This window comes from Petaurus breviceps, unplaced genomic scaffold, assembly GCF_028583685.1.
Source record: "Petaurus breviceps papuanus isolate PSGF00001 unplaced genomic scaffold, PetGlider_PUasm1.0 164, whole genome shotgun sequence".
NCBI classification, from domain to species: domain Eukaryota; kingdom Metazoa; phylum Chordata; class Mammalia; order Diprotodontia; family Petauridae; genus Petaurus; species Petaurus breviceps.
In genome coordinates this window covers 7,480,873-7,552,961 of record NW_027185735.1, presented here as the reverse complement: position 1 = coordinate 7,552,961, position 72,089 = coordinate 7,480,873, and the positions used below count along the sequence as shown (strand labels likewise).

General features: G+C 35.1%; 1 protein-coding gene across 3 annotated transcripts; it reads left to right on the top strand.

Moving 5' to 3' along the window:
* Nucleotides 1–34,695: 34,695 nt before the first annotated feature.
* On the top strand, nt 34,696–70,884 carry MBIP (MAP3K12 binding inhibitory protein 1). 3 transcript variants are annotated; one of them, XM_069082267.1, is made up of 9 exons: nt 34,697–34,893; nt 38,592–38,711; nt 40,268–40,489; nt 40,591–40,687; nt 44,314–44,379; nt 44,794–44,946; nt 46,181–46,278; nt 68,429–68,467; nt 70,305–70,884. In XM_069082267.1, exons 1-9 carry the CDS (start codon nt 34,768–34,770, stop codon nt 70,407–70,409), a joined length of 1,026 nt encoding a protein of 341 aa, XP_068938368.1. In that variant the 5' UTR covers nt 34,697–34,767; the 3' UTR covers nt 70,410–70,884. The 3 variants fall into 3 exon arrangements, with proteins under 3 accessions (XP_068938369.1, XP_068938368.1, XP_068938367.1); XM_069082266.1 differs by having other exon boundaries at nt 34,698–34,893; nt 70,302–70,884; XM_069082268.1 differs by lacking the exons at nt 68,429–68,467; nt 70,305–70,884 and adding an exon at nt 47,371–47,522 and having other exon boundaries at nt 34,696–34,893.
* Nucleotides 70,885–72,089: the final 1,205 nt, after the last annotated feature.

The following is a 72,089-nucleotide window of genomic DNA, read 5'->3' as shown; positions in this document are numbered from 1 at the left end:
GTAGGCTAGGTACTTTGTGCTCTGTGATTTGTTTCTATACCCTAGGATCTCCATCACTGAAATGGTAGGCAAGAAAAAAGTTGTCTCTGGGTTTAGAAACGTGATCTAGGTTTCCCTTGTAATTGAGGCAAGGTTGTTAGGTAATAAAACACAATAGTTTTTTTTTTCCTTTTAATGGAAGACTCATTTTTAGAGGCTATTTCTGGTTCAGGAAGTCTTTATATAAATAGTGGGCAACCTCTTTTTTTTCAGTCTGCTAATGTGTTCAATACTTCTTCCTACCTAGTCATCAGAAAGTCCAACTGAGTCTCTCATGGACAATAAGTGGTTGTAGTGTATTGTATCAATAGGTCCCCCTCAACATTCTCGACCTATTCTGCAGAGAAGAAACTTGCCCAACTTCTCAACAACTCTGTATAGTCTACCTTTCCTAGTTGATCCACCAGCTCCAGACTTCCTTGAGTTTTAAGGCTTCTTGACAAAACTCTTTCTCCTTATTGAAAGTGTTGGAAATAAATTCTGACATTGTATCATCATTTGTTTCTGTTGCAGCTTGACTGAACTACAGCTGCAACTAATGGACAGACTTCTTTTAGTTTTTCTCTCAATTAAGGGACATACAGTTTAAAGGTATTTGCATCATCTCCTTCATCTGAAACTCCACAACAAAAGAGTCAGTAGTCAGGTATGGCTCTCCTGCAGAATCTGCAGCATCATTCCTGGTCAAATTAAGCTGTACTGTAAAGACCATAGTTAGATTTTCCTGAGTTTTTTATTCTGGGTTCAGAGTTCTTAACATGTTCAACAACGTGCAGTTAAAATGATGAGGATGTGGACTAGCTTTTGAATTGGCAAAGTGTAGTGCTTTTTGGTGCCTTCCAAAGACAACATTTCCTTGAATAATTTGTTTTCAAAGTCTCTGCCTTGGTCAGAGTAGACAACAAATACATACATTGAAAAATACTTTTCCCATCACGTTTTAGGATATGCTTATGGTTACCTGGCAAAATGATTAGGCACCACGAAGATGTCATCTTTTTACTATCTCCATCCAGAGATAAAAAGTGAATTCTAACAAATTCCAAAGGTTTCCAATACTTATATTCTCTAAAGATACAGCATGAGTTGGCAATGCTTTTCTCTGCACACATTATGGATAGTTTTCAAACTTCCTGGAGATGTCTGGTGCTATCTTTTACCAGTGAAATCTATCTTTTACAAGCTTCAGAGTTTTTTCTTGATCCATATGTACAAAGTTATCATGAAAACCTTTACCAAACATAAAGTAATATGCTCTAGTAAGATGCAAATGCTTTTTGGTCCAATGTCCACTACACAGCTGCAGCCTATTCCATTCTCTGATCAGCAAGGGACCGTCTAGTGACTGGAACATGAACTTTTTAGCATCAGTTAATTGCTTTTGGCTCATAGCATAACAAATTTAAGCCAATGTTCTCTATCTTCTACCAGACATCTGGAATCAACCTTACCTACGTAAGTAAGGAAAAGGTGTAGGTAAGTTTGAAAAGTAACTTTTTCAGATTTAAAAATGACTGTCAGATTTTCTGTGCCTTTCTACTGTTATTATCAGCCTTCCATAGATAGTTGAGGCAATGAAGGTTAGTTCAGTCAAACAAAAAAGGTTCACATATCAAGCTGTTATGTTGTCAGGTAGAAGTCCCAAGTTCTCAAGTATACTGCTATTGAATTGTAATTCAATTCCTTGAGTATCTTTCTTTTTTATGTTTTTTACTTTATAAAATGCTTTATTAACTTCTAGTTTACATCATTTATTTCCACAAGATTTTGACTTACAAATTTTCTCCCTCTTTTTCCTCTACCCACCACCCCAAAATAGTAATCCCACTGGATATCCCCTCCTCTAATCTGGCCTCTCCCATATGTTCCCCAATTCCCCTCCTGATTTTTAAGTAGGGCAGGGTGGATTTCTATGCCCCAGTCCCTGTATATCTTATTTCCCAGTTACATGTAAAATAATATTAATAATGGAATATATATATATATATATATATATATATATATTTAAACATTTGATTTAAAAACTTTGAATTTCAGAATCATTCCCTTCGTCCCTTGTCACCCACACTTACTGGGAAGATAAGCAATTAAAAATAGGTTGTATCTGTGTAGGTATACAAAATATTTACATAGTAGATATATTATAAAGACCAACTATATTTCCTCCCATCCTATCCGACCTCCCACTTGATCTATTCTCTACTTTGATTCTATCCCTTTTTAAAAGTGGGTGCTTCCAACTTCCCTCCCCCCACCAGCATGCCCTACCTTCCATCATCCCCTCTCTCATCCCCTTCCCCCCTACTCTCCTATAAGGTGAGATATCCTATTTAGTGTGTATGTCATTCCCCCCTAAGCCAAATTCAATGAGAATAAGGTTGACTCATTCCCTTTTGTCTTCCTGTTCTTTCCCTCCATTGTAACCATTTTCCCTTGACTCTTCTATATGAGAGTTTACCCCATTCTGTCTCTCCCCATTACCTCTCATTATATTCCTCTCTCACCTCGTAATTTAAACTTTTAAGTATCACCCCTTCCAATTAAATTGGTCCTGTGCCCTCTATCTATGTATACCTGTATATATAAATACACACACTCACATATGTATTCATATACCCTCCTATCTAGACATATATATTTATGGATATATAAACATTATATATATATATATATATATATATATATATATATATATATATATACACACACATTTCTATTTCCCTCAACTATTTTCATACTGAGAAAAGTTTCATAAGTTACAAAGATCATTTTTCCATGTAGGAATATAAATAGTTCAACTTTGATAAGTTCCTTATGAGTTCTTTTCCCTGTTTACCTCCTCATGCTTCTCTTGCTTCTTGTATCTGAATGCCAAATTTTCTATTCAACTCTGGTTTTTCCATCAAGAATGCTTGAAAGTCATCTATTCCATTGAATTACCATATTTTCCCCTGAAACATGATACTCAGTTTTGCTGGGTAGGTGATTCTTGGTTTTAACCCCAGCTCTTTTGACCTCTGGAATATCATATTCCAAGCCCGTCGATCCTTCAGTGTAGAAGCTGCCAGATCCTGTGTTATCCTCATTTTTGTTTCTACAATATTCATATTGTTTCTGCCTGGCTGCTTGTAATATGTTCTCCTTGATCTGGGAATTCTGGAACCTGGCTAGAATATTCCTAGGGGTTTTCTTTTTGGGATCTTTTTCAGGAGGTGATCGGTGGATTCTTTCAACCTCTATTTTACCCTCTGGTTCTAAAACATCAGGGCAGTTTTCCTGGAGAATTTTTTAAAGGATGAGTTCTAGGTTCTTTTTTTTTTTTGATCGTGGCTTCAGGTACTATAATAATTTTTTAATTATCTCTCCAGGATCTATTTTCCAGGTCAGTCATTTTTCAATGAGATATTTCACATTATCTTATATTTTTTCATTTGTTTGAATGTGTTTAATAGTATCTTGATTTCTCTAAAGTCACTAGCTTCCATTTCCTCCAATTTAATTCTGAAGGAATGATTCTCTTCAGTGAGCTTTTGAGATTCTTTTTTCCATCTGGCAAATTCTGCCTTTTAAGGCATTCTTCTCCTCATTGACTTTTTGAGCCTCTTTTGCCATTTGAATTAGTCTATTTTTCAAGCTCTTATTTTATTCAGTCAGGTTGTTGACTCTCATTTCATAATGTTTTTTTGCATTGTTCTCATATCTTTTCCCAATTTTTCCTCCACTTTTCTTATTTGGTTTTCAACATCCTTCTTAAGGTCCTCTATGACCGGAAACCAGCTAGTATTTTTCTTGAAAACTTTAGGTGCAGGAGTTCTGACTTTGTTGTCTTCCCCCTGTTCCATGCTTTAATCCTTTTTGTCCCCAAAAATAGGAGTGTAAAGTTGTATTGCTCTGCTTGCTTTGCTTGCTCATGTTTCCACTCAATTACTCGACTTTTAAATTTTTTGCCTCAGTAGGACTCTGCTACCAGAGAGGGGAGCTTTGTCGCAATTGCTGGGGTTTTTGCAGATGCTGGAGCTGTTAGTTGGGTGTCCTCTCTGAGCCTCCACATGCTCTGGCAAACTGGTCACACACCCAAGACCTCCACCCTAGACCACAATCCAGATCCAAGCAGTTTAAAACAGGAGTGATTACCCCTTCAGACTGGTTGCTTGGTCCCCCTACAATCTGCAAGCCAGGAACTGAAGTTGCCACATGGCAGTGGCTGCACGGCCACAGCACCTCAGTGGCTTCTCCCTCCAGAGTGTAAAGGCCAGACCACCCTCCTGAACTACCAGATCCCAAAGTCCACACTGCACTGACCTCTCACTTTGTCCTTAGCATCTATGTGTTTATAATTCTGGAAACCATCACAGTTGCTGGTGATCTGAGGTCCCTCCAGTCAGTGGCTGGTTGTGGCCTCCCTGAGGCATAACCTCGAGAACTTGTGGGGATGGACTCAACTCACAGAGTGCTGTGCTGGCCCCTTCCTGCCTACCTGCTAGACTGTCTTCAGTAGGAGGTTAGTTTCTCTCTTTCATTTTGTGGGTTCTGTAGCTTCAAAGTTAGTCTACAGTAATTTTTTACATGAATTGGAGGTGGAGGAAGCCACAGCAGCACGGAAGTCCTGTTTCTACTCTGCCATCTTGACTCTGCCCCCATCCAAATTGTCTTTCAATATTACTATAGTTGATTTGTTTCATTGTCTTTAGGACAAGGTGTTGTATACTTGGCCTGTAGTGTTTACTGAAGTCATAGTTGCCTAATGTTGCTACCCATTTCTGGCATACAACATCCAAACTGGCAAAAGTCAAACTATTGTCAAGTGTTGCTGGAACACACTTGGAATTTTATTCCATACATTTAATCTTTTAACTTTTCAGTCACAGTTCACTTCAAGGTCAAGAATTCAGGAATGTATGGAGGGCAGAGTCAATATGGGGGAGTAGAAATAGGATTTCTGCAGGGCACCAGCTTCCACCTTCTTCAATTCACACTTTGGAGCAACAGAACCCATAAAATGACACAGAGAAGCTAACCAACCACTGAGAACAGCCCGACAAGCCAACAGGAAGGGGCCAGTGGAGCACTCTGGGAGCTGAAGCTAGCCCACTGTGAGTGAGAGGTCTTAGCCCCAGAGCGGCCTGACCAGCCACCAGCTGGAGGTATTTCAGATCACCAGCAGCTGTGTAAGTTTCCAGAATAATCAACCCAAAGATACCAAGGACAAAGTGAGAGGTCAGTGTAGTGTGGACTTTGGGATCCAACAGCTGGAAGTGCAGTTGGCTTTTGCCCCCGGGGCAAGAAGCAGCTGAGACTCTGCGGCCATGCAGCCACAGCCACGTGGCTGTTTCAGCTCCTGCCCTGCAGATTGTAGGGGGACCAAGCGACCAGTCTGAGGGGTAATCACTCTTGCTATAACCTATTTAGATCTGAATTGCAGTATAAGGTGGAGGTCCTGGGGAGTGCAACCAGCTTGCCACAGCATGTGGAGGCTTCAGACAGGGCACTCAACTAATACCTTCGGCATCTGAGAAACCCCCAGCATTTGGGACAAAGCTCCCCTGTCTGCTGGCAGAGTCCTACTGTGGCAAAAAGCCCAAAAGTCAAGTAATTGAATGGCAACATTACCAGGCAAAGGAAGCAAAACAAACAGAGCAACACAACTTTACACTCCAATTTTGAGGACAAAAAGGATCAAAGCATGTAACAAGAAGAAGACAGTGAAGTCAGAACTCTGGCACCAAAAGCTTCAAAGAAAAATACAAGCTGTTCACAGGCAATAGAGGACCTTAAGAAATATTTTGAAAAGCAAATAAGAGAAATGGAAGAAAAAATGGGAAGAGAAATGAGAACAAGGCAAAAAAATTATGAAAGGAGAGTCAAAAACCTGACTGAAGAAAATAACAGTTTAAAAAAAAAGACTAACTCAAATGATAAAAAAGGCACAAAAAGCAAATGAGGAGAGGAAAGCCTTAAAAAGCCAAATTTGCCAGATGGAAAAAGAATCTCAAAAGCTCACTGAAGAGAATCATTCCTTCAGAATTAGATTGGAGCAAATGGAAGCTGATGACTTTACAAGAAATCAAGATACTAATAAACAGATCCAAACAAATGAAAAAATTGAAGGCAAAGTGAAATATCTCACTGGGAAAACCACTGACCTGGAAAACAGGTCCAGGAGAGAGAATTTAAAAATTGTTGGAATGGAAAGCCATGATCAAAAAAAGAACCTAGAAATCATCCTTCAAGAAATTCTCTAGGAAAAATGCCCTGATGTTTTAGAACCAGCGGGCAAAATAGAGGTTGAAAGAATGCACTGATCACCTCCTGGAAAAGATCCCAAAAAGAAACTCCTAGGAATATTGTAGCCAGGTTCCAGAATTCCTAGATCAAGAAGAAAATATTACAATAAGGCAGAAAGAAACAATTTGAATATTGTGGAAACACAATCAGGATAACCCAGGATCTGGCAGCTTCTACACTGAGGGATCGAAGGGCTTGGAATATGATATTCTGGAGGTCAAAGGAGCTGGGATTAAAACCAAGAATCACCTACCCAGCAACCTGAGTATCATGTTTCAAGGGAATATATGGTCATTCAATGGAATAGAGGACATCCAAACATTCTTGATGGAAAAACCAGAGTTGAATAGAAAATTTGGCATTGAGATACAAGAAGCAAGAGAAGCATGAGAAGGTAAACAGGGAAAAGAAATCATAAGGAACTTATCAAAGTTGAACTATTTATAATCCTACATGGTAAACTGATCATTGTACCTGATGAAACTTTTCTCAGTATGAGAATAATTTTAGGGAATAGAAATATACATATATATATATACATATACATATACACATACACATACATATATATAGAAGGGTATAGGGGTATGTGAATACATATGTGAATGTGTGTATATATGTTTACAAGTATACATAGATACAGGGCACAGGACCAATTTAATAGGAAGGGAAGATACTTAAAAGTTGAAATTAAGAGGTGAGAGAGGAATACAATGAGAAGAGATGGGGAGAGGCAGAATGGGGTAAACTATCTCATATAGAAGAGAAAAGGGGAAATGATTACAATGAAGGGGAAGAAAAGGAAGGCAAAAGGGAATGGGTCAACCTTATTCTCACTGAATGTGGCTTAGGGAGGGAATGACATACACACTAAAAGGGTATCTCACCCTACAGGAGAGTAGTGGGGAAGGGCATGAGAGGGGGGATGATGGAAGGGAGGGCAGGCTGGGGGGGGGAGGGAAGTTGGAAGCACCCACTTTTGAAAAGGAACAGGATCAAAGTAGAGTATAGAACAAGGGGAGGTGGTATAGGAGGGAGGGAATTATAGTCAGTCTTTTACAATATATCCACTATGGAAATGTTTTGCATGTACAACCTACACTGAATTGCTTGTCTTTCCAGTAAGTGTGGTTAACAAGGGAGGAAAGGAATGAATCTGGAATTCAAAATTTTAAAATCAATTGTTTAAATATATATATATATATATGTTTATATATATGTTTACATATATATATATAATTAATATTATTTTACATGTAACTGGGAAATAAGACATACAGGCATTGGGGCAGAGAGATCCACCATGCCCTACTGGAAAGTCGAAGGGGGTATTGGAGAAGATATGGGAGAGAGCAGACTGGAGGAGGGGATATCTAGTGGGATCACTATTTTGGGGTGGTGGGTAGGGGAAAAACGGGGAGAAAATTTGTAACTCAAAATCTTGCAGAAATGAGTGATTTAAACCATAAGTTAATAAAGCATTTGATATGAAAAAGAAATTATAAAAAATTAATTAAGGCATGTGGATATGGTAACAAGATTCATTTTTAATCAAACCATTCCTAGTGAATATTATTAAGCTTCTTGTAACCATCGTTTTCTTGGTGCAGAATAGATCCCAATACTTCCAGACTGGCATTTGTGGAAGACAAAGAGTTCACATGGATTTGCGTAAGTCAACACTACTGAAAGGCAGGTGATGAAGCTTTTGAAGATTTTTTCCACATTTGTCTGTCCATTGGTCTTCAAAGGGCTTTGTGGTATTACTTTTGAAGTTAATCAATCACATATATGAGTGAAGTAATTCAATATTTTAGCAATAGCAGGATATTTTGGGGGGAATTGTATAATAATCACCAAATCCTTGAAAAGTTCTTAAGTTTTGAAAATTCTGTGTCTGTGACTGATTCAAAAATACTTTTACTTTCCCTAAGTTATTGCTCACACCATGTAGGGATATTATGTGACCCATATACTCAACTTCTATTTTTTTGCTATGGTCTACTGAATTCTCTTTCAGATTCTACTCTCTCCCTATGTTTCTCAGAAATCACACATAATCCACCTATGTATCCACTCTCACTACTCAAGTCAACAAGTGTTTATTAAGCACCAGAATCAGAGAAAATCTGGAAGAGTCAGCAGCACAGCTGGAGAGAAGTTCCTCCTTTATACTAACTGGAAGAATTAATAAATAGGGTTTCTGTGGAGTTTCGCCACCACTAAATTGGATCTCTAAATTTTGTATATGGGCCAGACAAGTGATTCTGGCCATTTAGCCTAAAGGCTTATGCAAACCCAATAGCCATATCTCTGAAACTCATTTTTCTATTTATAATGCTTTCCACAAATAGAGCAAACGATATCTGTCATTCTAAGCCTCCCATTACTATTCATGGCTCCTAATTTTTTAAGTGCCAAATTTAGGCCTATTTGTATCTGTCTGCCTTAAGAGGTCCAGCCTCAGCCTTACCTAGAGATGAAATATAATTTTCTGACTCAGTTATAACTTTCAGTTTTTCTGTGGGAAAGCCATTCTTGCTCAGTAGGGTTCCCAATTTTCTAAGCATCCATTTTCAGAGCATGAATTGCTAATAAGTTCCAGGTACTGCCATCTCCTAAGGATATCTGAATGATCCAAAAATTCAGGTAACACATAAAAATTCCTGAGTTATCTTATTGCTTTTGTCTTAGCATACTGAACTCTTAATATTCCTAACCTTTAAGATTCCTTTGAAATATTTTTTCTAATGTTAGTCTTATAATCTGGATGTATTCATAATAGTAGGAGGCCTCAATAATTTCCAACCCTATATTACAACATGACAATTAAATTATTCAATTATGTTAGCACCTATATTTTATGAAATTGGTCCATGTTTAACAATTTCAATAAGATTAGTAGTAGTAACTTAAGTAAAATAAGTAAACTAGTATATAAGTAAACTAATATAAGGCACACAAACTGTCAAAGCCACAGAAAAACTCAAAATCATGAAAAAAGTATTAATAAATGTTTTCATATACTAACATTGGGCAAGCAGTTATGCAGACAATATGTAATCAAAACTTGCTCTTAATCACATGGCATATCAATGATATAAATAAAATTAAAAAGCAAATTATTTGCATAAAATATCTTCATGTTGACAGAAGACAGATTATAAGAGAAAAAGGGTTTTTGGTAATGGCTTATCAACAGACTCCAGTAAAAATAAATAAATAATTAAACAAATAAGCAAACAAATAAATAAATGAATAAAAGAACAAACTTGAGAACAAGCAGGATATTCCTGGGATAATCACAGTGAAAATAATTCTTACATATAACTGTCACGTTTTTTCTCTGAATTATTAATGTTTTAATAAGAAAAATTGAAAAAATATATCTAATAGGCACTGGAGAGCACAGTAAAAAAAACTCCTTTTGATGCAAAATCACAAAAATAAAAAATACTAAATTTATGAAATAAATAACCTAATCAGGATTTACAAAAATGTTCCACTTTAAACAAAATTAAACAACTAAAGTTAAACACTACCTCCAGATATCAGCAATGGAAATCTGCTTCAGAGAACAGCTACAAAACAAAAATAACACAAATCCCAGATGATATAAGGAAGGCTTAAAATAACTTTCAAAAAAAATAACGTTTTATTTAATATCGCAGTAGAAAATAACCAAAAAAAAAAAAAAAAAGACATCCAAAAAGAAATTCTCAAGGCTGAGTCCCAACATGACATATGATTATGGGTTGGGAGAAGGGCACTTATTTGCTACTTGGTCTAGGAAAATTTTGATTCACTTTGGCATATAAATCTTTTTTTGTTTATATGCAGAAGTCACTTTTGACCTGGCTAGCGAAAATGATCACAAGAGTCTAATAAAGTCTGGGATGTCCTGGAGGTGAAATCATTATTTTCCATGCTTCTTTCCTGAAACTAGATATGTTTCCCACCTTTCCCAAAATGGACAGTTTCTACAATGCCAGTATTAATTATATTTTTAAAGGGTTAGTGGCCATTATTGTTTTTTAATAATGATGGAAAATTCGTAGCAAAATAAAGAGAACAAAGAAACAGAGAAATAACCTGTATATACATAAACTCAAGTCAGAGTAGATTGCTGCCAACCACAGCAGAGTTTAGTTTGCTCTAAATTCTTCTCTTTCATGGAAAGGGATAAGGGAAATTACTTCCTTTTCAGACTTGTAGTTACAGTAGAAAGACATTGCCTCTAAGAAACAATAAGGGTCCTGTCTCCCAAATATGGTCCAATAAATATCCACTGGTCACAGTCTTACTTGGCCTGGTATCAACTGAATCATTAGCCCTGGTGGTAGCCCCAGCAGCAGTGGTAACAACACCTTTTAGAATCTTTGTAGGAAGAAACAGAGTAGTCTGAAACCAGAACCCCAGTCCTAATTCTGGGAAATGATAAAGGAAGTCATATGACATGTAAACATGCTTCCTCAATATCCTTTGTCTCGTGTCTTTCTCTGAAACTTTTTCCAGCAGTTCCAGTTTCAACACATCACTGATTGCTCTCTGGCAATACCAAGCTATTAATATATGATAATTAATTATTATCATGGCTTGAAACATTAAATAGTAATTATTATTAGTTTCATTGGGCAAGTAGTAGTGCAGTGGATAGAATGCCAGGCCTAGAACCAAGAGGACTTATCTTTTGCAAATCTGGCCTCAGCTGAGTGACCCTGGACAAGTCACTTAAGCCTGTTTGCCTCAGTTTCCTAATTTTTAAAATGAGCTAGATAAGGAAATGACAAGCCACTTTTCCAAGAAAACCCAAAATTGTGTCATGAAGAGTTGGACATGATTGAAAACAGAAAAACAATTTGTTTCATAACCATTAAAAAACAAAAATATTTATAAATTAAATGACCTAGACAAATCTAATAGAAATCAAAAAGAACTCCTAATCATTTAGTAATCTGTGTTTATAGCCTACATCACTACTAATTTAAATAGTTGTTCTATTAGCAGCATTCTTGCAATTTGTCTTTTACAATTTGCTTTCTATCACAGTTCTCCAGAAGTTGCTCTTAAAGGATTTGGAGCATTTTTCATGTGGTTGTGAATATTTTGCATATCTTCTTTTGAGAAGTATTTTCTTTGACCATTTTCTATTGGGAGATGTTTATTAATCTTACATATATTTATTAATTGTTTATATATCTTCAATAATAAACCTTTATTGCAGAGAAATTTGATGCAAACATTTTTTTTCTATTTGACCACTTCCTTCTTATCCTAGATGTTTAAATGTCATCTGTGCAAAACTTTTTTCCATTTCAAGTAAGTAATCTATTTTATTTTCTGTAATTGCGTCTCTCCCTTCTTTGATTAAGAATATTTCTCATACCCATAGTTGTGAGAGGTAAAGGATCTCTTTCTCTTCTAATTCTTTTTTAGTATGAGCTTTAAAATGGAGTGTAAATATCCATTTAATATGTATTATGGAGTGCGGTATGTGGTGTTTTCTAAGCTTAATTTCTGCCAGACCTGATTTCCAATTTTCTCAGTTTTTATTAAATCTGGAGTTTTACTCTAGATAACATGTTTTCTTCTTCATCAAACACTATGTTATTGAATGTTATTGTTTATAAATCTCCCTTGTCTAGTCTATACTACTAATCAATCTCGCTATTCTTTAACCAATATTAAATACTCTTGACGACTTCAGTTTTACAATATTTTTGAAGTCTGGAAGTATTATTTATCCATTTATCATTGCTTCTTTTCATGATTTATCTTATATTCCAGATCTTTTATTTTTCCAAATCAATTTGTTATTATTTTGTCAAAATCCTTGATAATTTGATTAGCACCATTAAGAGTATAAATTAATATAGGTAATATTGACTTTTCTATTAGTTTGGCATGGCATGGCCATAATCACGGAATATTCTTCTACCTATTTAGGTTGTTCTTTATTTCTTTAAGAAGTGTTTTGTAAAAATGCATACTAGGCTTTTATGAGCTTTGGAGATGTTGATTCCCAGATATTTTAAGCATCCCGTTGTTACTTGGAACGGGATTTCTCTTTACATTATTGCTTCTTGTGTTGTTGTTATTATTACATAGAAATATTACTGATTTTTGAGAATTTATTTTGTAGACAGGAAATGCTGAAGCTATTAATTTTCTTGATTAATATCTTTACTTATTTCCTGGTGTTTTCCCAGTAAAGTATTGTATCATCAGCAAACAGGGATAGTTTAATCTCTTCATTATCTATCTTTATTCTTTTAGTTCCTTTATTTTGTTTTTCTCCTGTTAGCATTTTCAGAAGTATGTAAAATAATAATGGAAAAAGTAAGCATTCTTGCTTCACTCCCACATTTATTGTAAAAAAAAATAAAGGTTCGAAGCTATCACCATTTAATATGATGCTTGCTTTTGGTTTTAGATAGATGTTTTACAATGTTAAAAAAGGTTCCTGTATGGCTATGCTTTATAGGGTTATTTTTTAAAAACATAAAAGAATATCATACATTATCAAAGACTTTCTGCATCTATTGAGATGATCACATGGTTTTGGTTTTTTTTAATGTGCTGTTCATTGTTTGACTAATTTTGAACCATCCTTGCACTCTTGATATAAATCTCACCTGATCATAATAAATCATTTCTTGGATAAATCACTGCAGTCTGATAAGATTTTGTTTAATTTTTCTGATTGAATATGCATTAATGTTATTGGCCTATAGTTCTCTTTCTCTTATCTTTCCCTGGTTTGGGTTTTAGGACTATATTTGTCTCATAAAAGGATTCTATTTGGGTTCTTAATTTCTCAGTTTTTGAGACTAATTTGTGAATTATGAATTAATAATTTGTGAACTTTTATTCAAGGTTTGATAGAATTCTGTGAATCCATCAAGACCAGAAATCCCTCCTACTCACCTTTGGTAGTTCCTTGATAGGCAAATCAATTTCCTTCTCTGAGATGGGTTATTAAAGATGCCTATCTGGTCTTCTGATAGCTTAAATATTTTATATCTCTGAAGGTACTCCTTTACTTCTTTTGTTTTCTCAGTTTTGTTAGCATACAACCATGCATAACATATTTTGATTATTCTTTCTACTTCTAGTTTTGCTGTGATTTCACCTGGCTCATTCTAATATTTACACACACACACACACACACACACACACACACATTCTTTTTTTTTCAAATTTGGAGTTCCAAATTGTCTTTTCTCCTCCCCCTCCTCGTATAGCCATTGAGAAATCAAGAGACACAACATTAATTATACATGTGAAGTCATACAAAAGATATTTTTATAATAGCCATGTTGCAAAAAAAATTAAGAAAGTACAAAATATATGCTTCAATCTCCACTTACAGTTCATCAGTTCTCTCTCTGGAGGTAGATAGCATTTTTTCATCTAGAGTCTTTTGGAATAGTCTAGGATCATTGTATTGATTAGAGTGGTTACATTTTTTATAGTTGATCATAGTCACAATATTGTTGTTACTGTGCACAAACTTCTCATGATTCTACTAATTTCACTTTACATCAGCTGATATATCTTCCCAGGTTTTCTGAAAGCATTCTGCTTGTCATTTCCTATAGCATGATAAAACTATCATGCTATAATCCATATACCACAATTTGCCCAGTCTTTCCCCAACTGGTGGGTATACCCTCAATTTCTAATTCTTTGCTACCATAAAAAGAACTAATTCAAGTATTTTTGTACACATATATAAAACATATGTGTGTAGATATACATCTTTTTCATTTTTCTTTGACCAAATAGTGATATTGCTGAGTGAAATGGTATGCACAATTTTTTTAGCCCCTTAAGTTTAGTTCCAAATTGTTTTACAGACTGGCTGGACTGGTGCACAACTCCATCGAAAGTGCATTTGAGTCCCTGTTTTTCGATATTCCTGCCAGCATTTGACATTATCCTTTTCTGTCATTTTAGCCAATCTGATAGGTGTAAGGTAATACCTCAAAGATGTTTCAATTTGTATTTCTTTAATCAATAGTGATTTAGAGCATTTTTATGTGACTATTGATAGCTTTGATTTCTTCTTTTAAAAAACTGCCTGTTCAAATCCTTTAAACATATATAAATTCATAAAATGGCTCAGTTTTTTTTAAATAAATTTGGCTCAGTTTTCTATATATTTGAAAAATGAGACCTTTACCAGTGAAACTAGCTATAAAAGTGTCCTTCAACATTTGACGTTATATTGATTTTATTTGATGTTTTCTTTTTAATATGACTATTATGTCACACACACTTTATAATATGACTATTATGAGTTAAGGGTTTTTTTTTTAATTTTATTAGTCTTTTCAAAGAACTGGCTCTTACTATTATTAATCATTTTAATTTTTGCTGCCAATTTATCTATATCCCCTTTGATTTTTAATATTTCGTCTTTTATTCTTATTTTAGATTTAATTTCTAATTTTAAATGCACATTCAATTTATTAATCCTTTCTTTTTCATTTGGTTAACGTAAGGTTGCAAAAATATGATTTTTCTCCCTGAGCACTACTTAAGCTGCATATTCAAAATTTTGGTATGTTGTTTCATAATTATTATGTTCTTTTTTAAATTAAATTTTATGTTTATTTCTAGTTTGCATCATTCTTTTGCATTAGGTTTTGAGTTACACATTTTCTCCCCATCTTTCCCCAACCCACCACCCCAAAACAATGATCTCACTGAATACTCCATCCCCCAATTTGCTCTCTCCTATATCCTCTCCCATCCCCCATTCGAATTTCCATTAAGGCAAGATGGATCTCTATGCTCCAGTGCCTGTATATCTTATTTCCCAGTTGCAGGTAAAATAATGAAAATAATAATAATAACTATTATTATTAATATAATATTAAACATTTGATTTTAAAACTTTTGAGTTCCAGAATCTTTACCTTCCTCCATCATCATCCAACCATACTGGGAAGATAAGCAATTGAATATAGGTTGTACAAGTGAAGCTATGCAAAACATTTCCATAGTGGACATATTGTGAAAGACTGACTATATTTCCCTCCATCCTATCCTTCCCCTGACTTGCTCTATTCTCTACTGTGACCCTGTCCCTTTTCAAAAGTGTGTGCTACCAACTTCCCTCCACTCCAACCTGCCCTCCCCTCCATCATTCCCCCCTCTCATCCCCTTTCCCCTTAGTCTCCTGTAGGGTGAGATACCCAATTTAGTGTGTATGTCATTCCCTCCCTAAGCCAAATTCAATGAGAGTAAGGTTGAACCATTCTCTTTTGCCTTCCTTTTCTTCCCCTCCATTGCAACAGTTTTCCTTTGCCTCTTCTATATGAGATAATTTACCCCATTCTGTCTCTTCCCATCTGCTCTCATTATATTCCTCTCTTACCTCTCAATTTCACCTTTTAAGTATTATCCTTTCCTATTCAATTAGTCCTGTGTCCCCTGTCTATGTATACCTGTACACAAAACACACTCACATATGTATTCATATGCCCATATACCCTCCTATATAGACATACACACACACACAGACATACATTTGTATTCCCTTCAACTATTCTCATACTAAGAAAAGTTTCATAACTTACAATTATTGTTTTTCCATGTAGGAATGTCAATGGTTCAACATTGCTAAGTTCCTTAAGATTTCTTTTTCCTGTTTATCTTCTCATACTTCTCTTGCTTCTTGTATCTGAATGCCAAATTTTCTATTCAACTCTGGTTTTTTTCAGCAAGAATGCTTGGAAATCCTCTATCCCATTGAACGACGATATTTTCCCCTGAAACATGATACTCAGTTTTGCTGGGTAGGTGATTCTTGGTTTTAATCCCAGCTCCTTTGACTGCTGGAATATCATATTCCAAGCCCATAGATCTCTCAGTGTAGAAGCTGCCAGATCCTGTGTTGTCCTGATTTTGTTTCCATGATATTCAAATTGTTTCTTTTTGGCTGCTTGTAATATTTTCTCCTTGATCTCCAAACTCTGGAACATGGTGATAATGTTCCTAGGAGTTTCCTTTTTGTGATCTTTTTCAAGAGGTGATCAGTGGAGTCTTTCAAACTCTTTTTTGCCCTCCAGTTCTAAAATATCAGGGCATTTTTCCTTGAGAATTTCTTGAAGGATGATTTCTAGGTTCTTTTTTTGATCATGGCTTTCAGGCAGTCCAATAATTTTTAAATTATCTCTCCTGGATCAATTTTCTACGTCAGTGGTTTTTCCAATGAGATATTTCACATTGCCTTCTATTTTTTCATTTGTTTGGATCCATTTAATAGTATCTTGATTTCTCATAAAGTCACTAGCTTCTATTTGCTCCAATCTAATTCTGATGGAATGATTCTCTTCAGTGAGCTTTTGAGATTCTTTTTCCATCTGGTAGATTTGGCTTTTTAAGGCATTCTTCTCCTCATTGCCTTTTTGAGCCTATTTTGCCATTTGAGTTGGTCTATTTTTAGGTGTTATTTTCTTCAGTTAGGTTGTTGAATATCATTTCATAATTTTCTTGCATCATTCTCATTTCTCTTTGCAATTTTTCCTCCACTTGTTAAATTTGGTTTTCAAAATTCTTCTTAAGCCCCTCTATGGCCTGTAACCAGTTCATATTTTTCTTGGGAGCTTTTGGTACAGGATTTCTGACTTCTCTGTCTTCCTCCTGTTCCATGGTTTGATCCTTTTTATCCCCAAAATGGGAGTCTAAAGTGGGATTTCCATACTTGCTTTGCTTCCTTTGCTTGCTCATGTTGCCACTAAATTATTTGACTTTTGTACTTTGTGCTACAGTAGAACTCTACTTTCAGAGAGGAGAGCTTTCTCCCAAATTGCTGGGATTTTCTCAGCTGCTGGAGCTCTTAGTTGGCTGCCCTCTCTGAAGCCTCCACATGCTCTGGCTCACTGGTCACACACCCCAGGACCTCCACTCTAGACAGCAATCCAGATCTAAGCAGGTTAAAGCAAGAGCAATTACGCCTCAGACTGGTTGGTTCGTCCCCCTACAATCTGCAGGCCAGGAGCTCTTAAGCAACCATGTGGCGGCAGCTGCACGGCTACAGGCCTCAACTCCTTCTCCCTTCGGGGGGCAGAGGCCAGACCGTACTCCCAGACATGCAAAGTTCACACTGACCTTTCACTTTATCCTTAGAATCTATAGGTTGATAATTCAGGAAACCATTACAGCTGCTGGTGATCCACTCTCCCAAAATCCCTCCTGCCAGTGGCTGGTCGTGGCCTCCCTGAGGCTAAAACCACAGGCTCACGAGGGGTTGGACTATGCTCCTAAAGAGCTGTGCTGGCCCCTTCCTGCCACTCTGCCAGGCTTTCTTCAGTGGGAGATTAATTTCCCTCCGTCATTTTGTGGGTTCTATAGCTCTAAAGTTTGTTTAGAGTTATTTTTTACATGTATTTTAAGAGGTGGAAGTGGGAGTCACACAGAAGTCCTGTTGCTACTCTACCATCTTGGCTCCACCCCCTAAGTTATTTTTTATAGTTATTATTTCTATGACCTGTTCTTTGATGAAATCATTTTTTCTTAAGATTTCATTATTAAATGTCCATTTTGGTCTACGTTTTTTGTTTGTTGTCCATAAATTAACTTCATTTTTTTTTAACAGTATAGTTGATAAAAGAAATATTAGCCCTTTCTGACTTTTTATATTTGTTTGGTATATTTGTGTGACCTAGTACATTGATCAATTTTTGTAAAAGTTCTATGTAGTACAGAGAAACATGCATGTTCTTTTGCTTTCCCAGTTAGAAGATGCCACAAGTCTTTTAACTCTAGTTATTCCAGAAATGTGTTTAGTTCCACATTTTCCTTTTGTGTTTATCTTTCCATTTTACTATCCAAAACTGAGAGAGGGATATAGAAGTTTCCTGTCATTATTACGTTACTATGTCTTCTTTGAAAGTCAAATAGTGTTTCATTCATTAATTTGGAGTATATACATTTGGAGTGAATACATTTATTACTGATCTTGGTTTATTGCCTGTGGTTCTTTTCAGCATAATACATAGATTTGTTTGTTCCTTTTCGTTTATGATGATGGCAACTCCTGTTTTTTTGGATTTATTTAATGTATAGTAATTTTTATCCCTTCAATTTTATTTTGTCTTAGTTTTAAAAATTTTTTGTAAGAAACTGATTATAGTTTTTTTTGTATTATACACTATGCCACTTTTTAATTTTATTGTAGTCTTTAATCCATTCATATTTAAAATTATAAGAGGTTGACATTTTCCTCCATCTTTAAAATATCTAAAAATATATTAATTTTCAAGTTATGATTTTCCTCTCTTCTTCTGCACACATAGTATTATGCTCCTTGCTGCAAACATAGTATTATGCTCCTTCAACCACTTCAATTTTTTTAAGGTGACTCTTTTACCTCTGGTTCTCTTCCCTTTATCCTGATGCCCTCTTCTCATGTGTTATCTCTTTCACTTTAGGGTTTTGTTCATTTTTTCTTCTTTCCTACTTTTATCTGGTTATATATTTCTTTCCATCTCTTCTTTATCTTAATAAATCAAATCAATTTCTACTTTTTCTCCTCCCCTTCAAGTATTTCTGTTAATTAGGTTTTATTTTTGTTCCCCCTTCCAAAAAGGATTTCTCTCATTCTCTTTTTTTCTGTCTATTCTAAACCCTTATTCACTGATTCATGTCCCCTACAATTATCTAGTCTCTCTTTCTCTGTATTCTTCAAACAAAGTTTCCAAGGAATTCCTACCTTCTGCCACTGTACTTTCTGCACTGCCTTGTAGGTCTTACCTCATAGATTCCCTTTTCCCATTGTGCTTCACTTTCAAAACAATGCCAAACATTACAGGTTTCAGAAAGGACATGGTAGTATTACACATACACACACACACTTATCTATACCCTCTCTCTTGTTGACCTTTTTTTTCTACATTTTCCTAAAAATAGGTGTCCCCAGATTCTTTTCATAATGGCCCCTGTCTACCTCATCACTGTTACCTCCACCAGATTTCCACCTTCACCTCTCCCTTCTTGTATACATTTATTTTATTTTTTTTAAAGCAATCGGGGTTAAGTAACTTGCTCAAGGTTACATGGCCAGGTATTTCTGGGTGTGGTGCTGAGTATCTGAGCCCGGATTTGATCCAGGTCATTCCGACACTGGAGCCAGTGCTCTTATTCGCTGAGCCACCTGGCCGCCCCTATTCTTGTATACATTTAGAAAGAAATTTCTTACTAGTCTTTCTGTTGTCATACTGTTTCCATTGCTGTCCTTGCCTGATGCATTTATTCATTCCTCCTGCATTTCTGTTGTTTGGGGCATTTAAGGAACAAATTATTTCTTCAGTCCTTTTTTTTTTTCTAAAAATATTTCAAACTCTTCTTTATCATTAAATATCCATATTTTATCTTGTATGGTTATGCTCAGGTTTGCAAGATCCTAAGTAAATTCTCAGGATTTGCTGCATCCTACACCCCATTCTTCAGAACCATTCCTTCATTCTTTTTCTAGAAGGTGCAGAATAGTTCTGAGCTATTCAAATATCCGTTCCTTTATATTTGAAGGTGTTTTTCCTGATGGCAAGCAGAACTTATTTCTGAATTGAAAAGTTAAATTTAACCACTATATGTCTTGGAGTTTGCAGTCTTGGTTTTGTTTTACTTTTTTTTTTTTCCTAGAGGCAACCTGTGACTTTTTTCAATTGTAATTTCATTTTCCACATTGAGAAGTTCTAGACAATTTTCTATTCTAATTTCCTTCATTATGGTGTTAAGGGATTCTGTTTTATGATGTTCTTCTGAGACACCTATGATCTTTGGCTCTATGCATCCTGTCTTTGTTTTCAGAATGTTTTCCTTGCATAGAAAGCATACTTTCCTTTAATCTTATTGACTTTTGCTTCTCTTTTTCTAGGTTGTTCTTGGCTTCCCTATACTTGCATTCCTAATTTAGCGTTCTCTCTTTTTTTTTCTTTTTATGATTTGCCATTGAACATTAAAATTCTTCTATTCCACTTATTTTTATTGTACAGGATATACACCATGTTCTCATAATTCTCATTTTCTTTTAAACCTCTCAGGAGTAGCATTTTATGCTTCCATGTCCTCCTCAAACTCCACAGAGTCCCCTGACTCATCAAATGTTGGATCATTTTCTTTTATTTTGCATAGATGTCCAAACTCATTTAATAGATCTGCAGGCTATATTTCCTTCTATTGTTACTTTTTTTCTTATTGAATTATCTGTTATATTCAAGGTCTTTAAATTTTTTTCCAGAAAATTTTTGTTGTCAGCTTTTTTTCTCCCTTATTTTCCTTATCACTCACTTACTGACTCCCTCCACTCTGATTATGGTTTCTTTGGGGACTGAATCCAAAAGCATCTCAGTCTACTCCCACTCTGGGGAATTCATTGTTCACCAGCCTAATTCTCTGCTCTGATTGATATTTGTGTGGCTAGAATTGTCCCCCATATGGGTGCTGTGCCCCTTCACTCAAACTTGGTGGAGTACTTCATATATTCCTCACATCCATGATGTCTTCTTCTGATGGCCTGTTCCATTCCTTCTGTTCCTCAGTTCTCTGACTTGGCACAATATATTAGCTCAGTCAGTTTCCCCTAATAGCATCAGTTTAGCACTACAAATCCTTCTGGGTTACAGCCCCAGACAGGCCTTTCCTCCTTAAGGGTCATGGTCAAACTGACCATAAAGTGCTGATCAAACTTTGGCAGCCTGTAACCAGGGTCTCCATGGCACTGGAAAGAGGAAGGGTAAAACTGGGGGATAGGAGTAGGTACTGAGTCTGTGCCATGTCCTTGGTTCTGCTAGTGAAGCCTTGCTGACAGTAGAATGTGGGGTAGGGAAGAGATGCTGAGTGCAAGTGTCAGTTCTTGGGCTGGGGGGAAGGGGTTACCTTCTTTTGGATTCTATGTGTCCTAGACCATGTAAATAGTTGAAGCTATCTTATTTTTGGTGCCATAATTTCTCTATCAGAGAGGTTTGAGAGGTTGTGGGAATTGGAGAAAAAGTATAGTACACCATCTTCTTGCTCATGTGACCCAGAAATACCCTTGCTCTATGTACTTCTATAAATAGTAGGCAAGCTGTATTTTCTTTTATCAAACCTCTAATATGTGAGGGTGAGGTGCCATGTGATATATTTCCATCAAAGCTAGGAAGAGAAAGAAAATAAGGATTCTAGAATTTCAATTCAATAAACATCTGTTAAGAGTTTATTATGTGTCACAAACTCTGCTAGGCTTCAGGCACATAAAGACAAAAATGAAGTAGTCTGTGCCATCAAGGAGCTTACAATTTACTGTGAAGATGCATCATTTATACAATCAATAATCCTAAGGACAAAACAATGCAAAACTTTCAAGGGAAAGAAAGTTCTGAAACTTATGGGATTAAGAAAGGCCTTATATAGCATGTATATATGTGTTTTGAAGTATATATGTACATATGTGTGTGTATCTGTGCTTTGAAGCTGGAGAACCTGTGAGCCAGAGATAAGGAGGGAATGCATTCCAGATTTAGAAGAATACTTGTACAAAGGAAAAAAGGTAGGATGTGAAATATATGTATACAGAATAGCTACCAGTCCAGTTTGACAAGTTCAGAATGTGTTAGAAGAATAACATCTAGTCCACACAGGTTAGACTAATTTATTTTCTTAAAAGGTAATGAAAATATTCTTGAGACTTAACTGGTAAAAGGAACTAAAGTCTCAATGTTGACATAGATTTCTAGTCACCTAAGTAAAAAGGTACAGGGTAAGAGGATTTAGCTTGCCCTTAAGGCTTAACACTTCCTTTTTACTGGCTTGCCACCATAGCAAAAGCAAAAGTGGGAGATGTATGCCCAATAGAGTCAATAATATATATCTCATGAATATCTTTCCCATGCTATGTTGAATGTTTGGTGATCTATGAGTGTCTCATTTCATTCCAAACCAAAATATAAACTACCTGAGGTAGACCCAACCCAGAACACAAAGGGTGCGGAGGGGAATAATGTGAAATAAGACTAGAAAGGAAGGTGAGAGCCTGATTGTGGAACTCCTTAAGTACCAGGTTGAAGACTTTATATGTTATCCTAGAGGAACAGGGTGCCAATGAAGATATTTGAGTAGGAAGTACACATGGTAAGATCTGTGTTTTAGGAATAGTTGTGCTACATAACATTAGGAGATGATGGCAAGGGGCGGGGGGAAGGAAGCATTTTGTAAACTACAATGCACTATACAATATAAACAACTATTTTGAGTTTGACCTATCATAAATATGTAAAAATTTTGAATCTACTTCATGTCACTTCAGTGATAACAATAGTTCACATTTATATAACACTTAAAGGTTCATCAAGGGTTTCACATAGATTATATAATTTGGCTCTTAAACTTGTAAGGTAGGTGTTATAACTATCCCTGTTTTAAAGATGTATATGTGTCATCTGTGCCTGTGCCCAGGATTACACAGTTAGTATGTGTCTGAGAGGATTACACAGTTAGTATGTGTCGGAGAGGAGATGTGAACCCAAATCTTCCTGCCTCTAAGTCCAGCAGCACTCTATCCACTATATTCAATCAATAGTGTCCTTTATTGACATGCATAATAACACATGATATCATATTTAAACAAAGAACTATTATCTTTTGTAGGTTTCATAATTGTTCTCTACTGGAGCTAATGCCTGTCACTTAATGAAGTTCACCTAACTAGGGCCAGTAAGAATGCATTTGCCTGGAGTCTTACATATCTAATAAAAAGACTTAAGAGTGAAAAGGGAGGGAGAAGAAAATTATGTACATTAACCAAGCTCAATTCCCTAGTGAGTAGCCATAATATAAAAATAATAACTGTTGAAACATATAGAAGTAGAAGACATCATGAATCTATCAAACAAATTCAAAAGAATGAAAAAATGGAAGAAAATATAAAATACCTCATGGGAAAAACAACCGACCTGGAAAATAGGTCCAGAAGACACAGAATAACTGGACTCTCTGAAAGCCATAATAAAAAGGAGGACCTGGACAGCATCTTTCAAGAAATTATCAAGGAAAACTTCCCTGATGTCCTGGAACCAGAAGGCATGGAAAGAATCCACCAATCATATCAGGAAAGAAATACCAAAATAAAAATTCCAAGGAACATTACAGTCAAATTTCAGAACCATCAGGCTAAGGGAAAAAAATAGTACAAGTGGTCAGAAAGAAACAATTCAAACACCAGGGAGTCATAATCAGAATCATACAGGATCTGACAGCTTCAACATTAAAGGATCGGAGGTCATTAAACATGATATTCCTAAGGGCAATGGAGATTGAACTACAAGCAAGAATAACTTAACTGGCAAAATTAAGCATAATATTGTGTGAGTGTGTGTGTGTGGGGGGGGGAGGTCATTCAACAAAATAGGAGAATTTTGGGATGAGGATGGAGCACAGATGTGAATGGAGTGCAGAAGCTGCACCAGCATGGAGCCAGAGTGAGCCCAGGCAAACTGATTCACCCATTACAGGGGTGATTCCCAGACCTCTCACCATTGGATGGGGGATTTGTCAGAGCTGGGTAACAGAAAAATGTGGAGCCCATGGCAGCAACAGCAGCTACACCAGGGGCTATCAACCCACAGTCTGGATGTTTAAAAATCACCTACCTAACTTCCTGGAGCCAAGATAGTGGAGTAAACTGTAGATGCCCTAATCCCCCTCTCTGACCCTGATAACCCAGAGAATATAGATGCAGGGTAAAATCCTGAAATAGTGGAACCAGCAGCTGGCTTGGGAGTCCAAGAGGAAGGGCAGGGCTGTGGCTGTGCACAGGCTAAAGTGAAGGGCAGGAGGTGTCTCAACAAGCTCTATCTCAGCTGACTAGCGGTGAGGGGGGGCTAGGGGAGAGAGCCAGCAAGTGCTAACATCAGAAGCCCAGGTGTACTTTCCCACAATCAGGGGAATCTGCAGACTCCAGTGTGGCCCCACCACACTGAGCCTGGCTGAGCTCTAAACCAGGGGCATGGAAGCAGAATCCTGAAGTGACTAGGCCATCCCTCCCCTACACCTTACACTTTGAACTTCATTGTAACCCTGGGACAACAATGGAAGTCCTGTCCTTGGCCTCAGTCTAGACACCCAAAGGCTACAACACACAAAGTGAATAACCAGGTCTGTAGCTCCCAGCATAAGAAGTGCAGATCAGAGCCCTCTGTACCCCAGAAGCAGAAATCCACTTTAAATTCCAGGAAATAGGCAATTACAATGGAAAAAAAAACAAATTGGAAAAACAAAAATGACTGAATTCTTTTATAACAAGCAAGTAGAACTAAATACAAAATGGGACAGCATTGACTCTGTACTCACATCTGAACCCTCAAAAGGTAATATGAACTGGTCTCAAGCCCAAAAACATTCTTGAAAGAGCTCAAGAATTTTAAAAGCCAAATTAGAGAGGTAGAAGATAAATTGACTAATTGCTTTAAAATTACAATTTCCAAAATAGAAAAAACTTTCACTGAAAAAAACAGCTCCTTCAAAACTAAAATTTGTGAAATAGGAAAAGAGGTTCAAAATCAAACTGAAGAAAATAACTCCCTAAAAATAAAATATGAACATGTAGAAAAACAACTTCAAAAAATAATCGAGGAAATTAATTTGCTAAAAATTAGATGTAGCTAATGACTCTATGAGGCATCAAGAATCTGTCACACAAAACCTAAAGAATGAAAAATTAGAAGAAAATGTAAAATGTCTCATTGGAAAAACAACTGACTTGGAGTACAGATCCAGGAGAGATAATCTAAGATTATCTCCAATTATTGGTTTACCAGAAAGTCGTGTTAAAAAAAAAAAAAAACATGGACAAGATCTTCCAAGAAATAATCAAGGAAAGCTGGCCCGAGGTCCTAGAACCAGAGGGTAAAATAGTTATCAAAAGAACCCACAAGACACCTCCTGAAAGACATCCCAAATTGAAAACTCCAAGAAATATGGTAGCCAGATTCCAGAATGATCAGGGCAAGGAGAATATACTAAAAGCTTCCAGAAAGAAACAATTCAAATATTGCAGAACTACACTCAGGATCACACAAGACCTAGCAGTTTCTACACTGAAAGATTGGAGGGATTGGAATATGATATTTCATAAGGCAAAAGAACTTGGAATACACTGAATGATCAACTATCCAGCAAAATTGAGCATAATCTTTCAGGCAAGGAGATGGTCATTCAATGAAATAAGGGACTTCCAGACATTCCTGATGAAAAAGTCAGAGCTCAATGGAAAATTTGATCTCCAGTACAAGACTGAAGAGAGACAAAAATTTAAACAGGGAAAATGCACACACACACACACACACACACACACACACACACCTTATTATTTAATAAGAGTAAACTGTTTAAATCCCTATATGGGAAGCTGATACCTGTCAATATTGAGAACTGTATAATTATTGCCACATTTAGAAGGGTTAGATAGATAGATAGATAGATAGATAGATAGATAGATAGATAGATAGAGGGAGTGGGTATAAATTAACTAAAGGGATAAGAAAAAAATTTATTAAGGGGTGCAAAGGGGCTGTAATGGGAGAAGAAGAAAGGAGGAAGCAGAAAAGGTATATTATGCTGCACAAAAAGGCATAAAAACATATTATAGTAGAGGGAAAGAAGGAGGGGAGATGAACATTATATGAGCTTTATTCTCGTTGGTTTTGGTTCAAGGAGGGAATAACATAATCAGTAAAGTATAGGATTCTATCATGAACAGAAATAAAACTTATTATAATACAGGGAAAGAAGGGTGAGAGGGAAACATTGCATGAGATTTATTCTCATCAGTTTTGGTTCAAGGAGGAAATAACATATTTCATTAAGTATAAAAATCTATCATGCCCTACAGGTACTAGGAAGGGAAAGGGGCAAGAAAAGGAGGGGGTGGTTAGAAGGGATAGAAGAAGTAGTAAGAGTGGAGAGTAGGAAAAAAGGAGTGAGGCTGATAGGAAAGGAATACTGAGGGAGGCAGTGGTCGAAAGGAAATCTCTTAAGGAAGGGAAGAAAGAAGGGAGAAATAAAAGTATAAAGAGGAGAGGGAATAGGATGGAGGGAAAGACACAGATAGTAATCATAACTGTGAATGTGAATGGGATGTATTCTCCCATAAAACAGAGGTGTATAGCAGAATGGATTAAAAACCATAATCCTACAATATGCTGTCTACAAGAAACACATTTGAAACAGGGGGATACACACAAAGTTAAGGTAAAAGGCTGGAGTACAACATATTATGCTTCAGGTAAAGTAAAAAAAAAGCAGGAGTGGCAATCCTTATCTTAGATAAAGCAAAAGTAAAAATGATCTGATTGAAAAAGATAAGGAAGGAAACTATGTATTGCTAAAAGACACCATTGACATTGAAGCAATATCATTTCTAAACATATATGCACCAAATGGTATAGCATTCAAATTCCTAGAGGAGAAGTTAATAGAGTTAGAAGAAGAGATAGAGAGCAAAACTGTAACAGCGGGGGATCTCAATCTCCCCCTTATTAGATAAATCTAACCTAAAAATAAACAAGAAAGAAGTTAAGGAGATGAACAGAATTTTAGAGAAGGTAGATATATGATAGACCTCTGGAGAAAATTAATGGGGTTAAAAAAAAGAATATACCTTCTCCTCAGCAGTACATAACATATACACAAAACTTGACCATGTACTAGGGCATAAAAACCTCACAATCCAGTGCATAAATGCAGAAATATTAATTGTATCATTTTCAGACCATGATGCAATTAAAATTATATGTAATTAAGGGCTGTAAGGGTTATGGGATTTAAAGATCTTCCATGCCCCATTGGACTTGCTGACATAGCAGGAAGGGGCGGAGCAAGAGGAAGCAGAAGCCAAGCTAGAGTTCCTGCGGTTAGCAGTGGCGCCGACGGCGGCAGCAGCAGCAGAGGCAGCGGTATTTTTAATTTGTTCTTTTTTAAATGTTTTTAGTTGTATGCCCAATTGAACTGCTTCTTCTTTTATTAATGTAAGCATTTTAAGCATATAAAATTTCCCTGAAGTATTTTTGCTTTTCTGCATTTGTTTGTGAAGCTATTATTCCCTAATACATGGTTAATTTTTGTGAAGATGCCATGAACAGCTAAAAATATGGCATGCTCCTTTCTATTTCCATTAAATTTTACATTTTCTCCAGAGACCTATAATATCTAAACTTTTCCACAATTCTATTCATTTATTTAATTTAGTTTATGATTATATTTATCTAGTTTTTGGAAGGGCAAACTGAAGTTCCCACCAGTACAATTTTATTGTCAATTTCCTCCTGTAACTCGTTTAACTTTTCCTTTAAGAATTTGGATCCTATGCCATTTGATGCATATATATTTAGCTATGGTAACTTTTAGTGAAATGCAGTTTCCTTTATTATCTATTTTAATTAAGTCTATTTTTGCTTTTGCTTTGTCTGAGTTCATTATTGGTACCTCTGCCTTTTTCACTTATGCTGAAGCATAATAGATTTTCCTCCAGCCCTTATATTTTAACTCTATATGTTATTTCTTTAACAAACATGTCTCTTGTAAACAATATATTTTTGGATTCTGGTTTCTAATACATTCTGTTATCCACTTCCATTTTATGGGTGGGTTGATCCCATTTACATTCACAGTTATGATTGCTAACTTTATATTTTGCTCCCTTTTTATCCCCTTTCTTCAACCCTAGCCTCCTCAAAAGTTATTTTTTGTTTCTGACTGCTGCTTCCCTTAATTTTCCCTGCTTCTCTTCACCTTCCCTCCTGATGGTATGATGGATGATGGATGAGGAAAAAAGGTTATCCCCTTCCTTCCTACTTCCTTTTTGGGTAATATGGATTTCTATGTCCAACTGATTGTGTATATATATAAATTCTTTCCTCATTAAAACAGTTCAAATGAGAGTGAGGTTTAAACCATACCCCACTCCATTTTCCCTTCTATTGTAAAAGAATTCTTCCTTGGGCACTGCTTTCCTGTGAGATAATTTTTCACATTTTTCCTCTGCCTTCTCCTATTTCTTGTTTCTTTTAGACAATTCCAGCATAATTGACTCACACACATATTCAACATAATTGCCCTCAATCTAAATAAACTTCTTATAACTACCTTAATGATGATAAAGTTCTTAGGGGTTACACGTATCATCTTCCCATTTAGGAATGTAAACAGTTTAACCTTATTAAGTTCTTCATGATTTCTCACTTGTGTTTATCTTTTTATGCCTCTCTTGAGCCTTGTGTCTGAATGTCAAATGGTGTTTTCATCAGGAATACCTAAAAGTATTCTACTAAATGTCTATTTTTTCCCATTAAGAATATACTTAGTTTGTTGGATAGGCTATTTTTGGTTGTAATCCTAGCTTCTTTGCCTTCTACAATATCATATTTTAAGCCTTCTACTCCTTTATAGTGGTAGTCTAATTGTGGCTCCATGGCATTTGAATTTTTCTTTCTGGTTGCTTTCAGTATTTTTCTCCTTCATTTGGGAGCTTTCAAACTTGGTTATAATCATTCTGAGATTTTTTTTTTTATTTGGAGATCTCTTTGAGGAAGTGAATTAGTGAATTCAAGCTAGTTTGTCCTCTGGTTGCAAGATATCTGGGCAGTTCTCTTTTATAATTTCTTGAAATATGATGTCTTGGTTCTTTAATTTTTTTATCATGGTTATTCAATGGCTATTCATGGTTAGTCCAATAATTCTTAAATTATCTCACCTCGATCTATTTTTTACAAGTCAGGTTTTTTTTTCTATGAGATATTTCATATTTTCTTTTATTTTTTTCATTCTTTTGACTTTGTTTTACTGTTTCTTAATGTCTTATGGGGTCATTAGCTTCCACTTGCCCAATTTTAATTTTTAAGGAATTATCTTCTTCAGTGAGGCTTTGCACCTCTTTCTCTATTTAGTCAATTTTGTTTTTCTAAGGAATTAGGATGTTGTCTACCCCAAGCCTGTGAAGACTTCCTCCAGCAGAATGGGCAGATGAGAATAATTTGTTCCAATGACCATGAAGGCAGCTGAAATAGGCTCTGAGGGGCACTTAAAAGTTAACCAGACAGTGAAGACACCAAAGTCCCACTATGTCCTGGACCATCATCAATAGTCCTGACTTTTGTTACACCAATAGGCTTCAATGACTCTGGAAAAGAGAGTAAGGAAGGACAACTTTGCCTCACTTAAATCCAAGTAATGCATAAGTCAAGACATCACCCTGTGATGTCACTGTTCCTCTTTGAAAATGAAGGTACAACAACAAAAATAGTGGGTTATTTTCTTTTAAAGAGCTTTTACATTTTTTTTAAACCATTTGGCCAATTCTGATTTTTTAAGGAGTTTTTTTTCATCAGCATTATTTTTTTTTACCAAGTTGCTAATTTCCTTTTTCATAATTGTCTTGCATTGTTCCCATGTCTTTTCCCAATTTTTCCTGTATCAGTATTATTTGATTTTTAAAGTATTTTTTGCTTGTGTTTAAGTTCTTCTGGGGAGTCTTGTTCAGCTTATGTCAAATATACACTTTTCTTTGAGGCTTTGCTTGAAAAGGTCTTCTTTGAGTCTTGAGCTTCTGAGTCATCATTGGTGGCTTTTTATGGTCAGGTTTTTTTTTTCATTTACTCATTTTTACAGCTATTTCTTGACTTTAGATATCATGTTAGAGTAATCAAAAGTACCTATTGAATTTTACTTTGTTTTGTAATTGTCTGTCTCCCTTGTTTGGTTAGGATAAAGTCCCTATTGCTCAGCTTGCTGACTAGGCAGCATGACTAAGTGGTTTGAGCCTTGTACTTGTAGTCAGGAAGAAATGGGTTCCAATCCCACCTCAGTGATCCTGGGAAAATAATTTAATATCTCTGATCCACAGTTCCCTCATTTGTAAAATGAATGAGAAAAATATTACCCATATAACAGGGTGATTATGAGGATGGAATGAAATAATATCTTTTTAAAATGTTGGCAAAGCTCAAAGGAACTTGTGAGTGTCAATTTTTACTACCCACCTTACCCTTGAACCTTCTACTCCACACTGTCTGGTACCACCCTATCTCAAAGTGCTATATAAATGCAAGTTATTATTTTTACAATAATTACTTTTTAAAACTTATTGCACAATTAAAAATTAGTTGAAATAATTAGCAAAGTTCAGCAAGGTCTCAGGATATAAAAAAAACTCACTTAATTCATCATCATTTCTATATATTACCAACAAAATCCAACAGCCAAAGAGAAATTCTAGCTAAAAATAACTGTAGACAATAAAAAATACTTGGGAATCTACTTGCTAAGACACACTCAAGAAATGTTTGAACACAATTACATAACGCTTTTCACACAAATAATGTCAGATCTGAACAACTGGAAAAAATATGAAAAGGTCATGGGTAGATGTAAGGGTTATGGGATTTAAAGATCTCCCATGCCCCATGGACGTGCTGACATAGCAGAGCAAGAGAAAGCGGTCCTGCGGTTTTCTGAGCCGAGCTAGCGGTCCTGCGGTTTGCTGACATAGCAGGAAGGGGCGGAGCAAGAGAAAGCGGAAAGTGAGAGAAAAAAAAAAAGCCGAGCTAATGGTCCTGTGGTTGGCGGTTGGCGGCGGTTGCGGTTGCGGTTGCGGCAGCAGCAGAGGCAGCGGCAAGGCGAAGCCCTTTTTTTGAGCAGGACTTTTCTGCTAAGGACCCCTGCTGAGCACTGCCAGGGGCCGGAGCTGCTGGGAGCGCGCTGGGTGGTTGCTGTGAGTGGGGAGAGGAGGACCTTTGCCTGAGGTAGCCTGTTCTGTTTTAAAGGCTTGAGAATGTGGGTGCTTTCTACTTTATCTACCTGTGCCAATGTCATAACTACTCTGATGGCTTTCACTTTCTGGTTTTGGGACTCAGTCTTTTGGTATCTTAATAAATTTTCTAGTTTATTTCCTCAAATGGCAAACCATGACGTATTTTGTGATGGATAACTATATCAGCATATTTGTAATCTCTATAGGCATTGTGAATATGGCATTGCTGATACAGTAGACCAAGCCAATATAATAAAAAATGACAATTCTACCTAAAAGAATTTATTTATTCAGTGCCATACCACTCAAACTGCCAAAAATTATTTTATGGAGTTAAAAAAAAATAAAATTCATCTGGAAAGAACAAAAGGTCAAGAATATCAAAGGAAACATGAAAAAAATGTAAATGAAGTAGTCTAGCAGTACCAGATCTCAAACTTTGTTACAAAGTGGTATTCAGCAAAACAATCTGTTACTAGCTATGAAAAAGAGGTAGATAGGGGAATAGATTAAGTACACAAATGTGTACTTAATAAACCTAAAGATAAACCCAAAGATCTAAGTTTTAGGGACAAAAACACACTATGTGGGGGTGGCTAGGTGGCGCAGTGAGTAAAGCGCTGGCCCCAGAGTCAGGAGGACCCAAGTTCGGTTCCTGCCTTAGACACTTAACACCCACATCCACACACACACACACACACACACACACACACACAAACTAGCCGTGTAACCTTGGGCAAGTTACTTAACCCCAATTGCCCTCCAAAAGGCAAAAAACAAAAAACTCACTTATGTGACAAAAACTGCCTGGAAGACAGGAAAACATTTTGGCAGAAACTAGGTGTAGATCAACATCTTACATCACATACCAAGATAAGGTCTAATGGGTACGTGATTTAGACATGAAGTGTAATACCATACACAAATTAGCAGAGCAAAGAATAGTCTGCCTGTCAGATCTATGGAGAAGGGAAGGGAAGAATTTATGATCAAACAAGATATAGAGAGCATAATGAAATGTAAAATTTTATTATATTAAAATGAAAGGTTTTGCACAAGCAAAACAAATGCAGCCAAGATTACAGAGAAAGCAGAAAGCTGGGAAACAATTTTTAAAGCATCTCTGATAAAGGCTTCATTTCCCAAATATATTGAGAACTGAGTCAAATTGATAAGAATACAAGTTACTTCTCAATTTCTAAATGAACAGGCAGTTTTCAGATGAAGAAATCAAAGTTATATAAAAATTCTAAATTGTTGTTGATTAGAGAAATGAAAATATACCAAGATGATGCTAAAATGGATATGTGATTTAAACATAAATTGTGATACCATAAGGAAATTAGGAGAGCAAAGAATAGTTTGTATATCAAATATATATATGTATACATATATTGATAAGAGAAGAATTTATGACCAAATAAGAGATAGAGAGCATTACAAGATATAATTAGAGTAAATTTAGAAGTTTTTACAGAAATAAAACTAATGCAGCCAAAACTAGAAGGAAAGCAGAAAACTAGAGCAAAATTTTTATAGCAAGTATCTCTGATAAAGGTCTCATTTCTCAAATGTAAACAAAAATGGATCGAATTTGAAAGAATACAAGTCATTTCCTAATTGATAGTCAAAGGATATGAACAAGCAGTTTTCAGATGAAAAAATCAAAGTTACCTATGAAAAATGCTCTAAATCACTATTGCTTAGAGAAATGCTAATGAAAACAATTCTGAGGGACCACCTCACCCCTATCAGATTGGCTAATATGTTTGGAAAGGAAAATAATAAATATTGAAGGGGATGTGGGAAAATTGAGACACTAATATACTGTTGGTGGAATTGTGAACTGCTGCAACCAATTCTGGGGAACAATTTGGAACTCTGCCCAAAATGTGTGTACTGTTTGACTAGGCAATACTACTGTTAGGTCTGTATCTCAAAGAAATTTATAAAGAAAAAGGAAAATGATCTATTTGTAAAAAAAAAAATATTCATAGCAGCAAATGTGGAGTCAAAGACTTGGAAATTGGGGAAACTGGGAATAAACAAGAGACAGCTTGGAATTACCTTGGTACACATAATTAAACACAATTCTGTGACATGCCACTGCCCTGTTCAAACCATCCCAATCACAGGAACAGAGAATTTAGAGTTAGAATGAACTTGATAGGTCATACAGTCCAACCTCCAGATGAGGCAATGGACATACAGGTATTAAATGGTTTAACAAGGTAACACTAATAGAAAATGGAACCTGGGTCTTTTGACTCCAAATTCTGGACTCTGTCCAGTATTAAGTTGAGGCCTTTCCTGATTATAAATGCACAATTCTCATTTACAAATGTTACTATATTGAAATCAAAACTTTAATATTTGAGTAAAGACCAGTATCAATATTAAAGATGTGATAGAACAATCCTTTAATCTGCTGTACTGGAGCAGCATCTACAGAACTGTGCATGAACTCTAGTCTCTCTGTGGACGTGCTTTGGCCCCTTATTGAAAGACATGAGCTTTGAGATGATACTGCAATTGCTGATAGATCATTAGTAACTAAAAATGAAGTAAAGAGTTACACTAAAGATATTGGTAACAGAGTCAGAAAGAAACACCAACTATAATAGGAACCATTTGATTATTTTTTACAGACCCTTCCAGAAATTTCTCTTCCTTTGACTCTGAGGAACAGAGAGAAAGGGATTACTTTTCCTCCCTTTTGTTTTGTGCCGGTGTTCTTGCTAAGAGTCCACACCACAGCTTACATTCACTATCCAATATGATTCCTAAGTTTTCATTTCTTCAAGCCAAACCATTACCCAGACAATGGTTATTTTATGCATAAATACGAAAACAGTTCTAGTGTCCTGGATTTCCCCAGTTTTCATGTCAAGTATCTCTCACATGCCAATATAAATGAGTGAATGGATAAAAGGTACAGAGGCAATCTATGCGCAAGATGCAAGGTCACTGCCTCTGCTAAATGATGGCAAAATTACCATCCCTTCCCTATATAAATGATACTTAAAATTTGAAAAGGGCAAAGTGTGAAAACTGCCCCACACTCAAGTCCCTGCAAATTACTTGGGGTATACCAGAGCGTCTGTGGCGAGGATGCACAGAGGAATTCCAAAGGAAAAGTACAAGCTGTTACTCCTCTTGACTCTGTAGCCAATCATCTTCAACTTCCCCCACTCTGATCAATCAGAAATTGCTGTCCCTTAGGGAAGGGTCCAGCACACATGGCCCAGTAGAAAGGCGATCGAACATATCTCCACCTCCATGGGAATCAAGGCCTTCTCATCACCAGGTTACATCACCCTAATGTTTTAGCAAACTTAGAGAAAAACAATACCCTACAACTTTTAACGCCTAAGATACCATAAAAGATATATAACAGTTCGGACTTAGTCCTCACACAGTCCTATCACAGAATGACTGCAGAGAAGAGAGGCAGGAATGGACTGGAAAGGCTGTTTCTTCCCATCACCTGATTGGTCCTCAGGTTTGCCAGTCAGATAGAAAGGGGTGGGGCCCCAGACTACCGAACTAACCGTGAGACCGCTTCTGTGATGTCATCATAACGCGACGAAAACTGAAGCGCAAAAGGGGCGGGACTAAACGGGAACCTCGGCAGCAGTTGGGGAGGTGTCATGGCTGCTCCTGTGGGGCTATCGGGGCACCCCCGAGGCATTGACAAGAACCCGGATCAAAGTTGCAGCCTCTACCGAGAGGTTCTGGTTGGTTTCCTCCGCTCCCTCCGCACCCTTACAGGGCAGGTAAATGACGACGGCATTTCTCTCTCTGTCTCTGTCTCTCTCCCCTCTCTTTCTCTCCCTCTCTCCTTTTTCCTCTTTTCTTTTTCCTCTCTTCTCTCTTCTCCCTTTCTCCTCTCTTCCTTTCGCCTCTATTTACCAGAGAGCAGGGTTGACTGAGGTTCTTCTATGTCATCTGGGTTGACGAAGTTTGCGGGGCTTGTGGGCTTGCTGCCCCAAGCAGGAGAGAATTAGAGTTCTGCCAGGATTGCTCTGCTAGTACAGCCGCCTTACATTCTTCCTAACGCTCATCTTAGGGGGTCATTTGCGGTGATTCCCATTCCCTTCCGTCCCTCCCTCCCCAAACCCATTTAAAAAAGAGAGAGAGAAAGAAAGGGAAGGGGAAAAAGAAGCGGAAGAGGAGCTGTCCGGCGAGAGAAACTGACCAGGCTAGGAGGAAGGCGGATAAGCCCCCTCCCAGGGACTGGCCGAAGCCGGGAGCGCCGGATCGGACATCTTTCTTGTTTCCTTTGAGATGGAAAAAATGTGCCTTAACCTTCTGTAAGAAGGTATCTGGAGACAGAAGATTCCCTCCCCGTTTGGGAAATTTTATTCCCCCACTATTTTTGTGACCTATGAATGAATAGTAATTTTGTTTACGTTTTTTCCCTAGTTGGTCATATTGCATTCATTTTTTTTAATAGAGAAAAAAATAACTTATTTATTCAGATCATGAGACTAGGCTACTTTTGATGCCTCATGGGCGTACTGAAGCCGAAATGGGTAATAAAGACCACTTAGTCGCGGTGTTTGGAAATAATTTTTATTTCTTACTTAAAAATGGAAAATTAAAAGCCGGTTTTTTATTTGCATTTTTAAAACTGTTTAAAAGAAAAAAGTTAAGTACTTCTTGTAATAATCTGTTCACTACCTCTTTGGAGATCTTGGCATATTTAAATTATGGTTATATGGTCTAAGTAGAAACTTGACAATAAATTTTTTGGTTAGTAACCTTTCTGTACCCCCAGCCCATCTCAATTAGCAAAGAAAACCTATTTAGCTGTTTAAAAAAAAAAAAAGTAAAAGTCTCCTAGGTACAGGGCCTGATAACAACTGCTTTAATAATCTTATGAGGCACTTAACTGTGTGATAGGCTAAATTCATAAACAAAATAATCAGAACTTCTGATTTGTCATGGTAGCTTTATTCATCTGATTATTTTTGCAAGTGTGTTTGTGTGGGGTAAGAAAAAAAAAGTGCTTTTATTTTTAGTCATCCCTGTGGAGACATTTTTTGATATTCAACCAAATCTGGAACGGTTATCTGTGGAAATTATTAAGCAGCATGCATATTCAGACCTTTTTTTCAAGAACTTGGTAGTTTGTTTTTTTTTTTTTAAGTATTCTAAAGGATATGACTTGAGAAAGGACTTTATTTTAAATGTTAACATTTTAGGCCTTAAGTTTAGCTATTCTAACTTCCTTTAAACAAAAGGAAAAAAAAAGATCAAAGCAATTGGAGCTTGATATCATGAATTAGAATGGAGGTAAATATAAAATTACACAAAATTCTGTTAAAATCATTTACAAATGAGGTAATTTTTTCCCATGATAGGTGGAATTTTAAAAGGAAGTTAGTTCATGCATTAAATTATATGAAAGTTACTGCAGTGAATTATATGAAAGTTTTCACATTCCAGATTTTTTTCAAAGGCATATTTCCTGCAGATTATATCTTTATGTGTGTTTTCTAGACTCTAGGTACTGGTATAGTCACATGAGTAAAATTTACATAATATATGTCACTGTTAAATATGTGTAGAGAAGATGATATCATTCAGAAACCAAAATTAGTTCAGTTTGATAGCTAATCAAAATACTGACCATATTGCTGTTTATCTGTCCTTCTGAGGTATTATTTAGAAATTTGAATAAAAGCAAAAGTATTTATAGTATCACTTTAGGTCATTATTTGCTTTTGCAAGAAGCCAAATCACAAAATTTGCATGATCATCTTTGCTTAAAGTTAGTGTTTATGATGCTCTTAATTATTGATATTGTTTGATAGGGAACAAAATATTAAATGTTTTAATGTACATGCTCCCTCAAAATTCTTTAATTTTAATTTAATTTTAAAGCTTAAAAGTTAATTTTTAACTTTGTAGTGTGCCCCTATTGGCCCTTTGACTGTTTTTCATTTGTTTTGAACCTGAATATTTTAGCATTGTTATTAATTTCTTTTCAGAATGGCAAAAGAGAAATGGTCCTCTGAATGAAAGATTAATAAAGGTTGTGGAGTCAGTCGATTCTTACATGTTCAATGATACCAGATGTTTAAGTTAATTTCACTACTATTGAAGGTTATAGTGAATAGTTATTTTTTTTAGTTAAAATGAAAATTACCACTACATTTAAATGAAGTTTTTTAGATTTTTTTAATTGAAAACAATTACATTCAATTGAAATCTTAATACTTTTATAATAAATCAAAATTAATGAAACCTTCATTCTCTACAAAATATTTGTTGTTTGGACTTTATGGATTCATTACCAAGTAAGGTGCTTATATTTGTTAGCCTATGAAATCTATATGACATTTTAGAAAATACACATTGTGATTAATTCACCATTGTCATTGCCTCATATTTCTTTCTATGTCTCTGAAATAGACTTTTAAAAGTTAGAACCAGAATCTAAAAAACTAGTGTTTTTCACATCAGGATGTTCTTCCATTTATAACAGAACCATTTTGCATTGTTTCGTAGTGTTGTTGTTTTTTTACATTTTATCCCCTCTATATGAACTCATGAAGGATTTGGAATACTTTCTTTTACAAAAACTGAATTGTTACAAAAGTAATAATGCAAAACAGTTACATTTCTTTAAACTCGGCATTACAGTACTTTTTATGCTAGCATGTAACGTAATATTATTTTTGGTTACTTTTCATAAATGTTGCATACCAACCATAGATATATTTCTAATGCCACATTGCTTAATATAATTAAGCAACTTGCAAATTTATTAAAAGTCTCATGTTTATGGGACTTTATTTAAACAAGGGATCCATTCCATATACAAATGTATACTTGTATTCAGAAGAGTTAAATCGTATTTCACTTTTTCCTTTAATGATCAAATAAATAAATCATGGTTTGGATAATTTTTTGATAATAGTGTTTTTAAACCTTATCATATGTGTGTGTGTGTGTGTGTGTGTTTCATAACCTATATATTTAATTTACAAATATAAAAGTTTGGTGGAGAAGGCAGTCAATAGAAGTATGATTAATAACAGAGGACAAATGATATACAGTAGATATATTTAGCTAACTTAAAGTGATGTGCATGTTAGAAACTCACTCTGATTTGAGTTGATTTCAGTATGAAGCAAATCTACCGTCAGCCCAATCCAAGGGGTTTAGGGACTAAAGTACCCAAAATATCTTATTATAAGGCAATTTCACCTATAAGGCAATCCTATGACATGGAATTTAACCCCTTTAGGGTGTGAGACCATGCCTGTTCTTTTGTTAAATATTCAGGATTCTAATATCTTTAAAATAGGAACTTATTAATTTTTAGCTTAAGAGTATAAGATTGATAACTTTGACTAAGATAGGTATATGTGTTGCTCTGTAAAAATCCCATTTTTTTGTGACAGCACATGTGTACAATGTAATGGTGTAATTTTTGTGATGGTGCTGTTTTGCCCTTTTGAAGCTTAACCTTGGAGATGATGTGGTGAAAATTACAATCGATTGGAACAAGCTTCAGAGCCTCTCAGCGCTCCAGCCAGCATTGCTCTTTAGTGCTCTTGAACAACACGTTTTATATTTTCAGGTAAATATCTTGTTGGACACATTAACTTGACTGTGAGAATAGAATCTAATTGTAGTAAAATTACAAGCTTATAACATTTCAATTATTTTTAGCTTAACACTATTAATACAAGGTTACAGATAGGTTTCAGAACAGTTGTAAGACTAGACCAGTTACTGATGGGGTTATGAAGATTGAATGAATCCATTTCTATTCAATTCTAGACCTGCATTGTAAATTCAGTACAGTTTCATCTATGGTGGGTTATAATTAAGCAATAAGACACGGCAGGTGTGTGTCATGCTATGATAATGATTCCATGCCTTGGGTGAGTTTGGAGGCTCATGGAGTGCTTTCAGTGGTTTAAGAAGTGGCATTATCTCAGCATGACACATCCTGCAGTGTCTATTGCAATTAAACATTTTCGGCTTAGTTTTTTAAAAGAAAGTAATTTCTATGTTATTGTCTCATGTTAGTAAGTAGCCAGTCACTATATTATCTGATAATTTTCCTTAACAGTTTTTATAGCATCTTTTCTATCAGAAATAGACATTACACTGTTAGATGTATAGTAGTATTGTGTTATTTGAGTGCATCACTTCCCTATATGAACAGTATGGTGACCTTTCTGGCTTCTAATCAAATGACTCTGTATTGGTAATTGTGTAAATTTTTATATAGAAAATTCAAATTGTATGGTATTAAATGGTTTTGGATTGTTCACTTTAGTGGCATTAAAATGTTGTGTGATGTTATAAAAAACTTGCTGTAACATAGGAAACAAAAGTATACCTGTGGAAGAAATGTGACTTAAAAATGTTTTTATTTAAACTGGAATATATATTAATATTCATCTCTTCCTTTACTTCAAGGACTTTATGCTAAAATCCAACTACTTCATGTTGGAAGTAATAATTATTGGGAGGGAGGAGGAAAATAGGTGAGATAATTTACGTTATACATTAGGTTTGATATATTTTTTGTCATGTTAGTGATAAGTGTTCATTTTCTGCTATGTTGAAAGAAACTTCTTTCATTTTGTGACCTAAGGAGATAACCTACCGTGACAGGAAAAGCATAAGTGTTCAGTATAACACCTATATATTTCATGTCTGTGTTCTCTCCCACACTTTGACCAACTGCAGTTTCAAGTGGAGAATCTTCAGTGATGTAGTGATAATGCAGGGCTTTACTGAGTAAGAGCACTGGCTCTCATGTTAAGGAGGAAAAATACTAAGCCTTAGTGTTCTGAGTAGGCATTTGAATGACATGTTAATTAAGTGACATTGGTGCCAGAGGCTGAGCCTTTGATTTGGCACAAAATAACAGGGTGATTCCTTCAAAGACAGTTTTAGATTTCTTAAGTTTCTCACAACTCTATGACAAATGATGATAATCATGGCAGCACAAAACTACAAATCGTCCTGTGTAGTCAAATTTATAAATGCCAAAATACTAAATTTAAACTTAATAACTTTTAAAAATTGAATTCAAGTAGGAATGTTGGTTAAAATTATAATTAATTTAATCTTGGTCAGTTTAAACACCATCAAATAAGCTCATGCTTTTTTTCTAAGCCTTTTTTAGAAAGACTTCAGTGCCTGATTAAAGAGGAAAATATAACTGCCATTGAAGAGGCTGATAAAACAAAATCAGTCAACAAAAATGATTCAAAAATATGCCCTGATGATAACCTAAATGCAGAAGAAAAATACAAAGATTGTACTTTGGGAGTTCTTAAAGACAAGGAAATTAACTTTGATCCAGAAGTAGTCCAGATAAAAGCTGGAAAAGCAGAAGTAAGCATAGGTGTTTTTTGTCTTGAATTTAAAAGTTTTCTTTAAGAAAATGAAACTGTTTCAACAATATGTGTACATATGAACTTATTTATTACCTGCAGATTGACAGGAGAATATCAGCGTTCATTGAACGAAAGCAAGCTGAGATCAATGAAAACAATGTCAGGGAATTTTGTAATGTAATTGATTGTAATCAAGGTAAATATCCAGCCAGAATTTGATCTTAAGGTAATTTTATTTATTTAGAGATACTTTTTGTTCTCTTTTTAAAATTTCTTAGCTCTTAAAAATCTGTAAAATCAAGAATTCATTTATGTTTCTTTTAAGATCAATTATAAAGATTTTTCTTCTTGCTTAATAACAGAATGGTTTATAAAACTAAAAACTCTTAATTACAATGACCAAGCTATGCTACAGAGTTGAGGAAATATATCTCCCACCATTAAAGGAGTGGGAAACTATTGGTGTAGAATATTATATATAATCTCAGATTATGGTGGTTTTGCTGATTTGCATTCCTGATATTTTTTCATTCTTTTTTGTTATAAGGGAAGGTTTGCTGTCTTTTAGAAATAAATGTGATGGAAATACAAAAGAGATCCCTAAAAATAAATTTTAAAATGGGCTACTTGAAGAAATGTTTTGAGGACTAGGCCAAGGTAAATGCTTCTTCAGTATTAAGAATGAAGTAGAGTAGGATATTGTAATAGCAGTTTTTAGATGAATAATCATATTATTTCCCTTTTCAGAGTAGTTCGTATTTTATAAATTAAAATAAAGTCTATAGATTTGTTTTTTTAAGATTGGAGGGACAAAGTGCTTTGCCCTAACAGTGAGTGGAAACCATTTGTCTAAAATTTCATAATTATAAATAGTGTTATGTTAAAGTGCTTCTTCCAGGACATTAAATGAATTTAGAGAAGAGGTAGTATTCCTTGAAAAAGTGAGAAGTTGCTTTTTGGGACTTTTTTTCCAACTTGGAATTATTATGTTTTGTATTGTGCTGTATCAGTTGAGTACAGAAATGTTTGTCATAATTTTTCTCCTTTTATTGCACTAAGGTGTGTATTTGTCGGTTTCCATCCGATTCTTGAGTAAAGGTTCTGCCAGAGAATGAAAAATGTTGGGAAGCACTGACAAAGCTCGTTATCAATTATCATAGTAATCATTAGAGCACAAGTTCTCATTAGAAAAATATAAGAAGAATTCATTCTCCAAATACTTCCTTTTTCCTCTCAAATCCCTTAGCTAATTAACAGAAACATTCAAGCATCAGATAAGATAAGCAATAACACTTCTTCCTTTTAAGTTCCTATTTAATAATTTATGTTGATTCAACTTTCCCTAGTATAAGCACTATTATATAGACACATTTCCCTGATTATATATTTGTGTGCCTGTGTGTGTATACACATAAATAATATGTATAGGGGCGGCCAGGTGGCTCAGCGAGTAAGAGCACCGGCTCCAGTGTTGGGATGACCTGGGTATTAAATCTGGGCTCAGATACTCAGCACCACACCCAGAAATAACTGGCCGTGTAACCTTGAGCAAGTTACTTAACCCTGATTGCTTTATAAAAATAATAATAATATGTGTTTATATGTATATACATGAAAATATATATACACACACACACACATACGTGTGTGTGTGGTATGTGTGTTTTGGAGAAGGAAATGCAAACTACTCCAGCATCTTTGCCAAGAAAACCCCAGATGGGATCATAAAGAGTTGGACACAACTGAAATGACTGAATGTCAACGTGCATTATATATATATATCCCAAGACTTAACATGATAGGCACTCAATAATAAGTTTATGTTGGTACATGTATATGTATAGATATATAACATATAAATGTATATATATCTTTTGTAGTAGCATTTTTTTTAAAAAAACAGATACAATGCATTGACAGAATTTCATTTGCAAATTTTAGCAATCCATCTGCAGCATATGAGAAAGTGTTTTTTGAAGGAAGAGAGACATGTGTCCTTACTATTACTTTTCTGTTCTCCATGTTAACTCTTAAATATAAATGTATAGGGAATAGAAGTTGACAAAAATTGAAATACTCAACGAGATTCTTTGACCCATAGAGTTCTTTGCTGGCTAAAAACAGAGGTATAAAGAATTTTAAGCAAATAATTATCTGTACTTAGACATTCGCCATAATATGTGTGTTTGAAATTCTTGTGGGTGACCTGCTAAATGGAGATATTTTACCATCTTAGCTCTGAAAAAGGATGAATTTTTGTTATAATTGGGTTTTTTTTTAATCCCCATGATGCTTTCCATTGTCCCAGGCTGCCTCCCCTTTTTGTATTTTAACAATTTGTGTTCACTAATACTTATACATTTATTTTTAGAAAACAGTTTTAAAAAAAAATTCATTAATAGAAATAGAATTTTTCTTCAAATTTCTTATCCAAAAGGAAATAGAGGCCAACCTTGTGGTTTGGAAGACATTATTTCATGCCTCTAACTTTTGTTCTGTGATCTTAGACTAGACACATAAACTTTTAACAGCCCAGATAACTTTCAGAAGCCATGAATCATGTTGCCAACTGCATTGGTGAAAGGAGTTTGTACACCCCAAGATCCCTATACTAATGACATCTGTGATTTTAAAAATTATAGGTCTGTAACCCACCTCCACCTAAAAAAGAATTCTAAGCTACTATCCATTTTGTAGAGTTTTTGACTAGCTAAAAAATAGAAATGGTTCAGGAAGTCAATCAGTATTCTTTGATTCTAATTAGTGTTTTGTTTTGTTTTGTTTTGTTTTATAGCTTTTGTTCTGCCAGTAGCTTTTTACCTTTCTTTTGGTCTCATGTTAATTTGTAGTTGGCAATGTGACATTGTGGCTAGAGAGCCAACCTTAGAGTTAAGAAAATCTTATTACAAGTTCTGTTTGAAAATGGGTCTGTATGACCCTGGGCAAGTCACTTAATCTCTTAGTGTCTCTGACAACTCTCTTAAGAGTATAATATAAAATACAGAGCAGATGTTAATATTCATTGGTAAAAGTTCCTTTTTAACAACTTCTTACTCTTGATGAAATCACCAGTCCAGTACAAAAGCAAAAATTGCCTTCCAGTCTTAAGTATGAACTTAGTTACAATTATGGTGTTTTTACCTGGCCAAGTTGAAACAAAAATTCCTGGGTAAATTCTAATCTGTTTGAAAATTTCAAGAGAAAGGCTTTTCTTCTGTGGCTAAAGGATTTTTATATATAATCTACTCTTAAGTCTCAAAGCTCTTTCCTGTGATACAGCTCTTAGAAAAAATAAGGGGTATTTTAAATAGGTAATTTATTTAAATAGCTAAAAGCTTATCCTTTTTAATTCTCAATGCCAATAAATATAAAAGATACTAAACATTTTTAAAATACCAAATCAGTATAATTAGCTCTGTTTTGGAATAGAAGGAATAAAATCTCTCTGACACTTAGGAATAATATGTTCTTCTATTAGTGCTTTATGGACTTTTTCTGCTGTAGCATTGGCTGTTTTGAAAGTATAGCATTGACTTAATAATATTATTTCACATGACCCAAGGTGTATACATAAAACTAAATTTCTGAGACACTTTAAAAACATTTTTTCTGTTCATGAGAGATCTAAAATTACCTAAGAAGTTATAGATAAGACAAAACTCTAACTGTGTTCTTGTTTAGTAGTGTTTTATATTTCAGTATTTATGAAGAATGCAATTTTCCTACCACATTTCTTAATACTAAGCTACTTGGGAAATTATAAAACTCTGCACTTTGTAAGTGACTATTTGACATCATTATACTTTTCTGAATTTTCCTTAGAGAATAGCTGTGCAAGGACTGATGCTGTTTTTACCCCTTATCCAGGGTTTAAAAGTCATATCAAGGGTAAGTAACCATATGATTCAAGTCACTTAACTGCTGTTTGCCTCAGTTCCCTTAACTATAAAATAGGATAATGATAACATCTACCCCACAGGATTGTGGTAAAGATGAAATGAAATTTTATTTATAAAGCTCTTAACAAGATGCCTGGCATATAGTAGTCACTTAATAAATAAAGAATTTATTTTTAAAAGATCAGTAAAACTTGTGCTAATCAAGACTATATGCTTAATGATGTAATGCTTTCTTCCCTAGTTTCAAACCTTGAAAATGTTTTTTTTTTCTTTTTAAGCAAAACTTTTGACTTTTTCTATACCTGCATTTGGAAGTGGTGGGAACATGGACGTAAATGGTTCTTTAAAATGATCAAAAAGTATTATTTGGGCGCTCATGATAAAAAATTTCTTGGCACTTTAGTTTCTAGAGTTGTGAATACATATGGTCCACAGACTAGAACTGAAGGAACACAGGGGACTGGTCATAAAATTAATAACATGCTTCGTGACTGTGGGAACCAGGCTGTAGAGGAAAGACTGCAAAATATTGAAACTCATTTGCGATTACATACGGGTAAGTGAGTATGCTATTTTAATAGATAAAATTTTTTATTTATAAAATATTAAATTTCTGTGTTTATTCTTTCTTGGTTCAGGAAGGCACTCTGGACCTAAAATGGCAAAAAGGAAGGATATTCTTATTCTGAGGTTTCAGAAAAGTCTTCTCTTCCTAAATTGTGATTTAAGACTGTCTTGTAAACTGGTACAAGTCTTGTTGACACTCAAGTAAAAAAAGAAAAGAAAAACTTCCAAGTGTGGATTACAAATTAAAAAAGATATGTATTAAAATCCTGGTAGACCAGTCACTTATGCCTCTTGAGTTTCTTTAAAAAAAAATGAATAAATAAAAGTCAAAATGAAGTTGTAAGAATACTTAAAGGCTTTCTATTCCAACTCTAAAAGTATATGATAAAAAGTATTTATCAAAGGAATTTTTTACCCTTTGTGAACTGAAATGATCAACTCATGACTATAACATAAATTGTGGTTTTTAACTTTTCTTTCCTCAGAGAGATTTTACTATAATCTTAATTATGTATCACCTCTTTATTCTGAAGCATGAGGACTAAGGTATACCAGGTTAAAAATGAAGTTCTCAAAAAACTTACATATTTAATAATAATTCTCCTTGGAGATTTTGTACTTCCACAGGAAATTTTCTAGGTTAATTATTTTAAGTTTTTGCCTAACTATAAACTTGAAATTTGTGTGGTCTTAGCTATCTGCCTTATATATCTTAGCTATTCAAAGAAGATTATAGGATATTTTAGATACATTGCTATATTCCAAAGAGTAGGGAAAATTTTCTGACTAATAGGAGAAAGTGTGGCAAATAGTAGAGAAAATGAAAATTGAAAGAGATTTGATAAATCTGCATGCTGTTCCATATAATAGTAGTAACTGGATTTTCGTTATCCAAAACAACTAATGCCCTCCTCAAAAGCCATGTTAAAACCCTCTTCAAATAGCATGGACATTATAAAGAACATGCTAAGCACCAAGAACTCTTGATAACGCATGTAATGTAGTGTTTTGAAAAGGATAGGCTTAGTATGATATGCCCCAAAGTATATATTGCTATAAGTAAAGAAAATGTTTCCTTGTACTTCATTTTTTATGTATGAGATACGAATTAGTCGATAGACCTTACCAGGTCAATTGTATAAAAATCTTTTAACAGTGTGTTTTAAAAGTCAAAATAACAAGGTCAGATCATTTTTAAAAGTTTTTTGAAAAATTTTCTTTAGGTGGCCCAGTACCTAGAGATATTTATCAGAGAATTAAAAAACTTGAGGATAAAATCTTGGAATTGGAAGGCATTTCCCCTGAATATTTTCAATCTGTTGTAAGTAAAATTTACTTTCTTACTTTTTATGTTTCATATTTCATATCACATGAAATAATATTTGTAAGGCTTAGCACATAGTGAGTTTTTAAGGCTTAACACAGAATAAATGCTTTTAATAAATGCCTATTCCCTCCCTTCCACTCCCTTCACTTCCCCTTTTTCCCCCAAGAGCACAAAAATCTGATTTTGTTTTGAAAGCATCTTATTAGTCAGTATTTTGTAAACTAAAGGTCCTAAGCTAATTTTCCTTAGAATATTTTAGTATTTTTCTTACTTTTCTGAAAATGTTATATACCCTTTTTAGAGTTGTTAAGTAGCATATTGCTTTAGGGGAAAAAAGTTGTACACATCTGAATTTAGAATAATGAAAAGGTAAAATTTTTTCTAGGTTAATCTTGTTAATGAAACTTTGGCTTCTTTGAGAAATTCTTATGAAGTAACTGAAAACAATATTTTGAATATAGTAACATTTAGAAATTACAGTGTGCTTCTTAAGAAAAATGTTGCATACTGAGTACAAACCATATTCCTTCGCTTGGGATTTGAGGTCTTACAAAAATTTACTTCTAACCCTCCTTTTCTTTGCCAGCTTTTTCTTACTCTTTTTCTGTATTCTAATCAAACTGGATTATTTACCTTTATTCAAAAACTACTCACTTTTCTGCTTTTAACACTTTTTACTCATACTTGGAATGCCTTTGTTCACATTCTCTTCCCATCTTTTTAAGCCCCAAACATATATTACCTACTGTTTAAAGTCTCCCTTCTTCACCTTTAATTATTTCTTCCTCATTCTTTATATTCCTCTTTATATTTATATTTTTATATTCCATTTATATATCTATATTTTAATCTGTAATATTTTTCTTTTTACATATATTATCTCATTCGGATCAGAAATACTATGAGGGCAAGAATATTAACTATTTGTGTGTCTTCCTAAGAACCTTAAGTTGATGAGTTATATGTAGAAAGCATTTCAGAAATTTTTGAATGAATCACTGTTTTTTGTACTATTGCCTGACATTTTCTTTCTGAGAATCTTAATTTATCTCCTTTTCTGTTTCATTTGTTGTTACATCTTTTCAGTCATGTCTGGTACTTTGTGACACCAGTGGACATGGGGTTTTCTTGGCAAAAATACTGGAGTGGTTTGCCTTTTCCTTCTCCAGTGGCTTAACAGAGTGATTTGCCCAGGGTCACATAGCTAATAAATGCCTGAAACTGGATTTGAACTCAAATCTTCCTGACTCCAGATTCATTGATCATGTAGGTACTTGGTGTCATTTGATCATCTCCTCAGTCTGTTGCTGTTCTTTTGTAGCCTTGTTTTACCTACCAAAATCTTTTTTTTTTTTTTAAGCTTTTTGGAGGGCAGTGGAGGTTAGATGACTTGCCCAAAGTCACATGGCTAGTTTTTTTGTGTTAAGTGACTGGGTCCAGATCCAAACTCAGGTCCTCCTAACTCCAGGGCCGGCACTCTACTCACTGTGTCACCTAGCCGCCCCCCTACGAAAATCTTTCTGTTGACTTTAGTATCATGTACAGTTTTATAATAAAATAAGCCCTTCAGATCTAAAATAAACTTTTTACCAAGCTCATACTACATGTGCTAAATATCAGAGCTACAAAGAGGTATGAAAAAACTGCCCCCATGCAATGCCAAGCAAAGGCAACTTCCCAAGGTTCAAAACACCAGCATAGGTGCTCTCCATTTTATTCAGTGAAAAATTATGAACAGAGAAAATCAAAATATAGCATCATTCAAAATACAGCATTTACCAAGGGTAATTCAATCAAGTACTACCCCACCCCTGGACTTTACATTCATTTAATCAATCACAAAGTTCCTCTTCTAAATACTACTCTACCCCTAGGCTGTACATTCATTTAGTCCATCACAAAGTCCCTCTTCTCAAATGGAGATTAGTTTCCAATCATAAGTAAAGTACATTCATTTGTTCAATCACAGAGCGCAAAAAAAGTCAAAAGTTCCCCACCCTTGGATCACAATTGAATCTACCCCAGAGTTACAACAAGTTTAAACACAGCATTTAATACCCAAAGAGAGGTCTTTTCTTCATCTTGACAAGAGGCAAGTTCTCAGCAATCTTTGTTCCTGGGGAGACAAAGCTTAGCAAGGCCACAAGATACATTGCCAGTGTCTTCATTAAGTCATTCTCTGTCTGCAGAACAGTCCTAAGACCCCTGAAAACATTAGCAAAACTCCCTTCCAGGATTTCTGTAAACATACAACAAGAAAATCCTTCTTCAGGACTTCTGAACCAACAGCAAGGTTCCAGAACCTCTGCAACAACAGCACTGCCCTTCACCAGTGGACAGAATTCATTCTCTGTCTGCAGAACAGTCTCAGGAGCTCTGAACCAACAGCAACTTCCGGGACCTCTGCAACAACAGGACTGTCTTTCACCAGTGGACAAATCTGGCAAAACAACATCAAAACAGACAGACAAAGTACCAGCGTAACAGCCATGTCTCCTCAATCCTTGGCAGCTCTCAAAAGTCCTGGGCAATTCAAACTGGCCTTCAGCCATCCTCTCAGTCTCTCTCTGCCTCCAAGATGCTACTTCCAAAAAAATTCTTCTGCCTCTCTCTTTTCTTGTGTCTCTCTAAATTTACGTCACTAGCTCCTCCCAGTTCAGCCCTCTCTTTTCACGTCAACAAGTCCATCCCACAAGTGGGATTCACAAGCTCTGGGTTTTAACACAACCCAAAAACCAAACCAATACAGGGGGATCTTTAAATTCCATTACTATTACACCTCAGTGAACTAATTTGACTAGACTTTGAAGGATCTCACTATATAAATCGCTCCTTTATTTGTAAGGATCCCAGTGAGGCCTCTGATTTTTATTCATGTTCTCCCAAAGTCCTTTTTACAGGATCCACCCACTCCGAGTGAGGACCTTCCTTTAGATCTCTTAATATTGTGTCAGTTTCAATGGAGCACACAGACTGCCTATCAGTTCTCTCTTGAACAGTGTTCAGGCGTCCTCTATTTCTATTAAGATATTGCTCTGATGGTATCCTTTGTACCACTTCTCTTTCTCTGATAATGCTGCAGCCTTCTCATTCCCACTGTATGCTTCTCCCATGGGTTAAAGGTCACCCAAACTTTAATACTTTGAACATTTGCTGTTTCATGACTAGGAATTGAACAGTATCACCAGAATATTCATAAAAAGATTTTCTTTCGGGTAAAAGCTTGGGATCATTAAAAGCATTGCATAGTTTACCAGAGGTGATCTTTCCTCCAGCTTTTGTCTAGTATACATATTCCGATAGACCAGCTTTATAGTTTATTCATCCAGTACTGCATTATGGCCTAAATTCTTAAATTTGTTCCCATTCTTTGTGATTAGTTAGCTTATTTTCTTAAAGATTTTGTAGATATAAGAAAAATAGGTATATCCTTATTGACTTTATCTCAAACACTTTTCTTAAGTAATAAGAAGATAATGTGGGGTGGCAAGTGGCACAGTGAATAGAGCACCAGACCTGGAGTCAGGAGGACCTGAGTTCAAATCTGGCCTTGGACACTTAACACTTACTAGCCATGTGACCTTGGGCAAGTCACTTAACACCAATTGCCCTGCCTTCCCCTCTCCAAAAAGCAGATAAAAAAAAATTTTAATAATAATAAGATAATGTGATTTTCTCTAAGCATTTGATATCCTCTCATCTTTGAAATATCTTAAGAATTAGTTTCTCAGTGCCCTAAAAATTGTGTTTGCTCCAGCACAGTGTTGTTCTCTTCTTTGTCTTATTCTGATCCAATTTTTCTTCCTATTTTTCTTTTCTTTAGTGAAATCACTACTTTATATCAGGTACTGTGATGGTGGAGACAAAATATGGTGGCTTCCCTGTCACTTGTGGGAAAAACTTGTTTTAGAAATCTTGACAGATTTCTTCCATTTTTCCTCTGATGCATCTTATAATTTTCTCTTTATTCTTTCAGGATGCTGTGCTTCATTTAATTGAATTTCTTATTAAGTCTTCTCCAAGCTAGTTTTCCTTCCATTGATCCTATTCTTTAAAAAAAGTGTTTTATTGATATCATTTATTGTTACATCACCTGCATTTTCTACTATGCCCCTCCTCCACCTCTTCTCAGAGAACCATCCCTTGTAATAATGGGGGAAAAAATTTAAGTTCTGCAAAGCTAACAGCATATTTAAAAAATTGTCATTATATATTATCTTCTGTAGCCATAGTCTCTCAGCTCTGCAAAAAAGCAGGGTTTTCTTCTCATATCTCTTCTGCAGGGTCAAGTTTAGTGATTAAAATTTCATCAAAGGGCATCTTATTTTGTTTCTGGGTTTTGGGTTTGTTTGTTTTTGTTTTGCTACCATGGAAAGTGCTGCCATAAAAATTTTAGTGTATAGGGAGACTTTCTTTTTGTCATCAAGCTCCTTCCTACTCTTTATTCCATGCTTATTTTCTACAATCCTTCTCCTTTCACTTTGCAAATAAATATTACCTTTGACTATCATATCTTCCTGCTTAGAAAGACTCATAGATCCTAGGATTACTTATCTAGAATTGGAAAAGACCTCAGTGGCCATCTAGTCCAACCTCCTCATCCCAGAAAAAATTACTGCAGAGGAAGGCAAAGTGATTTGTTCAGGGTCACACAGATAGTGAGCAACAGAGGTGGGATTTGATCCTAGGTCTTCTGAGTCTAGAGCTTTGTATTGTCTTTGCATTGTACTACTTTGTTTTCTGACCATTGTGATTTTTTTTGTCTCTTTGTAGCAGTTGATTTATATTTGTTAAAAGGAAATGGGTAAAATATTTGTCTAATATCTGTCCTTTTGTCCATTTTTTTTCAGTGTCACCAGTTTAACAAATTGTGTTGGAGATACCTTAATTACACAGCATATCTTCCCTTTCATCTCCTGTAAAATTTGCCTGTATCACTCATTTAGTACTCAGCACATATTAATTTGCTTTTCTTTCATCTTTATCTTGTATATGTATTAGAAATAGAGAGACAGGACAGATGCCTAATGTTAATTTTCTTTTTGAGAAACATTTAACATTTTGAGTGCTAAGTGAATTGTATAAGTCAGTTTATCACTGGGAGCTAGGATAACGAGTGAATGATTCATGAAAGAAGTAGGATTTGGTTGTCCTTGAAGAAAGGACTTAAAAGAGAAGAAGAAAGAGAGCATGGCTTGAGCAAAAGTACAGAGAAGCAGGGCTAAGTATAGCATGTTCTGTGAACAATGAATGAATCAGTTTGGCTAGAGCAGAGGATTTAGGTAGAGTAGTAATCAGAAATTAATTGCCCCTCTGAGGAGTTAAAATTCTATCATATTAGTATTTGAGGGTCTACTAAAGGATTTTGAGCCAGAAGTTATGCCCTGATAAACTCAGTTGGAAACTTTGGGTTAACAAAGGGATTAAGGTATCTACAAATTAGAATCCCAGCCTGGAAGTTGGTTTTTCTTTACAAGATATGCCCACATATGTTTTCTCCTTTCTACATCAGTCAACTCCTTTCTTCCCACAAGAGTTGGAAATTTTTTCTTGCTTGGATGATGTATATCCATCAATTCAGCTAACCTTTTACTTCTTTTATCTTTTTTGTGTAAAACTTGAGGGTTTTAGCAGACATACACTGCAATATGATTATAATATTAATTATAGGGTTTTGTTTTGACAAATGACTTACTCATATTACCCCAAAACCCTGTGAGATCGATTCCGTGTATATTATATATAATGGTAACTATCAGTTTACCTGTAACTCCAATGACTGTCCCTGTGACTTCTATCCATAATACTTTTTCTTAATAACACTGTTCTACTATAATGTCTTCCTCTTTGTATAGGCTTGGGATACAAATCTTTAATAAATGCTCTGTTGGGTTTTTTTGTTTATTTTGGAGGGAGGGAGGGAGGGCAATTGGGGTTAAGTGACTTGCCCAAGGTCACATGGCTAGTTTGCATTAAGTATCTGAGGCCAGATTTGAACTCAGATCCTCTTGACTCAAGGGCTGGTGCTCTTTTCACTGCACCACCTTGCCTCCCCTATAAATGCTTCACCCCCCCCCCCATTTTAAATTTATTTGTTTATTTTTAGTTTTCAACATTTCCACAAGATTTTGTTACAATTTTGTTCTCCCCATCTTTCCCCTACCCCCACCCCAAAATAGCAAGCCTACTGAATACCCCTTCCCACAATCTGTTCTCTCTTATATCCTACCCTATCACCCCCTAACTTTCTAATAGAACAAAATGGATTTTTATACCCCGATTCCTATATTTCTTATTTCCCAGTTGCATATAAATTTGTTTTTTAAGCAATTGGGGTTAAGTAACTTGCTCAAGGTTACACGGCCAGTTATTTCTGGGTGTGGTGCTAAGTATCTGAGCTTGGATTCGATCCCCAGGTCATCCTGACACTGGGGCCGGTGCTCTTACTCACTGTGCTACCTGGCCTCCCCTTATCATTTGAGTTCCAGATTTTTCCCTTCTTCCCTCCTCACCCACCCCTACTGGGAGGATAAGCCATTCTATATAGATTGTACATGTGTAGTTAACCCAAATCATTTCCATAGTAGTTATATTGTGGAAGACTAACTCTATTTCCCTCCATTCTATCCTGCTCCCAACTTATTCTGTTTTCTCCTTTGACCCTATCCCTTTTCAAAAATGTTTACTTCTAAATACCCTCTCCCCCAGTCTGCGCTCCCTTCTATCATCCTCCCTCTTATCCCCTACCTCCTGTAGGATAAGATACCCAATTAAGTGTGTATGTTATTCCTTCCTTAAGCCAAATTCAATGAGATTAAGGTTGTCCCATTCCCTTTCACCTTCCTGCTCTTCCCCTCCATTGTAAGAGTTTTCTCTTTGCCCTGTCTATGTATACATGAACATACCTATGCCCAAACTCACATATATATACATACATCCTCCTATACATACATATATATTGCCTTCAACTATCCTCATACCGAGAAAAGTCTTAAGAGTTACAATTATCGTTTTTCCATGTGGGAATGTAAATAGTTGAACTTTAATAAGTTCCTTATGATTTCTTTTTCCTGTTTACTTTCTCATGCTTCTGTTGCTTCTTGTATTTGAAAGTCATGTTTTCTGTTCAGCTCTGGTTTTTTCATTAGCAATGCTTGAAAATCCTCTATTTCACTGAATGACCATATTTTCCCCTGTAGCATTATACTCAGTTTTGCTGGGTAGCTGATTCTTGGTTTTAGTCTTAGCTCCTTTAACCTCCAGAATATCACATTCCAAGCCCTTTGGTCCCTTAATGTAGAAGCTGCTAGTTCTTGTGTTATCCTGATTGTGTTTCCACAATACTCAAATTGTGTCTTTCTGACTGCTTGCGGTATTTTCTCCTTAACCTGGGAGCTCTGGAATTTGGCTATAATATTCCTAGGAGTTTTCTTTTGGGGATCTTTTTCAAGAGGCGATCAGTGAATTCTTTCAATTTCTATTTTCAAATTCCTATTTAACAGGAAAAAGAAATCATAAGGAACTTATTTGCTAGAATATCAGGGCAATTTTGTTTGATAATTTCTTGAAAGATGATGTCTAGGCTCTTTTTTTGATCATGGCTTTCAGGTAGTCCAATAATTTTTAAATTGTCTCTCCCGGATCTATTTTGAGATCAGTGGTTTTTCCAGTGAGATATTTCACATTGCCTTCTATTTTTTCATTTGTTTGGATCTGTTTTATAGTATCTTGATTTCTCATAAAGTCATTAGCTTCCAGTTGCTCCAACCTAATTTTGAAGGATTTATTCTCTTCAGTGAATTTTTGAAATTCCTTTTCTATCTGGCAAATTTGGCTTTTTAAGGCATTCTTCTCCTTACTGGCTTTTTGGGCCTTTTTTGCCATTTGAGTTCATCTATTTTTTAAGGTGTTATTTTCTTCAGTGTATTTTTAGGTCTCTTTTAGCAGGCTGACTTGCTTTTCATGATTTTCTTGCATCATTCTCATTTCTCTTCCCAATTTTTCCTCCACTTCTCTTACTTGATTTTCAAAATCCTTCTTGAGCTCCTCCATGGCCTGTAATCAGTTCATATTTTTCTTGAAGGCCTTTGATGCCGGAGTTCTGACTTCGCTGTCTTCCTCACACTCCATACCTTGATCCTTTTTGTCCCCAAAAGAAGGATTCTATGGTCTGTTTGTGCTTCCTCTGCTTGCTTATATTGCCAGCCAATTACTTGACTTTTGAGCTCTTTGCTACAGTAGAACTCTGCTTCCAAAATGAAGAGAGCTTTGTCCAGAATCACTGGTGTTTTCGCAGCTGCCAGAGCTATCAGGAGGGCACCCTCTTTACAGCTGCCACAAGCTTTGGCCCACTGGCCACACACCCCAGGACCACTATCCTAAATTGTGATCCACATCCAAGAAGGTTAAAGTAAAAGAGATTACCCTCTGAATGGTTGCTTGGTCCCCCTACAGTCTGCAGGCCAGGAGCTCCTGAGGCAGCCACCCAGTAGGGCTGCACAGCTGCTGCACCTCCGCTGCTTTTTGACCCAGGAACAGGTTCCGGACTATGTTCTTCTGTCCCCCATGTTCCAACAGAGCTCCACGCTGACCTTTTATTTCGTCTTTGGTGCTTGTGGGTTGAGAAGTCTGGAAACCTCCACAGCTGCTGGTAATTCTCCTGAAGTCTGTTCTGGCCTCTGCTGGTCAGGGCCACCCTGGGGTCAGAACTGCTCATGCGGGACTGAGCTTGGCTCCCAGCTCTGTGCAATAGACCCTTCTGTCAGCCTGCCAGGCAGCCTTTAGTGGGAGATTTGTTTCTCTTTGTTTCTTTGTGGGTTCTGTAGCTTTAAAATTTGTTTGGAGTCATTTTCTTTACATGTATTGGAAGTGATTGGAGCGAGAGCTCACGCCAAGTTTGTGCTTTTATTCTGACATCTTGGCTCTGCCCCCTATAAATGCTTTTTTACTCATTAGTTTTATTATCCTCAATTAATGGATGAGGACCCAGATACTAGAAAGGTTGCATGATTTGTCTACAGTTTTATAACCAATATGGCCAGAGGTAGGATTCAAATACAGGATTTCCAGATTCAGACACAAGTCTTCCTGCGTTTTCCAAGCTGTCTTAAACTTTAAATTTCCTTCCAATCTCAATTTTTTAATTATATATTAAGTTTACTCACTACAAGAGGTGATTGGTCATGTAAAAACATTTTGAATTTTTTCTGAATTCATATTTCATATTCTGAAGAATATGAATTTCTGAGTTAAACTTATTACTTTATTGATAAAAATCTAAGCTTTATAATTTGAATTTCTTTGTCTCTTATCAAAATCTTTTTTTTTCACCTCAGGAAAAAAAAATGTAAGTGACCCCAATCCTCTATGCTTGATGGCACTTCCTTTTACCTCTACTTGTATTGACCCTGTTAGCGCCTTTTTAGATAGAATCTCATTCCCTTTGCTTTATTTGCTAAGCTTCCCAGCATAGTCTTTGCTTATTTTCTTTTAACAAATATTCATTTAGCACATACATTTTTCTAGATGTTGGAGATGCAAAGATGGAAATAGCATAATTCTTGCCCACAGAGTTTATAGTCTATTGGAGGTTACATGTATACAAATTTGGTATATTACATATTATGGAAAAACATAGTGATCAAGAAGTCTAGGAAAACTAGACAATTCTAGTGATTGTGAAGACAATTTCAGTTGAGGAGAGGGCTAAGAATGTGAAACCGTCAAAGTCAGCATTCATTGAAGAAGTGACATCTGAGCTAATCTTGAAAGACAAAAGTTTTTCATAAATGACATTGAGAAGGTCCATTTCAAAACATGGACAGAAACCTTGGTGAACACACATAGGCAGGAGTTGGTTGGCAGAACAAGATGGGGAAACAATAGTTTGGATGGAACATAGGAACATAGCTTATGTGAAGGGGATTCATTTTAAAAAGGCTAGAAATATAGGTTACAACTATATTGTGGAAGAACCTAAATACCTGTCTTTATATATGGTCCATTATGCAACATAGGAAGTCACTGAAAGTTTTTAAGCAGTGAAGTGATATGGCTAGAATTGTACATAAGAAAATTTATTTTGGCACCTATATGAGGGATTGTCTAGAAAAATGAGGCCATCACAAGGAAATCGGTTAGAAAGCTTTGAAAGTAGTTCAAGCAAGAGATAATAATGAACGTATTTCCTCCCATTAGTTATTTCCTTGTGATCTTGCCTCTCTATTTAAACTTTTCTCTTGGGGCAGCTAGGTAGCACAGTGAATAGATCACCAGCCCTGGAGTCAGGAGGACCTGAGTTCAAATGTGGCCTCAGACACTTGACACACTTACTAGCCACATGACTTTGGGCAAGTCACTTAACCCCATTTGCCCTCCAAAAAAAAAAAAGGCAACTTTTCTCAAAAGTCAACAATGATCTAACTGTAAAATCAATTGACCTTTGCCTAATTTTTATTCTCCTTTACTCCATGCAACATTCTTGAAACAGATTATTTTCCTAGTTTCACTAACATTAAAAAGGAAAACTTTGGACCAGGTACAATGGACCAAATCTAATTGGACTATTCTATTAGAGATAATGTAAACTCCTACACACCGATTCAAAAAAATTAGCTTTGCCAGTATAGGAATTGGGTAGACCAATCTGTAAAATACTATATGCGGGGGGGAGCATCTGAGGGTTTTACTGGACTGCCAGATCAATATGGGTTAATAATATGATATAATAGCCAAAACATACCCAGTAATTTGGCCTTTTCAGAGAGACAGGAGAGATGGCAGCAGAAGGTGTTAAGAATCACATATCTTTTAACAGTCTATATATTTTAAATTGAATCACATTTTTAAAAGGACATTGACAGAGGTACAGTTATTTTTATGGTGGTGTTTTTGGAAAATATTTATTAGTAGTACTGCAATATATGGTGCCTACTATCCCATGAAATATTATTTCTTGTTGCCTTTGGATATACAATAAAATCTATCTACCATCTCCTTTATCTCTTCAAGGAGTACCTATGAGGCATCCTTTCATTTAAGTACAACTCCCTTTTTTTCCTCTTTTTTTTTTAAAGTAAAAATGTTAGCCTGTTGTGATTCTGCTCCTCTGGCACTATGTCTGCTTGTTGGTCATTGAGCAACAGGCTCACTTCTAAAGTGTTAATTTTAAATTTATAGTTGTCTAAAAACTGATTCTTAACACCTTTTGCTGCTGTCTTTCCTGTCCCTCTGCTACCATTGCTGCAGAAGTAAAAGACAACAACTCAGGACTGAAGGCCATTTTGTAGTTTTCATTGTTTCATGGTTTCCCTGGCCAAAAAAATTCATGACAACCTCTCCCTAGTAAGTTAGATTGATTCTCAGGGAAACAGATGTTCTTGTTCTTTTTATGGGAGTAATCCCTAGATCAGCTGTCTTATACTCAGCCCATTAATGAAGTTCAAAATTAGTCAAAAACCAAGAGACTAACATTTAAAAAATGGTATGGTTGTATAACTGAAACAATTTAATTCTAAACTTTTTTAAAAAGTAATTGACTTTCAGAATGGTAAGTTGACAACAGAAGTAATAGCAATGATTATAATAACTTTTTTAAGTTTAACCAATGTAAACTAATTTAGCATACAGAGACCAAAATAACAAAAAAAAACTACGTTAGTCAGCAGATGTGATATAGGACTTAACTGCCAAACAGGGAAATGTTTGCAAAAGTCAACATTAGTAAATTTGTTAAGTCTTACAAAGAAGAAAGATGGGCAATGTAAGTATAAAGCAGAGAAAATTAGTAGAAAGTAAGTCCAGTTTATTAATTTTTTATTTTATCATGTACCTCTATACTTTTTTTAAATTCAATTTTGTTTTATTTTCAATTCTTTAATTCTCCCCCTCCTCCCTCTCACTTCCCCACTAACTGAGAAGGGAAAAAAACAACTCATTACAGATATGTATAGACATACAAAACAAATTCCTACATTCTCTCCCACATTTATCATTTTCCTTTTCTGTCATTTTAGCCAATCTGATAGGGGTGAGGTGGTACCTTAGAGTTATTTTAATTTGCATTTCTCTAATCAATGGTGATTTAGAGCATTTTTGCATATGACTATAGATAGCTTTGATTTCTTCATCTGAAAAACATCTGATCATATTCTTTAATGATTTGTGTGTGAGAAAGACCTTCATCAGAGACCCTGGCTGTAAAAATTATTTTCCAGCTTTCTGCTTTCCATTTAATCTTGGTTGCATTGGTGTTGTTTGTGCAAAACCTTTTTAATGTAATCAGAATTATCCATTTTATATTTCATAATGCTTTCTGTGTCTTATTTGTCACAAATTCTTCCCTTCTCCATAGATTTGACAAGTAAACTATTCTTTGCTCTGCAGATTTGCTAACCCTTCATGTTTAAATCTCATACCTATTTTTGACCTTATCTTAGTATATTGTGTAAGATGTTGGTCTATACCTAGTTTCTGCCAAACTATTTTCCCGTTTTCCAGGCAGTTTTTGTCAGCTAGTGAGTTCTTATCACAGAAGCTGGAGTTTTTAGGTTATCAAACACTAGATGACTATGGTCATTTACTACTGTATGTTTTGTACCTAATCTATTCCACTTGGCCAGTACCAGAGAGTTTTGATGCTTTCCACTTTATAATGTAATTTAAGGACTGTTACAGTTACTATCATCCTTTGCACTTTTTTTTTATTAATTCCCTTGATATTCTTGACCTCTTGTTCTTCCAGATGAATTTTGATATTTTTTTAGCTCCACAAAATAATTTTTTGGTAGATTGATTGGCGTGGCACTGAATAAGTAGATTGATTTAGGTAAAATTTTCATTTTTATTGTATTAATTCAGCCTACCCATGAGCAGTTGATACTTTTTCAATTGTGTAGATCTGACTTTGTGTAAAACATGTTTTGTAAATGTGTTCATATAGTTCCTGGGTTTGTCTTGGCAGGTAGACTCCCAACTATTTTATACTCTACCGTTATTTTAAATAGAATTTCTCTATATCTTGCTGCTGGTCTCTGTTGGTTTATTTTATATCCTGTGACTTTCATAAAGTTGTTAATTATTTCACATTTTTAGTTGATTTTCTAGGATCCTCTAAGTATACCATCATACCCATTACAAAGAGTGATAGTTTTTATTTCCTCATTGCCTATTCTAATTCCTTCTATTTCTTTTTCTTCATATATTGCTAAAGCTAACATTTCTAGTACAATATTAAATAATACTGGTGATAATGGGCATCCTTATTTCATCCCTGCTATTATTTAGGAAGACTTCTAACTATTTTCCCATAATGTTTACTGATGATTTTGGACAGATACTCCTTTCTTTTCTTCATTTCTTTTCAGTATTCTTTAGTGTTTTTAATACAAATAGATACTTTATTTTTTTCAAAAGCTTTTTCAGCATCTATTGAGATAATCATATGATTTCTGTTAGTTTTGTTATTGACAGGATCAGTTATGCTGACAGTTTTACTAATACTAAAGCAGCCCTGTATTCCTTGTATAAAACCTACTTGGTCATAGTATATGATCCTTGTGATGTATTGCTGTAATCTCCTTGCTAGTATTTTATTTAAAAATTAACCTTAGTATTCATTAGGGAAATCTGTCATTTTCTTTCTCTGTTTTGGCTCTTCCTGGCTTAAGTATCATCACTATATTTGTGTCATGAAAGAAACTTCATAGGACTCCTTCTTTCCTGTTTTCCCAAATAGTTTATATGGTATTGAAATTAATTGTTCTTTAAATGATTGGTAGAGTTCACGTGTAAATCAAATCCATCTGGCCATGGGGATGTTTTTTTTTTTGATAGAGTTCATTGATAGCTTGTTCAGTTTCTTTTTCTAAAATATAGTTATTTAAGTATTCTGTTTGCTTTTCTGTTAATCTGGGCAACGTATATTTTTGTAAATATTCATCCATTTCACTTACATTATCAGATTTTTTAGAATACAGTTGGGCAAAGTAGCTCCTAATTATTGTTTTAATTTTCTCTTTATTGGTGGTGAATTCAATCTTCATTTTTGACACTAGTAACTTGGTTTTCTTTTTTTTTTTTATAATCAAATTAAGCAGTGGTTTATCTATTTGGGGAGGGGGGTTCTCCCTTTAGGACCAGTTCTTAATTTTCTTTATTAATTTAGTGTTTTTCTTACTTTCAGATTACTTTTTTTTTTCATTTACTTTTTTCATTTTTTTTTTCATTTACTTTCATTCATATTAATGTCTGTTTTGATTTCCTGGATTTTCCTTTGGTGTTTAATTGGTAATTTTTAATTTGTTCTTTTTCTAACTTTTTAAATTGAATGCCCATTTCATCAATCTACTCTTTTGCTTTCTTGTTGATGTGTAAGCATTTAGAGATAGAAAATTTTCTCCAAGCACTGCTTATGCACTTACATCGCATAAATTTTAATAAATTGTCTTGTGATTGTCATTCTCTTTGATGAAATTATTGATTATTTATGAGATTTGTTCTGTGACCCACTCATTAGAATTAGATTATTTATTTAGTTTTCAATTAATTTTTAATCTGTCTTTCCACTTCCCTCTATGGGATATAATTTTTATTGCCTCATGATCTGAAAAGGATGCATTTAATATTTCTGCCTTTCTACATTTTATTGTGAGGTTTTAATGCCTTAGTTCTTGTGTAGGTACGATGTACTGCTGAGAAAAAGGTATATTCCTTTTTATCCCCACTAAGCTTTCTTCAGAGGTCTGTCACATCTAACTTTAACAACTTCTAATCACCTCCTTAACTTTTTTCTTGTTTATTTTGTGTTTAGATTTATCGAGTTCTGAAAGGAGAGAGTTGAGGTCCCCTGCTAATATAGTTGTACTGTCTGTTTCCTCATGTAACTTTTTTTTTTTTGGAAATTTGGATTCTATACCATTTGGTGTATATATGTTTAGATATTGTTGTTATTTCATAGTCGATGGTACCTTTTAGCAAGATGTAGTTTCCTTCTTTTACTGGATGTATTTTTGCATTTTCTTTGTCTGAGATCATGACACACACACACACACACACACACATAGTCTCTAAAGGAAAAGGCGCTAATAAAGGAAGAAATAGAAGATTGTATTAATACCTTAAAAGGTAATGAAGAGAAATAATTTCCGATCTACACATCTACTCTCAAGTGTATGTAAAGTCTCAATGAGTGTTACCTATAGAAGAATCAAGAGCATCTGAGGATATTATTAGGGAATAATATTCAACAGTGAATTAAATGTTTACCTTTTCTCAGGTGACTAAAAGACATAACGAATATTTGAGACCATTGGGCTTTTTATTTATGAAAAAGCATTCAATTGGGTCAAGCAAAATGCCTCCTTGTATGGCCTCTTTTACAATATTGAGGAGATGGTCACATGATGAGGGTGAGAGATGACAAGTAAGAAGTCACAGAGTTTCACAGCTACCCTCACAATGTGAGGAAAGCCTCCAGTATTTGGGGTGACTTCTCTGGTAAGTTTATAGGAAAACATAGACAAGAATTTCACAGAATGACAGGCATGGGTAAGTGGCATTCTGCATTGCAGGAGGGAGTTTCTAAATAGATAAAATCCCAATTATATTTGAATATTAATGAGATCTAAAGGATGGTGACCAGGATGGGAACTTAGGTGGGCACTGGAGAGTATGCAATATATATATATATATATAATATGACATTATCTCTCTCTCTCTCTCTCTCTCTCTCTCTCTCTTTCTCTCTCTCTCTCTCTCTGTATACATATATATATTTATAACATATGCTATATTCTATATGCAGTTGAAAAAACTGGGTGTGTTTAACTTAGAAGAGCAAAGATTTAGGACATAATAGCTATCATATCATAAAGGGCTGCTATGTGGAACAGGAATTAGACTTGCTTTCCTTTGCTCCACAACACAGGAGTCACAGCTGTGGGTAGAAGTTATTTGTATGGTCTAGTAGAAAAGGTGCTGGACTTCAAGTCAGTCTTCTAGTTTCAATCATTTGTTAAGCCTTGTTGACATTACCTATGAATTATCTTCTTTAGCTATTCCTTCCTCTCTAGTCTCACTATCACTACATTAGCTTTCCCCTTATTCTACAAGCTCCTGACAAGCTAGACTTCTGCTCCCCAAACAGGTCATGTGTTTGCCACTATACCTTTATTCCTATTTTTTTTTACACTTGAAATATACTTTCCTAATCATTCCTTCTGCCTTCCTCCATGCTTCTGCCTTTCCTTGCATTGTTGTTTAAGGCCCAATTCAAAATATCATCTCCTTCATGGCACTCTTCCTGATCCCTCTTAGCTGAAAGTAATCTTCTTTGTTCTCCTAGCATATTGTTTGTACCTCTCATAACATTTATCACCTCTGCTCAGGGTGGTTAGAACAATAACATGTTCTTTAGTCCTTTCTTCTTAGTCATCCTAAGAATAATCTTAGGAGTAAAAAAGACAAAACAAAAATGGCTAATAGTGAGTTGATACCCAAGATGAATAGGGAAATAGAAAAAGGAAATCTGGCTTCCCTTGATGATTTTCAAATCATCTACCTCACATGCATTCTTGAATACTGAAAGACCAGGCAAGTGTGTTTTATTGAACTTTTCACATTTATCTTTGAATGATTGTTGAGAATAGGAAAGATACCACAGGACCAAAGACAGAGAAATTTCTTATTTCCTAAAAAAGAAAGGAATCTGCAGACAACATGGCAGTGTATTTGCCTCTGGTTTCCTGTGAACATTCAAGAATGTACTGTAAGGATGGTTGGTGAATATCTGGAAAAGGAAGCAATGATTATTTTTAAAAAGAACATAATTTCTTCAAGAATATTATGCTAAACCAATCCTCTTCCTTCCTTTCCTTTTCTTTCTCTTTCTTTCTTTCTTTTATCTATAAATAAGCATATACAGTATAGATAAAAAGTGATTTTGAGGGGATGTATTAGTAGCTAGGAGAATCAGGAAAGTTCCTCTACAAGAGATGGGGTTTGAACTGAGTTTTGATGATTCTAGAGATTCCAAGAAGTGAAGGTATCAAGGGAGGGGCATGATAAGGCATGGGGAATAAGTCTGAATAAAGCCAAGAAATTGTGTTATGTGTTGGAGGCAGATGGTGAAGGGTTTTGACAGGTAAACAGGGGCTTATATTTGATCCTAGGGGCAATAGGGAGCCATTGGAGTTTTGAGTAGTGAAGTGAAATTACACTTCAAGAAAATCACTTTGATAGATATGTACATGATGAATTGGAGAAGGTTTAAGGCTTAGATGAATTGGAGAAGCTTAAGGTAAGGAGATAAGTTATTAGATTGTTACAATAGTCCAGGAAAAAAGTGATACATACTTAAGCTAGGGTAATAGCTGTATGAGTAAAGAGAAGGGGACAGAGAAGAGATATTGTGAAGTTAGAAATAGCAAGATTTGGTGTCTGATTGGGTATGTAGGGTGAAGGGGGAGTCAGAACTTAGGAATAATGTTGGAAGTTGCAAACCTAGGTGGCTAAGAAAGTGGTGGTCCCCTTGACAGAAATAGGGAAGATCAGAAGGGAGAGAGGTGAGATGAGTTCAGTTTGGGATGTGATGTGAGATGCCATCCAATTTGAAATACTCAGTTGGATATATACATATATGGATGGAGGTCAAGAGAAACACCAGGGCTAGTCATCTGTATAGAAATAATGATTAAAACATGGGAGCCACTGAAGTCACCAGGTTTAAAATTTAAAGAGAATAGAAAAGGAATAGAGCCTTGTGTATTGTTTTTAGTTCTGGATACCACAGTTTGGGAAAGACACTTACCATCTGGAGAGTCGTATTGGTCTGGGGCATAGAGATTATACCAAAATAAAGATCAGTTGAAGGACCTGGAAATTTATATAGCTTGGAGAAGAAAACGTTTGGGAGAATGTGACTTCAAGTATTTTGAAAGCCTTTCATATAGAAAAAGTAACAGAGATTTTTTTCTACTTGATCCCAGAGGGCAGGTAGAAGTTGCAGTGAGATAAATTTAGGTTTAATATGAGGAAAAACTTTTCCAAAAAAATTAGTTATCCTCTCATGGAATGAGCTACCTTGCAAGAGATTTTACCTTTACTGGAAGTCTTCAAGGAAAGGCAGAATGACTGTTTGTTAAATATGTTATAGAGGGGATTCTTGTTCAGGTATAGATTGTTCTCTGTGTCTTCTGAGATCCAATTCTGAGATTATGTGATTCTCTAAAAAGAAGGTGGACCAGTCATGTTGTGATGGTAAGGAGTAATGAAATTTTTAAAGGTCCTGAATGCTTCAGAATGGTGATTAGACCCTTTGAAAGTGTTGGGGAAGAGTATGGACAAGAATTTGCATCAGATTGGAGGCAATATCCATTTCAATTAGATTATGAATCCATTGCAATAATAGGACAGAAGTGGGAAACAAATATTTTACTGTGCCACATCTGTATTAACAATTTGGTTTGCAGTATTGTCAGAGATATTATTCTAGGTATTAAATCATACTAAAACTGCATGTGCTAAAGTAGAATTTCCTTCTAAGAAATGGATCTTACTTGTCCAGCTTACCTTCGGGGGCCTGACCAATTTCTAGAAATTCTTTGAATACTGAAAGTTAGTCAGTTTTGAAGACTGCCTTTCCTGGGAATGCCTGCATATATAAAGAGTTTCATTTCAGACATGTCAAGTTTAAGGTGCCAGGGAGCCGTCTTTAGATGAGATATCCAGGAGGTAATGGATATATCTTATCTAAAGATGGCTCCTTGGCACCTTAAACTTGACATGTCTGAAATAGAACTCTATTTTTTTTTCTAAACATGTCCATCCTCCATTTTTTTTTCCCTTTTTCTTTTTTGGATACTCCCATTATACTATTTACATAAGGTTCTAACCCACAAAGTCAGTCATCCTTGACATTTTTTTTCCCTCTTTCATGTAATATATTCCATAACTGATCACTTTAAAAGTCTTAATGATTCTTCCTTTAGAAGTTTTCCTTCTCTTCATTCACAGGGCCACTACCCTGGTTCGGGGTCTCTTGTCTTGAAGTATTGAAATAACCTCCAAAGAAGTCTTATTACTTTTGTTCTTTTCTCCAATATATTCTCCCCAAGTCTGCTGAGTTATTATTACTAAAATAGGTCTGACCAAGTCACTGCCCTTCTTAGAAATCTTCAATGGCTCCCTTTTGTTTCTGGTATAAAATTCCTAAGCCTGGCACTTTAAATATCAGGCTCTCACCTACCTTTTTAGATGTAATTCATGTTACTTCTCATGCACTTTACATCCCAGCCAAAGTGGCTTACTAGCTTTGACCTGAATTAACATTCCATCTGCTATCTTTGTGGCTTTGTACAGGCTGTTCCTTATACCTGGCGTGAACTGCCTCCTCTCCTTTACCTTTTAAAATCACTAACTTCCTTCGGAGCTCAGTTCACGTGTCACTTACTGAAATGCTTCTTTTCTTCTACTCCTCCTCCCCCCCCACCCCGCCCCTTCTTGTTCCTGAAATTACTACTTTTACTATATTTACTCATTTTTGTATATGATGTCATCCAATAGAAAGCAAGCCTCTTGAAGACAGCAACTATTTGTTTGTCTCCCCAAGCACTTAATGCTGAGCCTTGCCTGCAGTATGTACCTAATAGACTTTTCTTAGAATTAAATTAGATTTGGGGGAGGAGGGCTGTTAGTTTTAGAAACCTATTTTTATCAGGAATGGGTTCAAGAGGGATATACATATATATATATATATATTTATGCACAAGAGTATAAAAGTCTTATAAATTCAGGAAAAAATAAAATGCCAAGAGTGAAGGTATAGGTTCTAGGAGGTTATAGAGGAGGCGGGGGCTGGGGGGGGGGCAGGGAGGTTAAGTAATAGGAGGGCAAGGTAGCCAGTAGAAGTAAAATTAGAGGAGTTAGGAGGGATAGGAAATAGATATGCACAGATATAAAAACAAAGATCAGATGTAGAATTTGCCAGGGAAAGTTAATCTATATATGTATGTATGTGTACATGTATATATATAAAAAAAAAAATCTGAGCTTAATTGTAGCATGGGGACATCATACAAAGTAGAAAGTGCACAGCAGAAAACAAAAGAAAACTTACAAGGAAGCAAAAAAAAGTGGACAGCTCTTGACACAACATGAAGTATTATATAAGCTTTCTTGAAATGGAAATTTATTGCTATATATTCTGAATTCTCTTACATTCTGCTTTGCACATGATTTGCTCTTTTTTCTTTTTTTATTTATGTTTATAATGTTTCTTTTCCTTTCTTTACTATGTATTTAAATTTTAGTAATAAAGGAAAAAATTAAATTAAAATAATTTAATTTTTGTTAGTAACAGTATTGATTAGGCCATTATTTTTTTAAAAGGTTAGTCTGAATTTTGATTTCTACAATATATGAAATTTTAGCTAAAGGATTTTAACTTTTTAAAAGTACCATTTATACAACATATTTAAAAAAAAGTGGGCAATCAAGTCGGAGAACAATAATTCATTTTCACCAAGCATATGAAAATCTGATTGTGTGTATGTGTGAGACTGAATATGGACAAGTAAACTCTTAAACACTTGTCCTGCCTGTGTTTGGAAATACCATCTCAGGGAGAAGTTGTTAAATGGTTTTCCTGAACACTTGTCTTGTGTCTCTAACCCTAGCACTATACCTCTGATCCTTCTTCTTGCCCAGCTACTAATGCTTTTCTTAGCTTAAATTTTCTAGAGCTCTTTGTCCAGTTTTTCCTTTACTTTCTACCCTTTTTATGTGTGCATGTGTAAATAGATAAAATCTTTGTTCCTTTTATATATGCTCTTAAGAATATTAGTTCTTAGGGGCAGCCAGGTGGCTCAGGGAGTAAGAGCACTAGCCCCAGTGTTGGGATGACCTCAGACACTTAGCACCACACCCATAAATAACTGGCCCTGTAACCTTGAGCAGGTTACTTAACCCCAGTTGCTTTAAAAAAAAAAAAAGAGTATTAGTTCTTTTAAGGGAAAGACTTGAATTTTTTATTTTCTATCCTCATCATCTAGTGTAATGTTTGCATATATAGTAGATACTTAATAAATATTTGACGAACCTAAATGAATTCTTTAAAAAGTATTGGTAGATAGTATATAGTTAGTGTTAATCAGATGTCCCCACATAATTCTGTCTCTTTTGGTAGAAACCTAAGATTTAGCCCCTCCTTCACTTAACTACTTACTCTTCTGTCCCACTGTATGAATGACCATAGGCTAGTCACTTGACCTGGGATGGGGTGGTTTTATTTGCCTAAGTTATGCCTCAAGCTAAATTCAGGACCTGTTATGTTGTCCGAATGGGTTGCTCCATCAGTAAAAGGAGAATGTTAATACTACCTAACCTTAAAGGCTTGAGGCCAGGCTATTTGATCCTTTGGTTTCCAAATTCCTACTCTAAATTAGTGATTGTCTATGTTACAGTTTTCTAAATCACATGCAAAAAAAGCAAACACACACAAAAAACTCTTCCTAAGTCTTTTGTCAGAATTTTAAGAGCTTGAATTTTTTACTCAATTTGAAAAAAACAAACCTTAAGATGGTCTCCTTAATTAGAAGTAAAAATAAGCATCTTCTGCCATTTTAGTCAAGTCCCTATTCCATTCATTCAGCCTAATGACATTTTCCTTCTATTAATCACTTTTCTAGAAGGGGAAAGAAGAGAAGCTTGAAAGCTCTCCTAGTTCTACTGAACCCAGTATCTCAAATGCATCATCAGGAGGGGTTAGGAGTAAGAACATAAATGCAGCCTTAAAAATATCTAATCTTCCATTTTGCAGTATCATCCCTTCTAGCATTTTGACCTTTTCCATAGTAGTTAGGCTTTTGTACCTAGACCTATTCTCAAGAAGCCTAATGCCTTTCTTAGTGCTATGCATAAGTGTGAAATGAAGTAATATTTGTTGAATTGGGAAGGTAACATTTCATGCCTGTCTTAAGCAATTGTTGTTAGAAATTTGTTCTAGGGATTAATGACTGGAGTATACATATAGAGACTGTATATTCTACCAGAATACTAGACTGTATATTCTACTAGAGAATTGGCCACTCAGATTTTTAAAAATTAATGACTTTGGGTTTTTGGGTTGTTTTTTGCTGTTTCTCATTAGAATTTTTCTGGAAAAAGAAGAAAAGTGCAACCACCACAAGTAAGTTATCTTAATTTCATTCCAGTTTCTAATGTGTAGGTTTTGCTTTACACTGTGCCCATTATTAAAACCTTCTATTTTAATTGTCTGGTATTAGTAGAGATCTCATCAATTTGAATTAAGCTAAGAAAAGAGCCAATTAGTAAAATCTGAATGATAGTGCTTCTTTTAAAATATAGAAAGTTTTTAACATTTCAAATAGCCTAGAGTTGTTTTTAACAAAGTATCTAATAGCAGTTACTTAATTTGGGGTGGCTAGGTGGCACAGTGAATAGAACCCTGCCCTGGAGTCAGAAGGACCTGAGTTCAAATGTGGCTTCAGACACTTAATACAAAACTAGCCATGTGACCTTGGGCAAGTCACTTAACCCCAATTGCCCCTCCAAAAAGAATATATATTATATAAATAAAAATTGTATATATAAATATATATTATATAGATAAAAATTTTATATATATATATATATGAAAGAAATTACTTAATTTGCTTTCATGAATCCTAAGGATTTAGTTTTAAGCTTTTAGCGCTAAGTGCAGTTTTAAACTTTAGTAGCTTAAAATTTTACTAAGACTTATAAAGTTTGTTCATATAATTAATTTAAACCAGGCAGCTAGGTACAAATAGGTAGAGCATTGGCCTTGGAGTCAGGAAGACCTGAGTTCAATTGTGGCCTTAACACTTCTTAGCTGTTTGACTCTGAGCAAGTCACTTAACCTCTGTCTGCCTCAGTTTCCTTATCTGTAAAAATTAGGATAATAATAGCACCTACCTCCCAGAATTGTTGTGAGAATCAAATGAGATAAAATTTGTAAAGCACATTTTCAATTAAAATAATTTTTAACTGCTAGCTATTATTATTGTTATTATTTAAACTGAATTTTTATATTCTTTGTTTTCCTGTCAGTGTACATTCCTTATTTACTTGACATTTTTTATTTATTATTTTTTAAGTATTGTTTTCCAGTGGTGGTAGTACTGTGTAATCTGATGGAAATTAAAAAAATAACTGACAAGATTATTTCATTAGGATAGCCTTTAAAGGAACACTGCAGAATAAGGAAGTTTTGATGTTAATTATCTTCTTGATTACAACACTTTTTAAATGGCTACTAGAATTTGATTCTTTAAGGTCACATAAAGAGAAGAATTAATAATCATTTTTAACATTTCATATTTGTTTTTCTTATTTATTTGTTAAATAAAATCAGTTTCACATTTGAGAGGCAAAATACTGACTTTTAAATATATTTAGAACTCTATTTAGACCTTTAAAGTCCCGCCTCGGTTTTTCATCTATAAAATGTGTACAATAATATTTGCACTGAGAAAAGACTGGTTTTGGGGCAGCTAGGTGGCACAGTGAATAGAACACTGGCCCTGGAGTCAGGAGGACCTGACCTCATATCCAGCCTCAGACACTTAACAATTACTAGCCATGTGACTTTGAGCAAGTCACTTAACCCCAATTGCCCTTCCAAAAGCAAAAAAAAAAAAAATTAAAAAGGTGGTTTAGTGGATGGAGAACCACCTTTGGAGTCAGACTGGATGACCTGAGTTTAAGTCCTGTTTCTAATACTTGTACTAGCTGTGTGACAGTGGGTTAGTCATTTAACCTTTCAGTGTCCTAAGCAACTGAAAATTTTAGTTGGCAGTCTTCTTTTGATGGATGACCATTCCCTACTGATAGCAATGAAAGAACAGATCTGGGCCAAAAAAAACTTAAAATATTTCCACTACCTAGAGATAATGTGAAGAAAGCATTTTGTAAACCTTAAAGCACTGTAGAAATGTGATTTATTATTGTTCAGTAATTTGTGTCCTTATTGTTTGCAGCAGAACTACTCATTGGCTGAACTTGATGAGAAAATTAGTGCCCTTAAGGAAGCTCTGCTAAGAAAATCAAATGAAACAGAATCCATGGTCACTAATCAGCTTCCATAATGAAGTCTCTTCATTGCTGTTATTTTTGTTACACATGTAACTTAAAGAACTGTTTAATTACTGTATATCTCTTTAGACAGACTTTTCCCCCAAAGTATGTTCTTTAAGTTTTGCTAGAAGTGGGTGTCCAGTCCTATAAATAACTAAAACCTACTAGTGTATTTAAAAACATTTTGTGAATACTTTAAAAATAGAAGGGTCAGAATTTATTCCCTTCTGTTGTAAAGGAGGTGTTTTTAGTATTTTTTTTTTCAGAAAGCTAACAAAAATTAACTTGCAGATTTGTATTTTTATCTGTAATTATTTGTGGACCAAGAAGGATAAACCTCATTTTAAGTAATGTTATTTTAAAAGATTTTTTATTTGTAATTTTGGTGTTTGATGGGTTTTTTTAATAGTTAAGTATCCTGTTTTTAGAATGTCTTTTAAAAATATCATTGTTTATGTAAATAAATATAATTGGAATTTTGATGTAGCTTGATTTTGTAGAAATTAATCTTTCTGAGAAACAGTCAAGGTACTGTAAACACATATGCCACCTTTTCCTAAAGATTATCATATTCTAACAATTATAATCTAACTTCATCTTGTGGTCCAGTGGCTCATCTCTTTTTGTATTGGTGAAATAGTAATATTAAGAGATGCAACTAAGTTTACATAAAAAACTATAAACAAAACTAATGGAACTCAAATCATAGGACCCAGGCCAGTATGTACACTATTTGTTAGATTTTATTAAGTTGAGTTTTTTGATTTTGTGTCGAAAAAACATTGATCTAGCTTTTATTTACAATAATTTTAAATGTTTGAAAATTTGAGGCATGCAAAAATATAATCAGAATCACAGAGTCTTGAAGTGGAAAGGATTTTAATCCACACCATGCCTAAACAATATTTTACTCTCTAATATATCAAACATGGGCTTTTGTTTGAAGATCTCTCATCTAAATATCCTTCAGAAATAAAATTTTGCATATGCTAATGCACTTTCAGCAAAAATTTTTTAAACTAAAATATTCCAGAGTCAAAATACATGTGTTATTTATTAACTGTTTCCTTCCTCTTTTTTGGATGAGAGGCCATTGTAGGCTTAATAATGGACCATATGTCTGTTGCCTAAGAACCAGTCTAGCAAAGTTCCAGTTAAGTCATAAGAGAGACATTTAGTTGAAGTAAAGATTTTGGGAGAATGAAGTGGAAAGGAATGAGCAAAACTATAAATATACCATAGGCTTCTTAAGATCAAATTTTTTAAAATAATTTAACATTTTATTTTTCCCCAATTACATGTAAAAACAATTTTAACTTTGTTTTTTTCCAATTGTTAGTTCCAAATCCTTTTTTCCTCCACACCCACTCATTGAGAAGGCAAGCAGTTTGACATAGATTATACATGTGCAGTCATACAAAACATATTTCTGCGTAAGTCATACTTGTGAAAGAAAACACAGACAAAAAATAAACAAGAAAAATAAGGAAAAGTAAGTTTGTATTCAGACTTCATCATTTGTTTCTCTAGATAGAGATGGATAACTTTTTTTTTATCACAAGGCCTTCAAAATTGTCTTGGATCATTGTTGAAAATAGCTAAGTTATTCACAGTTGATCATCATATAATATTACTGTTACTGTATACAATGTTCTTCTGGTTCTGCTCACTTCACTTTGCATCAGTTCATG

Bases quoted from the DNA above. Each gene is read 5' to 3' on its own strand.
- MBIP (XM_069082266.1), top strand. From the start codon at position 34,768: ATGGCTGCTCCTGTGGGGCTATCGGGGCACCCCCGAGGCATTGACAAG. The intron at 38,712-40,267 runs GTAAATATCTTG...TTTTTTTCTAAG, and splicing joins AACACGTTTTATATTTTCAG to CCTTTTTTAGAAAGACTTCA. The intron at 40,688-44,313 runs GTAAATATCCAG...AATTTTCCTTAG, and splicing joins TGTAATTGATTGTAATCAAG to AGAATAGCTGTGCAAGGACT.